The sequence below is a fragment of the Lottia gigantea genome (genome assembly GCF_000327385.1).
Source record: "Lottia gigantea unplaced genomic scaffold LOTGIsca_7, whole genome shotgun sequence".
Taxonomy (NCBI): domain Eukaryota; kingdom Metazoa; phylum Mollusca; class Gastropoda; family Lottiidae; genus Lottia; species Lottia gigantea.
The window spans coordinates 610468-682556 of NW_008710370.1; the positions used below are offsets into that span (position 1 = coordinate 610468).

Genomic DNA, 72089 nt, shown 5'->3' on the forward strand with positions numbered 1-72089 from the left:
TTTTCATATACTTTCTTGCTTTTTGAACTGGTTTGTTGTAGTTTATTGGCCATAGGACAAGGGTTGCCCGAAAGGTACAAGCCTGATTGCTTTCAGCATGAACAAAACTAGAACCAAAGTAGAGAAGTACGACTGCCGTGTTTTAAAAATAATCCTGAAAGCCCATTGCAAGTATTTCCGGACTATCCTGTACACAACATGCACTTCAGTTAATAAAAATGAATTTTGGTAATATTGATATCGACGCTTTGTCAATTTCAATAAAATTTGCGAAACTAGCTTGTAAAAGAGATTCTGATATTGAGTGATTGGCTCTTAAAAGCTTGTAGAGGTGCCAGGACGCAACTGTGTTATATAACAACAGCTTCATGACGTTAAATTAAAAAAAAATACAGAAATTTAAAAAAGAACACCAATTTGTAAAAATGTTGTAGTTTTTATATAACTCATTAGATTACATAACACGAAAGTTTCAGAATAAAGAAACGAAATTATATACAACTTTTAATATGATTAAGCATCTCATTAGTTTTATCTGGCAAGATATTTAAATTAAAAACTCTGAGATAGATTTTGGTGTAAACTCTTCATATATTTGATAAAAAAAAATTTCAACCTACTAAAAAAAAAAAATCAGACTGCCCTTAAAAAGAATTGTTTATTGTTTACTTGTCTCGGAAAATGTTACCTGTGGTTGACAGACATTGATTCACCATAAATTCTCAACAAAAAAAACTTACTCAAAGTGAAAGTTTTGCTAGCGCTGTGCAACATATCACGGTAGTGAATGATAGCCATAATGTACCGAAACTATCTCTTAAAGATGGGTTCTCTTATTTTCATGTATGAAAATGAAATTGCTAATACTTACATGAATAGAAAGTAGAGGTGTTCTAAAGACTTGGAAAAATACCAGTTTGTCTCACATGTCCATTATCAATTCATAATTAGCTAAATTAGAAGAGAATTACCAGTAGAATTCCAATGAGCGACCGATCAAGAAAGGTCAAAAAGTTCTTTTTTGTTTACCCAGACTGTACATACATGGATATTTATGATTGGTTAAAGCTCTTAATCATATGCAATAAGAACGCTATGGTATGATAAGATTACATGATAATTCATTAGAAAAACCAATTAATCAAAATGTTTGCTTAATTTGACACTAAAAAATAAGGAAAACCATCTTTAATTATCACGTAATTGCGTGATTTTGGTAGCTCAAACGCATAGGCTGGTCGTTCAGGACTACAAGCGTTTGAAAGATACGGATGCAAAATGATAAAGATAGTCACATTCAAGCATTAAATGCATAATAATTAAAGTAATGAAATATTCAGGTCGCGATAAAACTATCATTTCACTACTAATAATTGTGAAATGCCGGAAGTAATATCTCGACCAAGAAGAAACAACAAAATCTACCATTCATTAGCGGGGCAGATTCAGCTTTACGGAAACTCCGAGGGTTGCTGAATGCAGTATTTTTTTTATACGAGTTTATCGAAAAAGCACATATCTCTTTCATCATCTCAAAATGTGCAGACATTCATATATATATCTAGACTTTTTAACCAATATTTAAAAAAAAATCGGTTATGAATGAGCATTAAAAGCCTTGCTGATAGTAAATCTTTTATCGCACCAGAGAACATGTATTGTGTTACTGCTTTTCAATCCGGGCGCATAAAATTATAGCACATTTTTATCTTTTCGAAAAAATACCTCTTCAATAACGATATTATCTCGCTTTTTGTATTTGGTTAATGAACCTATTTGTGATATGAGGTTATTAGGTCTAGGGCCAATATCCTTACGAACAACCGCTATAATGACACACTACTCAATAAATATAACGCTTGGCTTTTTTGCGTCTCATTTCACTATGAAGCAACGTAGGCCAAACGGTTATTTGGTGGGTAACTTGGATCTGTTCCAATTCTTCGATCATTGAGGTTCGGGGAAACACTTCACAAGAAACGACGTTTTGTATGAGTAACATCCGCCCTTGTAAATTCCTACGTAGATAGGCCTATATGATTTCAAGCGTCTGAAAGATTGGAAACAAAAGAGACTCAAGGCTATTCCATATCTTCCAAATAGTCTGAACTCAAGGGCTTTGTGTGTTTAATGATTGACTTCTCCTAAGCACTGGCATAACGAAGGCTTAGTAAATGATATTTCATCCCGTTCTGATATCATTATAAAATAACCATATTTATATTCTCGTAAAATAAAAATATTTTATACCGTTTATGATTTAGCGGATCGTTTTATAATAATAATAAACTCCTTAATTTACATTGATCAGAAATTGGTCCAACCTCTAAAGTGACATGGTCCTGTCTATGGCCCATAGGGACTCCAGTAGATATTTAGAGTTAAACTATTTTTTTGCTCTTTTTGATTGTTTGTGTTGATTAGTAAACCTGAAAGCGCGTGCCTTCATGACCAATCTTTCAGCTTGATGGATAGTTCGTCTTTTACCATAACATAAACGTAGTCATTAACTAAATTTCCATTATTGATCGTACAGACCGTCCTTCCTTATAAAATAGGCAATCGGAGCACGTACTGGCCGTATCCAACAAGCACTAATATATCATTCACATCTAAATTATCAATCTATATATACGAAATGACTGGGAATCTTACAGCTGTCGAGGTCGGTGTGGGTGGTGGATTGATTCAAAGAGGACATAGAAATCGCCACAGAGATGTATTTAATCTGGCGAATATCAAATTCATTGGTTAAAAATATCAATATTTCAGTGATATGCGTTTTTTTATTTTAACGGGATATGATAAATTGTTTTAAGAATTAAGAACTCGATTTTCTAACGATTAGTCGCTTGTGTTACAGTTTTTAAGTTTCCTCATATACAATCTTGTGCATATTTTGTCCCCGGGTGTAATATTGTTATCAAACATGTTATCATCCATTTCCAAAACAGTGCCCAGGGAAGCGATTTACTTCTTGAGCAGACTCGACTTTCTTATCATTCTACTTAGGAAAAGCAAAGTCTCTGAGCCCCCCTTTGTAAATAAGGTGGTCCCCAACTAATGATTTATAGAAAGGACACTTTTTTGGTGTTGATTAAATTAATTTTCTTGCTCATCTCTAAATTGCTTACATCAAAAGTAAAAAGAACAAAATGTTCGTTTCATGATTACACCAAATACATTTATATTACCGTTTACATGTTCACTAATCAATTGGCCCAAGGTCTATTTATGATTAAGGTATGGTCGATATTATACGACGGTACCACACGAATCGTTTACTATTATAGTATATTTCAATTCCATAGAAAGCTATAGCAGGAATCTTCTCCAAGCCGACAACCAGTGCCTATTGATTTTATCGTCTACAATGCTGAATGGATTATAGTTGTAGCTGTTAGACAGATTCACGTATCTTTCGGAATTTGTGCAACTTAATTTGTGAATTTGTGAGGACAGTTAAACAAAATGGGGGATTACGATTCTCCAGAAGATCGGAATACCATGTCTCCATCAGAATCAAAGGAGTATCGTCAAACAGCTGCCAATTTAAATTCGCAGCACTCAGCGTCCAAAACCCAATCCAAAGGTCGTCGCGATATTTTGGACAATATATTCACGTATGTAAATAGAGACCTGTTCGTATGTAAACTGTTTTATTTCTTCTTTTTCGGAGCCTTTGGTTCTTTGTTTCCGTTGATGGCTATTTATTTTAAACAGCTTGGAATGAATGCTTCTCAGGGTGGCGTTCTGATTGGATTTAGGCCGTTTATCGAATTTTTGAGCGCCCCGTTTTGGGGAGGTGTGGCCGATAGATGGAAGAGGGCCAAAGAACTGCTTCTGTTCTCCTTGTTTTGTTGGATTGTGTTCACATTATCAATTGCCTTCGTGCACCCGCCTGCTCATAAATGTTTATACAATAACAAGACGCATACGGTGTTAGAAAATCCCCGCAATCGACGAGATGCATCATGTCTACCAGAGGATTTCGACTCCAAAACGTTAGATTTAAAATTACCGTGCCCTAATGAGCATGAAAAACCGTGGATACTCTTACCTCAGCCTATGAAAAGGGGAACTGGACAATCTCCCCATCGTTTAGATCATAACAAAATAGTCAATGCCAATAAATCAGACGTCGAAGGTCTGGTACATTCTCCCTACAGTACCGTGGTGTATAAAGAAGGCGAAGTGAAAGAAGTCTTCTTTATATTGTTGCTTATTGTGGTTATTGGAGAATTCTTTTCGGCTCCAGCAGTCACCTTCGCTGACGCCATGACCTTAGCGTGTCTTGGTGATGACACTGATAATTATGGTCGACAAAGAATGTTTGGAAGTTTGGGTTGGGGTATCAGCATGTTTTTTGCTGGTTTGGCTTTGGACCACTCTACCACATTCCCCGAACATCCTTGTGGAACTCAACATGCAGCTGAAAAGAACTATACAGTTTGTTTTGCTATATTTTGTGTTCTTATGAGTGCAGCTTTTGTTGCCGCTCTCCAGTTTCGATTTGACTATATTGGACACCGTAAAGAAATCCAATTATCTGAAATCACCGAAAAGGTGAAGGACATTGTAAGAAGAGCTGTAACTGGACAGAGTCGAATCGACCGGGAACGTTTAGTAGAAAGCGACGATGATGATGCTGTCTTCAAGCCAGAACTTGGCTCAACAGCTTACAATAAACAAAACAATGCCTATTCCGATTCTACAAAACAATCGAATCACGAAGATTTAAATATCAAACTTAACCACCAAAATGACATGGTGTCAGACGTCACAAGGGCGCCAAACCAGTATACACAAGACGATGGCCACTTTTTAGGAAAATGGGTGACTGTTTTCAGACTTCTTGCAAACTATAAATATCTGTCTGTACTATTTATAGCCTGGTTTATGGGTTTTGGTATAGGTATTATCTTCACTTTCCTCTTCTGGCATCTACAAGATCTTGGTGGAAGTCCTACTTTGTTTGGTGTAGCATCAGTTATAAACCATATATCAGAACTTCTTGCTTATTTTATGAGTGCAAAATTCATTGCTCGTTGGGGTGAGTATATGAAGCCTTTAGTATTTTGTATGTAGCTTTTAGTACCCCTTTTTAGTTTATTTATCTGTTCATTGAATGCCGGAAAAGGATAGTGTAGTATCTCACTATTTATGTTCTATGCTTGGTTCACAACGAAACCTCTGGCTAAAATAGACTAGTTTTGGATGAATTTCACTTTTCACCTAATTGTCCACATATCATCAGCCTATACTCTTGAATCAAAAGTTTTAATTAGACAAATCCGGAAGAAATATCATGTAAATGATCTAAATGAATGATGCAAGATTTTTTTATATCTCAGACCATTTGGTTAATCTAATATTCATGACCTGTGTTGTAATGTCGTGTTTGTTGAATGTCTTATCCTCATGAATCTTAACCAACTTTATTGACCCAAGCAAATCAATAAAACCTATTTGTCGGCTTGATTCTGATTTTGTCAACTTCAGGTTTTGCCATAACGAGATTTGTTTGAAATCCCTCGGCAGTTATATATCACTAGCTACATTTCTAATAAAGTCTGAAGTATATTTCATGCAATCCACAGATGGAATATAATTTAGTTACGCTGTGAATATTCGAAGTTTTTACACGCACACACAATAACTGTCGTCTGTTAGCAGGTCTGTTGACAGACTCTGTTAACTTAAGTACAGCGTCCTATTATAATTGTTCTATATCTATTTATAATTTCAAACTGTTCAAGAGACAGATGCGCCATTCGGGGGGTTGATTTGAGTATTGAGTATAATATGTAAGCCTACATATAAATAGCCTTCAGAAGTACTAGAAGTGTACGAAAATTTGAATTTTCTTCAGAAATATCTCAAACTAGGAATTTCTTAATTCTTATTTCTATAAAATGTCTTTTCTTTATATATAAGGCAGTGTTTCAAGAAAAGACGACTCGTCTTTTCAACTTTCAAACGCAGATAATTCTGGATACATATTTAAAGGCTCAAATTTCGACGATGAACTTTGGACACTATTACGAATTGACTCAGCTAAAATTCCTGTTTCTGAGACTAAGGTATAATTGTTAAAAAAAAATGGCGCATCTGTCCCTTTTCTGAAGAGAGCTTGTCGATGAAATCGGGTAAGTGGGAATAGGGTTTTTGGTCGAAGGAAGGCTCTCTTCAAAGTTGTTACTATTATTATTCAAATATTAAATAAAATTTCAAACTGAATTATAAAATGCTCAGAATTTTATGTAATTTGATAGCATGGGAAAGGATACATCGTGTCACATCATGCCATTGACGTTCTCTTGCTCAATTATAAGTGCTAAGAATAAGAAGATGAAACATCGAGAATAGTATCAGTAAAGCGGAAATAAATCTGTCTGGAGAATTGAAATGTAAGATGAAAACTGAAAGAAATACAATTTTAAAGCATTCATTCCTTGAATCTTATAATATATCCAAATCATATATCTCCAACTTCTAGGGACGTTATGAATCACCCTATCAAAGTTACCGCGAGCACAAAATGAAGTCGAACACACTTCTCAGGAATTTCTATTTTGACTGCGTTTTCAGAAATTGTATGTGTATGTGTATGTGCTTTAAACTGAAGTTCTATTCGGTTGCAGCTATTTAGGAATTAAATTAGATTGGAAACTTGTAGGTTTCCCAATTTACATGGAAAGACCATCATCCTATAAGTGTATTTTAGGCCTCATGAAATATGAGACCACGTTCCTTTAAAATGATATTGATTTTATAAGTGTAATTTTCTACATCCTTCCAATGATATCAATCACTCTTAGACACGTTACTTATTGAAGAAAATATTCTGAATACAATCATGTCAGATAAAAAGGCTGTATTCATGATTATTTTATTCTCATTTCTCAAACAGACAATATCCGTGTTCCTGCATCCTTTAAAACCTATGCATGCATTTCGACTCTACAATAATGTAGTAATAATTTCGTATAATAATATATGTATCGTGGTCAATGTTCAATGGCTATCTGACCATGTCCATGTTATATATTAACATTAACCAAAAACTCTCCATGGAATGGAATCTGAAACGTTCACCGAGAGAAAGAAATATTTTGTATGATCACTTGTGTTGAGACAATATCGTTCTTATAATGCAATATACGTGTAATGGTATTGGGATGCGAATATTTTACGTGATTTTTTGATCAACGTCAAGAACTGGCTTATGGATGTGGTAGATACTATACTTCCTTGAGACCTTGATACTTTACAGTGTTGGTAAAATCTGAGATAAGAAGTTTGTGGGTTTTTTTTTTGGTAAATGGTTATTTTCTGTGAATTGTTTTTGAGTTTTAATCGGATTGTTTGACTATTTTTCAGTAAAAATGTTTTGAGTTGTTTCTCTTTCAACATTTCCTTGCTAACTGAAATAAAGGTTATAGTTGTTATTCATATTGTGAAACTTGGCAATCTTAGGCTTATTGGTTGATTAAAGAGACAGATGTGACATTTTGGGGGGTTGAATATGTAAATAGTCCCTAGAAGTACTAGAAATGTACGAAAATCGCATAATTCCTTTAGAAATATCTCACTTACTTACTATTTCTATATGTCTTTTCCATATATAAGAGAGATCATAAAATGACCAGTCGTCATTTTAACGTTCAAACTAGGATAATTCTGGTAACTCGGATTTGAAGGCTCAAATTTTGATGGTGAGCTGTGAACACTATTACTGATTGAAAAAAAAATCCCGTTTCTGAGACTAAAGTATGATTGGTCAAAAATAATGGCGCATCTGTCCCTTTAAGATAAGCAAAAGTATAGGTCTTCAAAAGCTTTAAGGAAGTATTCTGTTGTGTTGTCAGCTTCTCGTTTTAATTATAGGCTATATATTCTCTCAGCAATATAGATTATGGTAGTTATTTGACGTCAAATTGTATATTATAAGACAGGAACGGGTAAATTTACTTCTGTCACTGCTTATCAATCAAACCTAACAGCAACAGATGTGTTCGTGGTGAGTTTCTAAATACGTAACAGGAATGCTAATAAAGTCATTTAGAGGATATAATTGAGCTATTTTGTTGATAATCGGTCTCGAGTAATGATATTTTAAACCACATTCACTATTGTAATCAATTTCATTTTTCACTAAGAAAAAATCAATTGGAAAAAGCCAAATAAAATGTTCTTAACATGAAGTGTATCAGTGATCGATACAGTACCGATCGTTAACGGCACGTCAATATCACCATGGTAACGTTTCCGGTGGCTTAAATCAACATATTTCAAGAGTATCTTGTTATAGAGTTAGATAGACAAGATTGTGACTCCCTCAACTGTGACATTTCCGATTTGGCCACTTTCAGAAATTAATTTGCATTCCACACAATAGTCACGCCGTTACATCCTCGCCTCATTAGAATTTCCTAGTCTTCAGGGAAATGATTTTTCTTTGCGGTTGTCTTGTAGGCCTAATGATTCTACTACGATATGACTAGATTTAAGATGGAGTGCAATTGTTATTACCAAATATATGAACTCGAGTAGGCTTATGTATGAAAAGCGATTAGTTTATGTAATTGGCTAAATCATTGAATGAATCCTTCAAGGGACTGCACCAGATGTTTTCTGAACTGTTTATGTGTATCGGGGATACTGATAGAATCAATTTAAAACATTCCAATATTCAATCGGACTCTGTGATGCATGCAATTCCACTAAAACTATGACTATCACAAACGTTCTTATAGTATCATTAATAGTTTTCGCGATAGTGACGTCATAAAACTCTAAGATTTGGTGGAATAGTAAGATCCACAGACGTCTGAATGGAAATTGAAATTTCAAATCGCTGCATAGACACTCACATCTTTCACTAAACCATTCCAATTCTACAGACAGCGTTTGAAATTCCAAAAATACATTCGACCTCATGGGATTTTTGATTAGACTTAAGCTATTTTCAGAAAGGAAAGTCTAAATCATTACTTTGATTAAATTCATTTGAATGCCTTTTATCTTTTTTACAGTTAATAAGTCACAATATAACTATTAGCCATACCTATCAAGTTTTAAAAAATAAATTCTACGATCGAATGAAAGCGCTGCATAATATTTTTAGATTAGATATCATGATATAATCAGCTGTGAGTGTGATCTGCATGAGGGAATATTTATGACGTCATATTATGTCGGTGCATTTGAATGTCTTGTAGACACAGACATACCCGACAGCGTTTTGATTTTGAAAGTGATTTTTCGCCTGTTGATGACAACTCAGGAGTAGTAATGTGTGCCATGAATTGTATTTCCATAGACATAGTCAGATTTGATGTTAGATCAATCTCATGTGGATCAATTGCAGTGGATTACAATCAAGAGTAGTCTCTCTAGCCTTTTCTTTATATTCTCCATATAAATCCTACTATTTCTATCGTAATTCTTTGAACGCCGGAGAATATAGCCTGACTGAATAAAGCAACCTAAGTGATAAATGTAGAGATGCCTATTGTTTATGCCTAGATTAAAAAGTTCCCCCTTCCCCCCAAAAAAGAAAAATCAAAATTAGCCCCATGGGGTTGAAACCCCTTACCAGATTTCAAAATTCTCTATAATCTAATTAGTCAGAATGATATAAGTATTCCAATTGTACTTTCTAATTAAAAATCATTAAAGATTTATACAGTTGTTTAGATAAATAAATAAAAGATGAAATGTTGAGAATATTCAAATAGAGAGACATTCAAGTTGAATTGAATCAATAAGCACTGCAATATAAAATCTATCTTGTGGAAGAGCGAGTTTTTTGCCTTAGTGTAAATAGTAAAGTGCTAATTATAAAGGATCGATATCATGGTATTTTCTATATAAAAAAAATCATTACAATCTGGTTAAAATTAACTTTCTGTTGAGTGCCAAGCCAATTTGTCTGCCAGATTTAGGGTTCATAAAAAGCGCCAGATATAATTAGACAGTAAAGATTTCAGGCATGCTTGGGATTGCTGTTGGTGCCAGTATATGACCAGTGGCGTTTCTACGTCCATATAAGAGGCTGGCCCGGCTTTGCCCCAAACTTTCAAAATTTCTATCAATTTAAAGCATATCCTTGTGGACCCCCCCCTAGAAATTTCTCAATTTCCCATCCGACATTCTGTAATCTATACAAATAGGTCAGTTGTCTGAAACAACACAAATTATGTATTTCTACATCTATTTAAATAAACAATTGATATAACTTGTTTTTATTTTCTATTTTAGGTCATATAAGAGTATTATATGCTGGTTTATTAGGAAATGTTTGTAGGTTTTTATATATTTCATGGTTACACAATCCATGGTGGGTGTTACCATTTGAATTTGTGCAAGGTAGGTCAAGGCAAAAGAAAATAGCTTTTAGAGTCGAATGTATCTTTGTATGTGAAGTCTGAATTGCTGGTGGTGACCTTTTAGTCTTCGACATTCAGGTGGAAAGAGAATTTGGAATTGCTATGGACAAGCGCTTTCAAGACAATGTCAGTCATTGCTAATGTTCCAGTTAATCAAGTCTATTATTTACATCCGGGTTAGTTTATACAGACCGTATTTAAACTAAGTTGCACGTGCATTGCTGACTATAACATTGAGGTATACACTTCTTCCTCCAAACGAATGTATTTCTTCTAGCCTTTCCATTAAAGGTAAAAACTGCCCCTCAAAATTCAGATCTCTACCCCGGAGTTGAGAAGGAATTTCAGAATTTTAATCCATGTGCAGGGCATGATCCTGTCTAACACTCAGCCCATAGGACATTCAGCCCATGTTATCGGCCTCTACAGATGTATATCGTTTGATAATATATTACAGGTTTAACACATGCTGCAGTATGGGCATCATGTTGTTCATATATTACCCAAGCAATACCCAAAGAATTGAGATCTTCAGCTCAAGGTATATTACAAGGTTTACATCATGGTCTTGGTAGAGGTTGTGGCGCTGTATTTGGTGGTGTTTTAGTTTATAGCTACGGTAAGTGCAAACTTCAACTTTTCCATTCAGACAACCAAATGTTTCGGTCTTTTTGTAACTTTTGACAACAAAAGTCTGTATTTCAGAGGCTAACCTACTATGGAAGGGGCAAGGAATCTTGGCTTATTTTTTAGCAGCACACTTGGTGTGTTAGGTGTGTGTGTGGAAGTGGGGGTGGCAATTGTTTACGTCTGGAAAAATGATAGGAGATTTGGGATTTAGGAAGGAGTGGATGTGGTAAAACCAAGTTAGTATCTTTCCAGAGATGAGGCCACGCTCTCTACTTCACTCCTCTATTGTTTTTTCTATCAAATCACACAATGATGATTTATTGAAATTATCGACTGAGATCAGATTAATATATCACGAGAATATTTCAATGGCGACACAACACTTCATTCTTATGACACAAACTTCATTTCCATTTCTGATATTGAGAATTGAATGCCATTTGGGAATTTCAACTAATGGCATCGTGTGATTTACTCAGCACAAATCGGAAGTGACTTATTCTTGCCATCAGACTAAACCGGAAGTAGTTAATTAATATCATCACATCACACCGGAAGTAGTTCTTGTACTAATCACAACAGATAATTTGAATTGTGTTATTGTCCATGAAAACGGGTCGTTCAGTTCCAATTAAAGAACAAAAAGCATTCAGATGAGAAACCATTCACAGACGATTTCGTGAGACCTGCTTCAGTTGTCTCCAACTTTTCTGAAATGGTCTTTCAGCATAGAGAATATGTGAATATTAGGCATATGTGGAAAAAATCACAGTTTTAAGCAAAAGTCTATCTTCTGATTATTATACAATATAATAAAATCTTACTCACGATAAGAATAATATGTAACTTGTCCTAATATTGGAAGCAGTTTTTGTACACACCTGTATGTAATATGATATACTTTTCTTTCAAATATGCCATTAAAAGAATCATTCTTTTCTGTTTTTTTACAGGTAGTGTAATAACCTTTAGAGCGTATGGTATCACCTGTATCTTTATATTAGTTATCTATATGGGTGCTAACTACTACTTGGAAAGGAAGGGATTATTTTCACACAACACTGCTAAATCTCACCATGAAATCTTGGAAGATGCTGGAATCCTGGCACCTCATGGTGTACCGTCTGGAGCATCTTCTCTAGCTAGAGACATCTCCAGTAGTCGTTTAGCTGATAAAGATCCCTACAGCCAACAAAGTGAGTGTCTTTACTTTCTTAAAATTGTCATTTAGTAGATTAAAAGTAAGTCATATTGCATTATGAAGGTTTAATGGTATTATCAGAAACATCCCTCAGTAAATGGCGTCCGTCTTCATTAGCGCGATCATGTGCAAAAAAAGAAGGACGTTTCAGTATTAAACGTGCTCGCTAGCTATCTTTCATTATTATCAATGTCATCATTATTTTATTACAGGTTATGGAGCTACAACTTATGAAGGACAAAATACATTAACCACTAACAACATGACTAATCGAGGTACTATTATTTTGTTATAGTGTTTGTGCCATAATGCACCACATTTCTCATTATAGTGTTTGTTTACAGCCATTTTTGATGTGCAGTAACATAATCAGTGAATTCATAATTGTTGTGATAGCTTTTAGTTTTATTGAATGATCTTTCAAATTGCCTTTTCAGCAAAATACAATATAATTGACATTGAAATTTGCCTGTTGTCTCTTTCAGTAAGGATATTCAGTGCCATTGTAATACAGATTTTATCATAATCCATTAATATTTTTAAACCCTGTAATTTCAGGATTTAACGACTCTTATAATGATCAAAAGTCTACTGGCTGGCCCTCTTCTAATGATGTAAGTATACAACCCCAGTATAGTCAAAATAAAGATAGGAATCTTTTCAAGCAGGGTGGACCCATGTTGCATTCCAATCTCTTGGATGTGTGCTTGTCTGCCTTTATATTATAATCCTCGGCAATTTCGCTAGCGAAACTTCCACGATGATATCTGCCTTTTGGCTCTAGTTTAAAATACATGTAGTTACCAACGATTTATGTCCCCTTAATTTATAGTGGATCTACGCATTTAAACTTGTCTGTTTTCAACGCCTTTTTGAAAAAACGCAAATCTAACTAACATGTTCCATAACCTCCAAGAAAGAATTATTTGTCATTACCATGGACATCGTTAAAGTATAACCATAAAATATTTGTGCTCAAATTTTGCACCATTTGCTAATGATTTGATCTCTTAAAGCACCCATCGTATGCATACTTTTCTTATCCTTTGCAGGATCACACTTACAGAGAAGGTGACCGAGTATTCATGGAAACACCACCTAGGATGCCAACACAGATGTACCAACAACAACCTCATAATACCATGGATCAAATGTATGGTCCTTAAACTTCGGAACAATTAGTTTAGACAACTTGAAATCTTTAGAAGTAAGGCAAGAGGCTATGGATTGTTTTGGTGTTGGTTACTAATTAATCTTGGAACGAGTTGAACCTTTGGTTACTAATTGTAATTATGTTACTAATTGTTCTTGGAACGAGTTGAACCTTTGGTTACTAATTGTAGTTATGTTACTAATTGTTCTTGAAACGAGTTCAACCTTTGGTTACTAATTGTAGTTATGTTACTAATTGTTCTTGGAACGAGTTGAACCCTTGGTTACTAATTGTAATTATGTTACTAATTAATCTTGGAACGAGTTTAACCTTTGGTTACTAATTGTAATTATGCTACTAATTGTTCTTGGAACGAGTTGAACCTTTGGTTACTAATTCTAATTATGTTACTAATTGTTCTTGGAACGAGTTGAACCTCTGCTCTAATTTTGCATGGACTTCATAATATGAACTTTTTTACTCTAATCTATATACAAATTATCTGTTACTTAGTATCTGATTATGTTTTTGCACATACCGGTTCCAGTGGGTACCATTAAAAACCACAGCCTCGTCTAGTTAATGATTTAATAGATAATAGTGAATATGGTTACGAGTATCTTAAATGGCCGTTATGATTTTAGAAGACGCAAACGATCGGGAATGTCAGAATATATAAATGACTCGTTAATATCTTTACATTCCAATGACTCTATATTCTAGTAATAATCATTGTTAGTCACAATACAAAGTGAACATAGGGTTGCTTTGGGAAGGCAATCGTATGTCTTTAAAGGGATTATAAAGAGGTTTTCAAGACTTTTAACTTGTATTGGGAACACTGATAGCATCATTTTGCACCATTCCAATTTTCAATCAAACGTCTGTGGTTCCTGTAATTTCACTAAAACTAAATGGTTGATGGCGTAACTTATCGCGAAGGTCCGTATGTGATAAAGCATAATTAGTGACGTCATCAAATATAGAAAACCTCTTTACAATCCCTATAACTAGTTCTCATTCGTGTCACGTACAATCTGTTTTGTTGTGAAAAGACGTTTCGACATCAAAAACTTGATCTAGCAAATGGATATTCTCGACTTTCAATAATCATTAGTCGAGGATTAAGTTCTCAGCCAATTAAATTAATTTAAACCACATATTCCTCCAAGGTAATTCTGTAGATCATCGCAAATTAGTCATATGACGTACATAGCATATTTACAGAGCTTTTTTATATATGGATCGAAGTTACTAAGTGACTCTGTTTTTGACAGACAAGTTTATTAGTGTGGTTTTTTTTCACTCTAAATCAATCAAAAAATGAGCGAATGCATTGATGTAAAACATGGTTATTTTTGCTCTTTTCTTATGGCTATACACATATATAAAAATTGTTAATTAAACGCACTTGATAACCACTGGCAAGATATTGTCATGACGCTGTGTGAAATTAATAATAATTGTAAAAAAAAAACATGTTGTTTTTTAAGATGTAGACCCCATTAACAAAATGACTGTTACACTGTAGACTAAATAATGTAGAGAGTACAATGTCGTTAGTTACCATAATCCCGGATTAGTTAAAATAAAGTTACAAAAATATGTTTTTTATGTTATATTGTCATTAGTCCATACCGAAAATGTTATTTCTGCAATTTCATAAAACTAAAGATTGTACAGTTTTAGCCATTGGGGCCTTTATTTAAAACCACAACGGTCCGGCGTGGATAATGCAAAAAGAAGCCATAAGAATCTGCAAATATTTACCGGTTCCAAAATATCTTACACATGAAAGGTGGATTTAGTGGTCTGAAACGTCTTGAAAGGTCGAAACCCTAGGTTACCAACCATGCTTCGACATCAGGCTTAATTGATCATTCCCTATTTCATTTACTTTGCAACATTTCAATAATTTTATCGCGGTAATATGTAACAAAATGAAAAATATAAGACTTTAAACTCATTTTTATTTCATTTTATATCTTGAATGACCGAGAAAAAGGGGAATGAAGCTTTAAAGCATTGGAATTTCTAGAAAAAATCATTTTGACAGTATTGGCCCGAAGATCATTACATTCGTCATAACCCAATCTTGAAGTTGATCTTGCCGATAGCACAGATACGATCAAAAGTGAATAATATTTTTAAACCTATATATTATGTTGGTTAAATTAAGACGCCTTCAGTCTGAGAAAAACCTTTCGATCAAGATGACGCTTTTCAAGTATCTATGTGTACTTATATTTTCGATAATTGCAACTGAAATTGTAGCTGAGACAGTCGTACTGGAAGCAGAGACGCATGATACAGTTCAAGTCAATTCTAGGACCAAGGCCTCTGGTAATCAAACAGTTTGGCTTCACCAAGGGGATTTAGTAAGCTATACATTTTGTCTGTTGAGATCTACGATTGTTACCGTTCAGAATGTCCGCACTTCTAACGACGGTCAGTCAGATACTTTGAAGGTATCTGTCGACGGCGGCATTATGCCTAATAATGTTGTGTCATTCGGAAAATCTGATTTCGGTCGTATGTGGAACGAATTTAGTTCATCTGGGGAAATTGGTGCTGTTACACTGGAAGCAGGACAACACAGTATAACATTAGAAGTGATATCGGCAGATTCCTTTGGTGTGGAATTGGATGTTATCGAATTCAACGTTGATGATGATGAGCTTACAAACAATACCTTTACATGTAATTTACAATGTTCCTTCACTCCACCTACAGTCACAGCCACACCAAACCTATTGAATGGCAAAGCTATACAGAAGAGTACTGAAACACTCTGCTCGGCTGAAACAAATGTCAAGATACCTGTCTATAATGCAGAGGTCCAAACTTACGAAATTTCTACAAACGTGCCACAGTTCACCAACCCACAAAACTTGGTAGTAGATGAACCAGACGTATGCCCGGACTCTCCTTCAGTTTATATGAATATTGAGAATGTATCAACAGGATCAAATGTGGATGTGGTTACTTTGTCCGAAACTGCACAGTATTTCATCAACAATATGGAACGAGGTGGGTTGTATATTGTAGTTGCAACATTTTTCTTGAATGGCCGCAAAAGTGGTTCCATTGATGCCGATATTGGAGCCGAGGTTACCTACGAACTCGAATCACTACAAGCTCCTGCATCAGTAAGAATGATCTATTCTCATAAAGACGGAAACAGTGTAACCTCCGCGCCAGTTGAGTTTAATGGAAGTAAAACCAAACATTCCTGGACTATTCCAGACTTTACTTGGAATGAAGAGGGGGCTAATGCGCTTATAATGCATGTAACATCGGCAAATAGAAACCATGTCATTAAGTCTCTTAAAATTGAAAGAAGAAACACAGTTCCTGACCAAGTGGTAGAAGTCCACTCTTCAGATGTAGCGAAAATCGAGGTGATTAAAAAAGATTTCTGGTGGTTGTCAGGAGACAGAATGGAAGTTGTATATCCAGGTCAAGACCCAATCACCGACGCTGCCAGTATCCGAATTCAGTTTCAAATTTCTCCAACTTCCGCTATTTCAGAAGTTTTCTCTTTGTCGCAAGATGGTCTTGCAAAACTCTTCAATCCATCTAGTGACAGTATTGGTAACGACTTCAAGACATCGGTCATCATTGGACAAAACAATCCAGATGACTATCGACCATCAGCGCCAATTCAGCGAGTAGAGATGGTACCAGGACAACTCAAGATGATTATCACCTACCAAGACTCTGGCAAAGCTACTATATCTCTGTCTCCAACCGTTCAGGAAACTAAAGCAACCATTTCAGAATTAGATTTGAAGCAAAATCAAGGAACCACACCTTTTGCTACTCTTCGATCTATGTACATTGAAACAGGTTACAGTGATTCGGACAGCATCACCAGCGACCTGTCGGCAACTGAGCGAGTACTTGGAGGATCCTGGACAGAAGTTGCTGGTACAACCTTTCTACTTCATAGAAGATGTGATTCTAAAACTAGCACCAAAAGTCCTGACTTGAAACTTACTGTTACAAGCACATTGCCTCGAGCTTTATAGAGCTGTTTCCACAAACTTTAAGAACACATTTAATGATTTCGACCTTAACTGCAAGTTTCAACCAGAGATGTTCTTGAATATTATGAACACAATTATGACAATTCTAATATTTGTTTCTTCCATTGCATTTTAATCTTCGGTTAAGTTGCATATTTATACCTTAAACACAAGCTTCTCGTTCTGAACGACCAGATTATTTTGTTATTCAATGGTATTTTATTTAAATCAGAAATAGTTAAGCCATGTATGTATTCATGCATTATTTAATAATAGTAATTTAGCAATTTCGTTGTCTGTACAATTTGAGGACAAGTTGTAGAGTATTTGGCTCGACCTCATTTAATCCAAACCCCTTACCATGTGCTGAAGAACTTTCAGGTGCAATTGCTTTATGTTTGGAATTGTTGAACTCTGCCACTGTCACGCATTTGATCTATCTTCGTAGGCTACATATTGTCCAGTTGAAAACGCAAACCGTTTCTATTTTGGCATTGTAATATGTCTATTTTTGGCTCTGGGGAACTGAATGTGCTTTGTTCGAATTGTGTTCCCAATGTCTAGAAAATTGAGCATACGAAAAATTCATCTTATGAAAATATGACATCTGCATGTGCACTTGTCTTTTCGTCTAACCGTTCACAATGAGCATGTGTACGCAGAGTTTGGGAAGGGAGTTCATAGGTTAATTTGTCAAGGGTTAAATGTCTGGAGAGGAGGTTCCATGGGCGTAAGCCTGTTCTCCAATCCTTTTCTTAGGAATAAAATATTGTTTACAAAAAAGGGTTAAATGTCAAAGTTTCTTAATACGCTTTTTGTGTGCCTCAACTAGACTGTCCGTCGCAACAATCTACAATCATTCCTTTTTTGATGCTACCGCCTTGTAATGGAAGAATAGGAGTTTCTGTCATAATTTCTACACTTCTATAGAGCAATATGGATTTCCAAGATGAGGGGTACAATTCAATTATATGTTTTATCCCTCAAGTTTAAGATAATGAAGAACTAGAAATACCATATTACCTTGAAGTTTTGCTTAAGAATTTCAATGGGTTCCTGAGAGTATTGCAGGGTGATTTTTTTATGGGCACTTTTGATTAACCAAGATCATTCATTCTTTTATTCATCTAGATAATAAAGATTAACAATTTCACATTTGTTCATTCACAACAATATTCTAAAAGAATGATGAAAATTAACTTAGCCTCAAATTGCTTAAATTATTTTGGCTAACCCAACCAAATACAGAAAAATAACCAGATATAGAGCCTTTTGAAATTCATTGTGTTTTTAGACTTTGATCTAAAATTATGTATTTCAAGTGAATAGAGTTGACTTTGGTAGATTTTACCTTCAAACCATTTTTTATATTGAATATTTATAAATTACCATAGTAATTAGATAGTAAAACAGTACAATATAATACCCCAAATATTTGTTGGTGGGAAAGAGGGCTTTAATATGATATAATTATAAGGAACTATATAGCTTTATATTGAAAACTAATACACCAGTATATTATAGACCCAAGTGTTGTTTATTTGACTGAAAAGTATTCAATCAAGTGATAGATCTAAATTTTTATATAGATTTTCAGAATAACACTAAACAAAAACATTTATATTTTTCTTTGATTGTAAACTAACTAAGAGTTAGGATAATCACACAAAAACGAGATGAGGTTGATTTTAGTATTGTAAATAATCTTCAGAAGTGCCAGAAATGTTAAAGAATCTCATAATTCCTTCAAAAATACTACAAACTAGGAATTTTACTCATTATTTCCATATATGTCTTTTCTATATATGACAGAGTATCTTAAATTGAGTCGTCATTTTAACATTCAAACATGGATAATTCTGGACACAAATGGATTTGAAGACTCAAATTTCAACAGTGAGCTGTGAACACTGTTATTGATTGACTAAGCTAAAAAAAAAATCCTGTTTTTGAGACTAATGTATGATTGGCTAAAAAAAATGGTTCACCTGCCCTTTAAGTTGAAATGGAATGATTCATTTGAAAATTTTAAATCCCATTTATTAGCTTTTCATTTCATTAAGTTTCTCCCAAATATCTATTAAGAGAGATCACTACTGACAATAGACATCAGGAAATAGAAACTTGGTAAAAAGTTCGACCAACTAAAAATCTTGTGATACCTATAAAAATAAACCGTAACTAACATAAAATAAAAGATTTATCTAGATTGCCTAATCGACTGTATAATATAACCTCAAGGTAAGGTGTAAACTTGACTAAGTTTATATTGCTCATAATAATAGTATAATATTCTAATTAGGTTTTTAAAGTCATGGTTCCCCAGGTGTTGTTCACTTTAGTTTGACTACACTTGACTTGTGCTATAAATGCAGAGCTCTACAACATGATAGCAAATAATGAGATGGATAATGCATAAAATAATTTGTTTGACACAGTCAATAATGTCAAAGATAACTCAATGCAATTCATTTGACAATTATAATATAATTTGACAAGTTTGACAATTCCATGGTGTCTCATTATGTTGTTCTGAAGGGTCAATCCAGTCTTAATGTATAATTTTGATTCATCATGTTAAGGACAAAAAAAAAAAAATAAAACTGTAATTTGGGGAAACATATCTTTAAGAATATAAATAATAAATATGTTAATATATGTTAATATATGTATCTGTTCATCAGATCAGGGAGGAATTATTGACTAGTGACTTCAATCCTTTTATCTAAAATCTTCAGCTGAGAACATTCCCTGAAAATATACAAAATATCCTGTTAAGGTGTGGTGAAATTAGAGGTCACATGGATACAAGTCATAACTGTAACTCTTGGTAGGTGAACCACACCCTCAAATATAATTAGGTCTTGTTACAAGTTCTGAAATGTGGGATCACTTACTGCCTCTAGAGTGCACCAATAATTTTTGCAATACTATTTTGTTTCGTTATTGTTCTGATATTTATCATTTCCATTGTAATCTAACAAGATTGTTATCTTAGTATGGTTCTAATAATGTTATCTTTAATCAATCAAAACATGACATGTAGAAACTGTTTCTTGATAGCAATAAAGAATTGCAGAAATTGCTGTACTTTGGGAATCGCTATCCAAAAATTGTTTTTATGTTTTAAGAAGCAGATCCTAAATGACTGGTTAAAATAACTTTATTTGAACAGTACTGCAGTAGAAAACTAGTAGGATTACAAAGGATACGAAAAATATCAGAAAAATAAAGAAACCAGTTAGATTGATTTGAACATATCCATGCTTCATAGTTCGCATTGTCTGGATATTTTAAAGACTAGGTTATTTATTGTGAAAAATAGTATGAGAACTCAGAAATCTTAAAAGACACATTAATAACATAATACCTTAGCTCTTCGTAATATGGAATCTTTAGAAGCATCATAAGGTGCCTCTTTACTAGGGATTTCTAATACAGCTGGAATAGGTTCTGTATGTTTATCTATAGCATGGCGTATCATCTCAGCAAACTAATAATAAAAATAACACTGAGGTCATTTTAAGAGATATGGCATCATATATCATATGAGATTCATTTCTTCCTATGATTAGCTAAACATTAAATATTTTCCAGGAGAATAAAAAAAAAAAAAAAATTTGATTCACAGATCATAGTGAAAAATGTTAACAATTGGTAACAGTAATAATTAACTGTGGAAACCAGTTTGATTTAATTAATTGTTGACAAAACATCAAATTTCATTTTGAAAAGTGGTAAAGAGCGTTTATATATATATATGATGGTATAGCAAATATTTCGAAAAAATTTCATTACTGATTGATATCTGTGAAGCTATTACTAGCTATCAGTGAAATAGGCTTGTGCACTCAAATCAGTTAATTCATTAAAAATTTCAAAAAAGTAATTCACTTTTCAGTTCATATTTTGCACTGAACTACGAATAAATCCTTGAGGCAGGTATGACAAAATTACCGTCGAATAATAAGTGTCTCTTTGACAGAATATTTTATTTGGCCCATAGCTACATACTAAACAAATTTAGTTTTATTAAAGGGGAACAGGCGGCATTTTCAGGGATTGATTTGTGTCTTTATTGAGCTTTAATAGTCTTAAGAAGTACTAAAACGCACGAAAATCGCATAATCCCTTCAAATATACCTCAAACTAGAAATTTCACTGTCTATTCCTATATATGTGTTTTCTTTAATATGGCATAGTCTCACTGGAATTCAAGTCAAATTTTTAACTTTCAAACGTGAATAATTATGGATACACATGGATTTGAAGGCTCAAATTTCGACAATGAGCTGTGAACACTATTACTGACTAGCTTAGCTAAAATATTCCTGTTTCTGAAACTAAGGTATGATTGGTCGAACGGATAGTGAAGGTGCTCCTTTAACCAATTGCAATACATTACTTTTTTAAAACCTGATTTTATCTAAGTTAAGATTTTGCAATTAAGATCACCAGTCTACACCTTGTTGTTTTTTTTTGTGAACAAGATGCAAATCCAGTGGTTTTACCACAATTAAATCTATTATCCACATCATAAATCAAAACAAATTTTAAAAAATTCCAATATATGACATAATTGTTTTGTGAACCAAAGATGGTACAATTTAACCATTTTCGATAAGTTTCACTTCTGAAATGGGTCTAAAAAACAAAAAAACTTCAGGACACTATAGTAGGGGTAGGGGTAATTTAAGATTTGAGAGGTATGGAGGCGCTTTGAAGTCTAGCACAGTGGTGTCAAAAGGATTTTATTAATGGGGTGGGGGGGGATGAATTATCCTAGTTTGAATGTTAACATGAAAACTCAACATTTTAAGATACTCTGTGATATATAGAAATAGTGAGTAAAATTGAGTATTTTTGAAAGAATTATGCGATTTTCGGACAATAATAGTACTTTTGAAGACTATTTTCATATTCAACCCCCCAAAATGACTAATATATATACGATATTCTGTTTAGTCACTATTATGTTCTACTACATGATAAATATTGGAGAAAAAAAACCTAAGAGAGAAATACGAAATAGGAAGGATTTATGAGGGTAAAAGGGGATAATTCAATCAATCACCTGCTCTATAGTATCAAGAAGTCATATTACTATTTACCTGGTGTTATTTGATTGAAATGAATAAACACTTACAGACTGATTAATTAGTATAATAGCTATATCATCTCTGCTTACAAATGATTTAAATACATCTTCAATTTCTGGTACACTGGTATCTACAATACATATATTAAATAGGATAATATCATATATATACTTGAACACTTCTACTGGCTATATCTTAACAGCAATCTTCTGAAGCTGTATATAATTTTCAATCACCACCAAGCCTAAGTAAATTGTCTTTGGGTTAGTTCGTTGTCATAGTGAGCAGTTGATGATAGTTCTATGCTGCAGATAATTTTCAAAATTATGAAAAATATGTTAATAAGCTTAGAAGCTCTGAATATTTTCAATTTATACAAAGTGTCAAAATAAGGCATCTGTTGCAAGTTCAAATGCTTCCTAAGCAATGTATATACATTTCACTCCAGCAGCTTTTTTTTTTTTAACATAGGCTCACTTTAAAGTCATTCAAACAGGTTATAGTCAACTTGGCACCTAACTGATATATGGCCCTTGGATCAAAATGGACCCAAATAAAAAAGTCAAAATGGCCCCTAAAATTACTCTCTGATTTCAACCAAAAGCATTGGTCAAAATGGCCCCAGTTTAATTCTTGTTTAAACTTTATTAATTATAATAAGTTAATTTGTAGCTTATATCATGTAGAACTTACTTTTATCCACAACTAAAAAATTTGGTCTTCTGTTTTTGTCAATTTCACCAATACCACCTAATACAAAACCTGTACATGTATCCTGAATTGAACGAAAAAATATAAAGATTAGGATTTGGGTAATTTAAGTGTCTATTAGGTAAGCTTATATTATATACATATTATTTTTATTCACATGGAAGATGTGACAATGAGATTTTCGACATGCAATTCTATCGGATAGATTATTAGTTCAATTCTAAGTGATAAAGGTATGTTAACATTCATCAACAATACAGTATTTCTGTACATGACAACACAAATATTTAGTTTACTCTACGTCTTCAAGGACATCATTGATTTTCGTTTTGTGGTACAAAGTCTTAGACTATACATTATTCGGCCCAGTGCTTTACTACACTGTTTTGCAACCACATTAAAGGTTGGGGTCACTTGGCCGAATCCAGTAAATATTAACATAATTATGTTATAAACGATAGAGTCAAAATCATCCCAGTGAGCGAGTGATCAACTGTTGAGTGTTGTAGGGTAGGCCTTATGATGACCAATCAAGTACATCTATAGGTCTATCTGAGAGAATAATTCCCGTATCACATGCATTATCATGGCATTTGATGATCTATATATCTTTACATGTATATAGATTATGAGATGTGTCTAGCGATTTTACCTCATCTCCAATGACAGCAATCAGTCGTCCTTTTTGAGCTGAGTGAAGCGCCATTTTGAATAATCATGTGACTTTGACATAGGCATAGTTCGACTACTTTAGTATAGTGCTTTAAAGTAATCTTGGTCTATATATCCATACTTTATATATATTTCAATCTGTTGATACTTTCTATTGAGCCTGCCTTCTTTATACAGAAACTGCTTCATTGAGTTAAGAATTGTGTCGGGGTATCTGAAGTCAAAGGGAAATTAAACGCAAAATTGAATAATATAAATTAACCTAAACGAACTCGTCCGTGGGCAGGTGCTTCATAACTTCCGGCTCTTGTCAAAATGGCGTCTGGAATTGCTGGTGAATTAATACAGCTGATAGAAAATGAATTACCAGACGGTCGACACAGCTTACAAGAAAGTTACACTAATCTAGAAAGGGTCGCTGTATATTGTGAAAGCAATTATGTGCAGGTTTGATATGCTTTGGGTATTTTACAATGATAAATGATGCTGCAAAAGTATCCCCACCCTAATTTAGATTTATAAAAATCATAACTCATCATCTTATGTCAGTTACGTTTTTACTGTCATATTTGTCTAGTATTGAAAATAAACATTACCTCTCTATGCAAACTATCAAATGCGAGTTGCGTGTGTTGTGATATTCTTTAAAAGAATAAAGAATAATAAGATAACTTAGATCAAAGACTAAACAGACAAATAATGAATTTTGTAAACGTAGGTTTGGGTCTTAAATGAGTGTTGGGTTGTTTTTGAAAGTTGTTCCGAGTTGTCTTTTGTTCTAATTATCCTGATTCCATTTAAAACGATGGAGTTGTATTGCTATGAATGTTGAAGTGGTTTTCCGTCTCTGTGAGAAAGTTTTCCAAAGCTTCCTCCTAGTCCTCATCATATATAAACTGACACTATATATAGGGTACAAATGTTATTAATGATAAAAAAAAAAATTATGAAAGACAGTTGCTGTTTTATTTATGAGGAATGTGTTTTGTTTGATATAAAGTCTATATACAAACTTAAGCATATTTAAATTTTGCTTTATGTTTTGCAGGCTGCAGACAAAAAGAAAGCTTTGGAAGAGACCAAGAATTATACAACACATTCTTTGGCCAGTGTTGCTTATCAGATCAATAATTTAGCTACAAACTTTCTCAAATTATTGGATCTGCAGAATAGTCAGCTGGCAGAGATGGAGTCTAGTGTAAACCATTTATCACAGGTATGTATTTCAATGAAGTGATGGGTATAATAGCTATAAAAGATCTAAAGAAAAAAATAGTTGAATAGAAATTATTAACATAACTGAAATTATTTGATACAAATTTTTGCAAATTAGTCTAGATATGATACCAAACCGTGGCATAATTAAATAAATTGTGTAAGAAAATTCTTAATCTTGAGATTCAGAAATAAATTTTTTCAAATCTATTAGTCTTCACATTTCAAGTGCTTGAGCCCTTGGATCTTCAGTCTCGTTCTATAATGACACAAATTTCTTATTCATACCTAGATTGTTATGATACATAAAGAAAAAGTAGCAAGAAGAGAAATTGGTGTATTGACTACTAATAAAAGTGCATCAAGACCGTTGGGAGTGAAAGGAGGAATAATATTCCCTGAACAAACAGAGCGACCAATCAAATATACTAGGAAAGCTGTTGATTATACTACACTAGATGAAATTGGACATGGTGTTCGGGTGAGTTAAGTTATGCTCAATAGATGTATTGAGACTGTGGCTATTTAAAGTATCTTTGAGTAACTATTTCCATGTTTTGATTCATGTTATTATGAGGAAGCTTTTCTGTCTAGTTTTCTTGTGGTCATTTTCACATTGCCAAAAGGGCTGAACAGTTTCAGTAGCCGAAGGTTAATTTATGCATTATTTTAAATTTTTCAGCTGCATAGTGGTAATCCAAGAGCAGTTCGAAGTCCTTCAGTGACCAGTACCAGCTCAAGTAATGCTCCAACAACTAAACCCCCGACTCCTCCAGTCAATAGAAATGATACACTTGGTAGAGCAAGGGGTAATCATTACAGATCAGTAGCACCTCCAGTTGCTCCTCCTTCAGTACCAGGACATTATGGTAGTCAGTATGGATCTGCAGGAATGCCTCCTGCCGGTCGTTATGAAGCTGGTTATGCACCATCACCGGTTATGGGAACAATTCATTCCCCTCCACCAGTTGGTATGGCTATGCCAATGGCTCACGGAGTACCTTCTCCAGGTATGATACAATCTGCACCAAACTTTCCATATGGTGGAAGACATGACTCTGTTGGTAAGTCCAGGATTTCATTCAAAGTTGATTTGTGAACTTAAATTTGATTTTGAATTAGGAAAAAGGAACTGAGATAAGTTTGACATCTGAAACTTGAACATATAGATTTATATTCCTGTGACTGAAGAATAACAAGCCACATTGTGCTACTCTTTCAATTATTTTGTTGGGCGAATTAATAACAATACACACCTCACATGAAGTATTGGGGCATAACTACCACAATGGAATGCTCAATGCTTGGTGTCTTAAGATATTCATTGGCTTTTACAAAATATCAAAACAAATTCTGCTGTGTAATTATTTCGTTTTAACGATAATACTCTATGTTTATTTCGTTTAAACGAAATAAAAAAGATGGGTTAATTATTTCGTTTAAACGAAATAGACGAAAAAATTAATTCGTTTAAACGAAATAAACAAAAAAATTAATTTGTTTCAACGAAATAATAAATAAAAATGTTTACAATTGCGCCTTAGGGGCTCCATAGTTAACATATATTTATTTTTCCCCATATATTGTGTTATATATTAGATGTTAGATTGCATGCTGTCATAGTCAATATTGCATGTTAGTGTGTAATTATATAATATTCCTTGTCTTACAATAACAAAATATTCACACTGTTTCAGTGTAAATAGAGTGGAACGACATAGAACCTGAAACATGTTATTTCTCAAGCTGTGCGATCTTTAGACAACTAACTTATTTCAGTCTGTGCTCCTTCTGAAGTTTGTCAAGTAGTTCACAGGGGTGCAGGCTGAATTGTCTGAATATCGCATAGTGTGAAACTCTTGAGTAATACATGTTTCAGGTTCTGTTTTAATATTTCTATTCCTAGAATTCTAGTTATTCGAAATTGAAATAACATATTGGATGTGAAATGATCTGAATGTATTATTGAACTAAGCTAATCCTATGTTGTTCACACATGTTTTGGATATATAAACTGTCATCAGGACAGCTGATTTTGAGATATGTTGGATTAAATTTGTCAGACATTATAATGCCTTCTGTGTTGCATGTTTGTTGTTGTGATATTAGATGTTATTTATTATTTGCAGACATGTCATTACCACCCCCACCTCCTGATCTGGATTCAGAACGTAGATTATCTGAAGGTTTGCATGTTCTATATATATATAAACTACGCTTACAATATCAATGTTGCATGATTCCTTCCTTTATAGAAAATACCACAGATCTATTTTTATGATCATATTATTATATGCCCACTTTCAGTCTGTCAATTTACATGAATTTTTATGAAAAATTTAGGTGTATTGATGATATAAGTTATCATGAATTTTTAGTATAGTGTCTTTTTCTCAAGAGAGTACGTTTTTTGTTATATATTGACAGAATTCGACAATAAATGCACATTAATGAGATCTCATAGTAATTGAGCAATTTTTAAAACTAACTTTTATTGGTAAGTTTAGATAGTTAAAGAGATGCCTTTATATGCCCTTACTTTATCTAAAGATATATTATTGTTACCAAGTCTGTCACAATTGCTTGTAAACACTCAGGTCAGCACAATTTTAGTCAGATTTTAAGGAAACTTAGTCAAATCGTTAATTAATGAACCATGACAAAAATTAAAAAAAGAAAATGATAATGATACTTATATAATTATTAAAAACCAATTATCACATACAGTTTTAGGTATTTTAAATTATGAATATTTGAGCAAATTTGGTGATACCATGTTTAAAACTGCCATAGAATTTACTGTTCTATTGGTCACAGAACGAAATAATGCTTTGTAATTTCTGGTATAAGATATGTGAAACTTGATAATTATCTCTGATAGTTTTATTGTCTCCAAGACAGACCGTCATCATCCATTCAGAATCATTTTCCGTTCAATTGCATGCTCAGCACGTGTTTATTGACATGGTGGAAAACGACCGACTGGAGATTTCTGTTTCCTTGTGTGCCCATGCTAATTGGTAAAACTTTTAACAAAAGTTTCTGACCAAGACCATTCGTGTGACAGACTCCTTAAGTGTACTGAGATTCATTCCTGACATATATAAGATGGTAATTTTTCATATAAACTGTTAGTGATACAGGTTGTATGTGTTTGTTTTCTAGTCTTGTGCATGTTAATGATAGAAATCAAATAGTTAGATCTTCAATTAATTTGTTTACAGCATCAAATTCTCCTTTGCCTCCACCACCAGCATTGATTCAACAGCAACAACCACAGCATCCTCAACATCTAAAATTTGATTATCACCCTGGAGGTCAACCTAATTTCCCTCAGCAGCAACGGCCGGATCAGCAGCAACAGCAAAACAGAATTATCAGCTCAGAACAGGAAGATGATCCTTATGCTGCTACTGGACCCCAATTAACAGATGCTAGCTGGAGGCCTAAACAGTATTTAGAAAAAGGTTTGTATTTTTTTGCTTCTGAAATGTTTTGAGTGAGTTGTCAAACAATTCTTGATTATATTATTTATTTCAGTGCTAGAAATATATGTTGTATATATATATAAGATTATATTATGTTTATTAGTTGTAGCTATGTATGATTATATTCCATATTTCAGTGGTAGTTATATGTTATATTTTAGTTGGAATTATGTATAATTTCAGTGGTATTTATATTTCAGTTGTAGTTATATGTGATTATATTTCCATATTTCAGTGGTAGTTATATATGATTTCATTCCATATTCCAGTTGTAATTATATATTATATTTCAGTGGTAGTTAGATTGTATATTTCAGTGGTAGTTATATTTTATATTTCAGTGGTTGTTATATTATATTTTATATTTCAGTGGTAGTTATATTTTAGTTATATTTTATATTTCAGTTGTAGTTATATTTTATATTTCAGTTGTAGTTATATTTTATATTTCAGTGGTAGTTATATTTTACATTTCAGTGGTAGTGGTAGTTATATTTTATATTTCAATGGTAGTTATATTTTATATTTCAGTGGTAATTATATATAATTATATTCTATATATCAATGGTAGCTATATAACATTATATTTCATTGGTAGTTATATATGCTTATATTCTATGTTTCAGTGGTAGTTATATGTGGTTATATTTTATTTTTCAGTGGTAGCTATTTATGATTATGAAGCTGATAAAGCTGATGAATTAGCATTCAATGAAAATGCAGTGATCTATGTAATAAAGAAGAATGATGATGGCTGGTGGGAAGGTGTTATGGATGGTGTTACTGGATTATTTCCTTCTAATTATGTTGAACCTTGTATGTAAAATAAATGCTACTTTGATGACAGTTATGCTGCTAGTCTTAAAGGTCCTTGCACATTTATCTTGACTTGTAAAATTTGTGGGACCAAACATTTAATTTATTTCTTCTCACAATAAAAGAATTGATCTGAATTCTTACTATTTATTTACCTTTACACCAAAATCAGTCCCAGCAAGTTTTCTCCCATCCTCATTAAGTCTGATGACTGTATCGATAGTTAATGATATATTGTAGAGAAGTTTATAGTGAAATGGATGAGGACCTCCCATGTATAACCAAATCATGTAGGCTTTATAATTTGGGCATTTTTACACGAGAGATGATTTCCACTAATTTAAGTAATAAATAAGCTTTAATTGGGCAGAAAAGAACTACTCTACTCTATCTTGGCTAATATCATGGCTACAAACACTTGATTTATTACAATTTTATGCTAGAAAGGATACAGTGATTTAACTGAGTAAAATCACAATTTTAGGTCATAAGCTGATTTCTATCAAATGAGTTTATAACTATACACATAATGTGTTCATTATTTTATTACTATTATTATGTTATTGTATAATAAATATTTTTTGTATATATTATAATTAAGATCTGAATCATATTGTATATTTTTATGCATGCTTTATAAGTATTCTTAAGGACAATCATTATCACTTACTCATCAAGGACGAAGAAATTTCTCAAGAGCGAGAAAGAAAAACTTTGGAAAAAATAGATTATTTACTGAATTTACCTTTAAATCAAAAAAGTCACATAATCAGAGCGTGTCAAAAACATAACCATAAAAATATAATGTTATGAACACTGATAGATTGATGTTACTGTCGTGAAAAATATTGAATTCAAAGGGATTTTAAAGAGGTTTTTGACACTTGATAGCATCAATTTGAACCATTCCAATTTTCAATAAGATGTCTGTGGTCTTAGATATGATCTAAGACTAAAATTTAGTGTAATTGCAGGAATCACAGACGTCTGATTGAAAATTTGAATGGTTCAAATTGATGTTATCAGTTTTCTTGATACACATAAAAAAAAATTCTGCACAATCCCTTTAAATTTGTAAACTGAAAAGAAATTGTTACAAAATTATTTAGAAGTATTGACAAGAGGTCCCTGCACTGTGAACTAATTTATGTATATTTCTTGAGGAAATAATATTTAATGTACTGTATATATATCAATGCATATGTTTAATTTTCATAATGCCCTTAGAGCAAGTTTTTTTTTCATTTATTTTTATTTGAAAAACAAATGAAATTTAAATTATGTTAGGTCTAATATTATATTATTTGCTTACAATCAGTTCTCCATGGTTAACACCCACAATGAAAAAGAAAGAGTTTTTGATAATTTTATTTTTTGTTTACTTCCTCTACTGTATTATTTTCACTTTTTATATTATATTTCATTGAAGCTATCCTTGTATAATATAAATGTCTATACATAATGTGTCACTTTTCTTTTGACATGTTGTATATATTTTAACAATAACCAATTTGCCATTTACCAAAACATTTTTTGGTGCATCAAACATTATTAGAGTAAAATTATGCTACTTGCTTGACTAGTAAAAATTTGTTAAAGATTATCTTACACGTTATAGAGGAACAATAGAAAATATTTACTTTTACACATGTAGGGTATGCTGACGTTGCATCTTGTAGATTTACAGTATTTTATAGTGTTTTTGTATAGTCCAGTCTTCGAGATGGGGCACCATCATTAAAATTTGCCATTTGAAAATATAGATTAATGAATTGATTTTCAAAAGGTCTAAAACAATATTTATGGCACAGTTTTCATTTGTAAACTGATAAAAACACCAAGCCCATGCTTATAACATGATGGGGGAGTGGTTTTTATGCTATGTAACAGAACAGGCCAAGTAACAGGCCATAGATTTGCATGAAGCTTGCATCGTTCACTTGTTATACAATCAATATAGGATCAAAGGGAATTTTTGATATTACGTTATATTATATTTCATAGAACACTTTCTTCACATCCAAGAGTTTGTCAGTTTACAACAACTTAATGACAACAGTAACTTTAGAGTATAGACCTTTGGGTGGCCATAACGTCTTTGAGAACAGAAGTTCATTGCTTGATATGTTACGCATATAAAATATATTCTCCAGTCCTTGTAGATGGATATGGGACATTCATAACTTTTATATCCACTATTCCGATTAGCCTGTTCCCGTGTATTGATCCTGTAATATAAGAGAAAGTTCATTAAATTACAGCATCATTTCAGAAATCACAGATACATAATGGGTTATCAGAATGGTGCAAATGGGAGCTAAAAGTGTCTTTGATACCAGTCTACACTGGAAGCCTTTCAATAATTATTACGTTGTTATACATGACCAATGAAAAGTATGAAATAAATATAACTAATAGAGGTTATATTTTGAGGCCAAATTAGACTTTATTGTCCATATGTCATTATAAATAATAATTTTCCTTTTATTTGTTTATTAATTAACTAACCAATGCAGTTATTTTGTTCGGTGGTTATCTCATAATTGTCTTCGGAGATTGAAGCTCTAAACGCAGGTTTTCCACATGCTCCATCTTTGGCAATCATTTAGATTGACATCTTCACAATGTCAAGCTATTACCAACGTACTAAAACCTTGATTCGATAGCCGCCTTTTTTGTAAATGAAGCGATTTTATTTGGCGTACAATCCAATCAAATCAAATCGCTGCATTCCGTGATAAAAGAATAGTGGCTATTATCGTCAAGGTACGGTATACGAAGCTCGTAACAGCTTGAAACGTGAAGATGCTAGAATGATAGATTTGGTGAATTGTAAGACATCGTTTTTCATCTGTTAGCCTATTTGATTATTTTCTTTTCCTTAGTTAAATTGAATTGATTCAACGTTGTGTCACGGTGCCCGATATGACGTAATACATACCCACTTGAACAGTGATTATGACGTCTAGGCTTTTGTCAAAATTTTATCATCATATTCGGCTCCTCTTCATGTCCTTAAATCCACTTACTTTCGGTGAATTTGACCAACCCGGTAAAGAGAGCAACTCCATGACAGTATTTAAATTCAAACTGTCGACAGATGCTCCCTTCATCGTTTGATCTTGAATCTTGAAAATCGAACAACTCCAATCGATTAGCTTGTAAAAAGATCTGAATATTATCACATTTTAATCCATTAAGGTACCAAGTCCACTATTTGTGAGTTATTTTAACACAGGAAACTACACTGTATCCAAAACAGTGGTTTATATTCGACTAGAGGATGCTAAAAGATGTTTCCTATTCTCATATTTGCTGAGTTCTTCCAAATAATCTTCAACAAGGTTGATTGGGGGTAAATGAAGAAAAGTCGTGACTTTGACAAGGATTGAACGTTTAAATAATGAAATTTTAGGACGTAGAGTAGAAGACAGTTGACACACGATGCGATCTGTTCAAACAATCATTTTGTTGACAAAATTCACGAGGAATTCTCTCAAAAACAAGTTCGTTTACATTTGAAATATTTTCTCCACAAGTTCAATTTCATTTCTAAAATGTAAAATTTGAAAGTTAACGATATTTTCAATGCTAGGAGCGGATATTTGACTCTAAGTGGATCCCAAATATAAGCCCCTGTAAAATATTTTGCTGTAGAATGTAATATCATAAAAGTGCGTCAAATATGTTTATTTGAAAACAAAGTTATTAAGATATACATTCAAATCCCCCCATCAATCTACATTTCCGAACAACATGATTGTGTGTATTTTGTGGTGTCTGACCTTCGTTGATTTAATGAAATCGTGAACCGCATTTATTTTATATTATCTTCGGCGGGGTATAGAGTTTGCATAAATTTTTATATACATAGATAACATCAATAGGCTTAATATTTTTCAAAAATTCTTGCGAGACCCCTCTCAGGCGCATGGGATGTTAATTGTGTCTAGGGTGATCGCAGAGCTGTTGTATTTGGAGTCTAAATACTGACAGTTGTTCCCTCATTTAAACAGTCTGTGCCCTTTTTGTACCCCCCAGTCTCACTGCACTTGAATTTTCTTAGAGGGAAATGTGGTCATTTACCAGGTAGAGGGATCCTGGATTAAAATCTGCGCTCTATTTCAAAGCATTTCTTTTTTCATATAATATGCTACATGAAGTCCTACCAAATTCTATAGAGGGACGCATCCGAAAATGAAAGTTTCTCGTTTCGTTGCAGTGGGGTGATTTATGGTCAAGGCTAAATAACTTATTTTGCATAAATCTTTAATATTCTCTTCTTTAAAAAAAAAAACATTCCCACACCCTCTCTTATTGAGCACAAAATGTAATTGTTGGCTGGGAAACAACGACTATCAAATAAAAAGGGAGGCAATTTGAATGTATGGCAGATTGACCAATCAAATAATTTGTTTACGCTTCGCAACGGAAGTGGACTTGGCGTTCACGGCAACGGGAAACAATCGGCTTATGTCCGAATAAAAGATTTTGCTGTTAATTTGCATTGCTCTTTGCAATTTACGATTATTTTTAGTGATAAGACATAGGTAACGTATGACCAATAATTTGTCTTGTAGTTTTCTTAGTGACAATTTATTTCTAATTCTCATTTGAGAAAGAACGCGTTTTTGGAATAATGATTTTTAGGCTCTCGACATGTGCCTAGGCTTTGCTTTCTTACTCCTCTGTAGATTTGTTTAGTAACTAACTCTACAGTAGTCCATATTGCAGTCACTTACATAAAAAAAAGTCATTTTAGAAATGACATGCTTTCTTGCAGACTTTTTTTTAAGCCTAGAATTGCCTAGATGTCTGGTAGATCAAATTTCCTAATGCTTTTGTACTTTGTAATTGATTTATAACTTCTTTCTTTTAATCTTATATCTGTCTCACTCCTTTGAAAAATTATTCTTTCACATGCTGAGCTCAATTTATAGACCTAACCTTGCCTTAACTGGTAGCATACTTTTCATCTTTATCTTTAGTTTATGTGTACTCTTTACAATCTTTTTACTTCTCCTACAACATAGTCTATTATTTCTATTTTTATTTTATTCTTTGCTTTATTTACTCTTTATGTTTCATTTCCAAAAACTACCTCCTCTCTAGCTGTTAACAGAAGTATATAGTTTGAAAGATAGGCATAGATCTAGTTATCAACAAAAATGGTGGGTGAATACAGTTGACTATTTTCAAGCATTGAGTTGCGGAACTTATTTTTATTGGCTTATCTAGGATGAAGCTATTAGATTTTAATATAACTGAGCTTATTAGCCTACTATTTAGCTTATCTTTTTATTTGAAGCTTTTGATTTAGAAATAGGTCTCTTATTCACATTTCTTTCAAGTTTAAATTCTCATGAATTAACTTAAAAGCTTATACAAGTTCAAATAATTCTAACTCTGCAAGATTTTTATCTTTTTATTTATAATGATCAAAGTAAGAATACAGCTTGGTGATGAATTAATTATGTTCGCTTCAATGCATCATTTTAATCAATTGTTTTTTAGACTGCTGAAACTAAAAAGAAACCAGACATGTCTAAGAAACGACAAGAAGTTCAGTTACAACAAGATATTGAAACCCAAGAAGAATGGGAGGAGATGATGGCCAAGGAGGGATTATGGGGTAATCTTAAATTTTCTTAATCCTTAATATCAGATATCAGTAAAAAGGGCACATTCAGCATCTGTTCTTTCAATCATACCTTAGTCTTCCTATTATTTCCTATTTATGGAAAAGTACAATATTTGGACACAAGGGGAAAACGATAAACCAGTGAAAATAGAACATGGAATTTCTAGTTTAAAGGGACAGTTGTTTCTTAAAAGGAAAATTGAAGGGATTACTCGATTGTTTTACTTCTGAAGACTACTTTCACATAGTTAAGCTTATTTATATAGTATGTTATTATGTGTTATGTTTGATTGTTGTTTTAGTCGTTGATATTTATCAAGAGTGGTGTGGACCCTGTGCTGCTATGGTCAGTTTCTTTCGTAGAATGAAGAATGAACTTGGTGATGACTTGTTACATTTTGCTACTGTAAGTACAATAATTGATGCTTTAGTATTAGTTTTTTTTCATATTGATACCTTTATTCCATGATGATGATCTTTGACTTTATATTTTGACTTTTTCATATTCATATTTGTGCTTCATTAAGTAAGCCTAAATATGTAATGCTTGTTTCTATAACAACTTAGGCTCACAGTTAAGGATCCTTTCTACCAGCTGATCCTTGGTCAAACCTCTTGGCGCTGATCTTTCCCAGATTATCCGTACCCATTTACAGCTGGGTCGACTGAAATTATGAGTGAAGACTTTCGCATGTCGATCAAGATCAGAACCCACAGCCGCCATTTTCTCGACCATAACCAAACAAATGACAATTTTCCTGTGATATTTTTCACATAGTCTTGGACTACATCCATCTTCTGTTTTAATCTTATATTTTCTGGTCAATATTTTTAAGGCTAAAGTTGATACCATAGATGCTTTAGATAAATACAAAGGAAAATGTGAACCCACTTTTCTATATTTTGCTGTAAGTACATGATATTAAAACAAGAAAAATATTTAATGTTTTGAATTCAAAAGATGAACTGTTTTCACAAATGCATTCTGCTCCATTATTATCAGCCCTGTCACCAGGAATGAATTGGTGCAGGGGCTCATGTTTTTTACTCAGAAAATTTGAAGAATTCATGTCTGACAATTTTGAGGTGCCAAAAATGTATTTAAAATCTATATCATTTTGATTTTGTACAAAGACACTGTAAATGAATCTATCTCTGTTGAACTGAAGACGATTTTGCGGGGGCTTAATTCTCACTTGCTGGGGCCCAGCCCCCACCCCCACCCTGTATATTATATAAACTTAAATATGTCATAATATACTAAGAATTTTGAAATTTTTTAAGAAGCTGTTCAACAGCCATTAAGATTACTGACAAAACAGTCATATTTTGATTGATTTCAAATGACTAATTGGCCTGCAACACCTAAATAAATTTGTTCTTTTTCAGTGTGGTGTTTTAGTAGCTGTTGTCCATGGTTCACAATCACCATTAGTTATGAGAACAGTTACAGAACAGTTAGCTCAGGAACATAAAGTTATAGATGGTAATTCTCAAAGAAAAGAGGTTAGAACATACTGTAAACTGTTTGTACACTGATTTTCTCTTCCTTAGAATCTTTTGTTTTGAGCTCCAAGCTGCAAAAGCTTAATGCATGATGTGGAAGTAGTGTTGCTTGGCAACAACAAAAATATTGCAAATGCTCATCAGATTTCTGGACTGCCCAATAGGAATGCTGAGTTAGTAAGCTATATTCACAGTTAAACAGGTGTAGAAGCAGCTCGTAAGTAAAAGGCTTTATTCTTGGACTAGCTAATACAATAGATGTACATCAGAACTCACATTGTTATCCTTAAAAAATATGTGTTTTCGTAAAATCTTTTTAAAACACATTATTTTGTTTGTAATTCAGATTAAAGATCCATTGATAGGTCAGACTGATGATCTAGAGAATGGAGAATTAGATGAATCAGAATCTGAAAGTGAAGGTATGTAGAGTCACTTGTCTTAATCTCTATTAAAATTTTCAGCAAAATTCATTAAGTTCATGCTAGGATGAGATTCAAGATGACTGCTGCTTGTTCTTTTGACTAGGTTAAAAGAGTTGTTATATTTGATAGGCCTGTAGCTATCCCAGGGTCTGGGAAGGGGCAACATTTTTTCAAGGGTTTTCTCAACTATGTGAATCAACAAGACATTCAAATCAGGGGGCTAGAGTTTGGATACATACGAAAAAGACATAAAAATAAAACCAATCAACATGCCCTTGAGAATCTTTTGAGTTCATTAGACTACACTAAGTTCAACAACATTTCCAATGTAATTTCATTATTCTATTTTAAAAAATTGCTCCTTATTGTAATTGAGTTAATGCCTTCATAAAAAAATGTAGCCATTTTGATGTGTTTGCAGACAATATATATCAATACCTAGGAGAACATGTTAATTTTGGAGAATCTCTAGAATTTGCTAAGAGACAATCAGGTTGGGTAATAATTTCAGTGGAATATTGTAGCTATAGTTATCCCTTGTAGTTAGTTAGATGTATAGATAAATTATAATAAATAAATGTGAATTTTTATCCCAATACTACCTCTTAGTATGAACAAAAAATTTAAATTCATAAAACTAAGTATATAAATCATTAAAATAAGTAATTTCGAAACATGCTTAGAAGTGTGTTTCAATAATTATTTAGTTTAATTGATATATCGTCTTCTATAGAGATTCTATTCTTTAGTCATGGCACCTGGCAAGTCCAACTGATGAATATATACACATGTTGACCACGTTTGAGAATTCAAATTTATGTCCATTCTAAGAGGTAGTATTCCTTAAGAAAATGTTCAAATTATTTCCCTAATCACAAGCTAAGTTTGTTTTCAGTTTATTTTGGCCAAAATTCATAGTTTATTCATATCTGAACCATTTTTTCCCTTACCTTGTGTAAATGCAAAAAACTAGTTTTGAGGAATGCTGTTGATTTAAAATAAAAGTTTTTACCCAATGAAAACTTATAATTCTAACTTTTTATGTATGTTAATTAGAATGTAATATATATATATTATTCTACCAGTTATATTTTTTATATCATATATTATTAACTATTTTAGTATTTACAATCCAATAGTTCCCAAAACTAAATACATGCATGGCTATAATGTAGTTTAGAGTTCCAGATAGAATATGTGTACTCAACAAGACCAGGCTATGTTTCTTGCAATCTTCCCCTTTAGATTCAGTTAATTTTAATTAATGTATAAAGTATAGAAGGGGTGCTGATTTGTTTATTGAAGGGTACCAATTATAATATTCAAATCAAATCAAGTTGAAATTTGTATCAAGCTGTTTCACAAATTCACAATTTTGTTTAAAAAAATTAAAACTTTGCAGTTTGCAATGGGTAATTGATTGATCTAAACTATCAAGAATACATCGTGATATATAACAAGAAAACATTTGGAATGCTGAATTTTATGTTTAAGTTTTATTGAAGATATTTCCCAAGTAATTCAATTCAATTATCAACTCTCAATGAACAGCTAGTAATTTGCTTTTATAACGTAATAAAATTTGGTGTTTGTTTTGTTTTTGAAGAAATGGGTTATACTGTTGCTATTATTAAACCTGATGCTGTAAGAAATGGTAAAGTTGATGAAGTTTTAGAACAAGTAAGTTTAATAACATGTTGTCAAAGTTGTTGATTCATAAATTGGTGATCAATTGAAAGTAATTCATCTCAAGGTGTTTATGATAATAGGGACAAATTTACTAACAGCTGCAATGAACTGGATATATACAGAATCTGACATCTCAGATAGACTTATTTTCCTTGATAGAGACACAAAGATAAAAAAATCCAAACATAAGGTAATGTGCTATGCTATGGTTTGTGTTTCATAAGAAAAAATTTAAAACTCTGTTGGGTCTATTTATCTAGATGAAAGAGAAGGGTATAGATGTTGTAGCAGAAGAAGAAAGACAACTGACAGAAGAAGAGGCTAGAGAGTTCTACAGTCATCTTAAGGATGAGGTATGCTAAATGTTGAGAAAGAGCCCACAAATTTTGTTATGACACATAATGAACGGTCTTGGTCGGAGATAGTTGTCGCCAACTAGAGTCTTGTCAAGGGTTTCAACGATTGGCATGGGCACACAAGGAGAGAAAAATATCCAGTCTTTTTTTTCCACCATGTCCTTAATCACATGTAGAGCATGCAATTGAAAGGGAGATGAATCTGATTGGATGATGGAAGCACGGGCACATTTGACTGGCAGATTTTACTCCAGTTATTCAGCTATTCAGTTATTAAATTTAAGCTTTTCAGAATTTTTTCTGTGTGCTCATGATTTGCAAACTCCTTTGCTTAAAATTGATGATACTTTCAAAGTGCTATGACAAAGGTTATTTTGATTTTGATATTTTTAGGACTATTTTGAAGAATTAGTACAGTTTATGAGTAGTGGTCCAAGTCATGTTTTAGTATTAACTAAAGGTGCAGAAACGGATGGTTCAGTGTTGAAAGAATGGAGAGAAATGATTGGTCCAACCAGTGTTGAAGAAGCTAAAGAACAGGCTCCTGACAGGTGAGTTTCAACATATTGATAGAAAAAGCTTATAGTCCTTATTGACTGAATTTTTACTTTGACTTTGACTTACTGAATGGTGGTGTCTGGCAAATACAAGGATTCTTTCAACCAGCCTTTTCTTGGTCAAACATCTTGGCATGGGTCTTGCTCTACCCATTTACAGTTGGGTGGACTAGAATAATGAGAAAAGCTGACTTTCACAGACCAACCAAGATTAGAACCCAAGATCACCATTTGTCTATCATAACCAAGCAAATGATATCATTCAACACTCTTGGAACTTCACACCAAGTTTAATAAAATAAGATGGACCTGTGTGTCATGCTGCTGATATGAAGTTCAAAGAGAGGTGTGTGGTTTGACAAGAAGAAGATTAAAAATACTTTAAAACTGGATTTGTTTGTTTTCAGTTTACGAGCAAAATACGGTTCTGGTAAATATATGAATGCTCTTCATGGTAGTAGCTCTCCTGAAACTGCTGCCAGGTATGTAAACAAGTCATGTCATTTCTTTCAAATTTGGTGCAGAAGAGTAGGACGTAAAACTCCATTCATTTCATTTCATTTTCTTTCAAATTTGTATTGTAGTATTATTTAGTATGTCAAATAATTTTCATTGTGACAAACAATTAGTCAATTTAAATTGGTCATAATACAAATTGGTCACAATACAAATTGGTCACAATGTAAATTGGTCATAATACAAATTGGTCATAATGTAAATTGGTCATCATGTAAATTGGTCATAATGTAAATTGGTCATAATGTAAATTGGTCACAATGTAAATTGGTCATAATATAAATTGGTCACAATGTAAATTGGTCACAATGTAAATTGTTCACAATGTAAATTGGTCATAATGTAAATTGGTCATAATGTAAATTGGTCACAATGTAAATTGGTCACAATGTAAATTGGTCACAATGTAAATTGGTCATAATGTAAATTGGTCACAATGTAAATTGGTCATAATATATTTATCAATAATTTTGCCACAAGCAAGAGGTAAATTTGCCATGACATCAATGTGACATACCAGTATATGGTTAAAAAATTCGACCCCCACACTTTGTTAGTACTGTTGGTGCATTTTGTAATTGAAATTTATTTTTCTAGGGAAATGGCTTTCTTCTTTCCTAAACTGGCTGTTACGAAGAAGAAGGGAGTTGAAAGAACTTTAGCTTTGATTAGACCTGACGCTTTCAGAACAAAAAGAGGTAATACTACTAAAATATTTTGTCTTCATCTGCACCAAATATTTCCTTTTTTTTTTATCAAATATTACAAAAATGAGCAATTACCTTGAATCTATCGTTGGCCCATTAACAAAGGCTGTTTTAATGTGTCTTTGATATGAAAAAAAAATCAATCATCAGGAGATGTTTACCAAAATTTTGACATTTGAGACTCAACTTTGTAGGCTGCCATCATCAAAAACTTAATAGCCCTTGATCCTATCATCATTTTAATGGTCGTTCTTTTCAGATGAGATTTTAGAGAAAATAAGAGAATCTGGTTTTAAGGTAGCCTTACAGAAACAAATGACATTAAGTAGAGAACAGGCTGCAGAATTTTATAAAGAACATGAAGGTCAACCATATTTTGAAGATTTAGTAACCAGAATGTCCAGGTATGTTTCTTTATAGCTCAAAAATAGTTTTTTTAGTAGGTTGGTAGATGACAAGTTAACGTTCGCTTCCAGCAGATGCTAATATCTCAAACTAGGTAGTTGTTGGTAGTCGTAGTAGTTGGTAGTTGGATTTATTAGTACAGTCAAGTAACCTAATTTCGTGGAAACCTATTTTTAGTGGATTTCCGGAAAGGATTAATAATTTACATGTGCGACCTCGCGTGACCTCTGCATTTACTTGTTTTGATAAACATGGGTTATCTGTACAATATCAGCTAGTAGAATGAATCCAGTAGTTTCAAGCAAGGTAAAATGTATTGATGTATACTTTGACAAATACAAAATGGCGAATTTCACTTAATACCAAACGTCACCATTTTTTATCGGCTGAATTTCCTTATAATCCCAAGCGGTAATCGGAATTCCAAGTGTCGTCTGCTAGAATGTAGTCCAACGAATGAAGTCACATGATCAACTAGCGGATTCCGAGTCAGCAGAAAATTTCTATGGAACACAAAGTGGGCCATATTCTTATGTTGTTTCAGTGACTTATTTTGTCAGTCACTATTTTATTTTAAAATCGTGGTTCTTTGAAGGAATTGTCACTAGTTATAATGAATTGATATTAAAGATAAATACTAAGAGAAGTTAATTATACCACCCGGTATCCATACAACGTGTTTTTCTAGACTTATTTATAGTTCAAACATTGTACACGAAAATAGGTGACACATTCTGACGCCGTTGCCGAGTTGGTTGCTCATGAAATATGGGTCAAAGTGAAAGATTCATAAAGAAAATCGAAATAAACCAATTTTAATTATTTTGTAGAATATCTGAGGAAACATCTAAGACATAAAAAATATTTCGTTTTTTAACTTTGACAAAATTCGGTGTTGAATCCTTATATCCACAAAAATAGGTTACACCACTGTATTGGTATTATTTTACTTATAGCAAGCAAATAAGTACCAAAAACAGCTGAGAAAGTGAAAAATTTGAATTTTCAAGACAAACATGGCTGATATGTTTCCAATTTCCCATTCTAATCAAATAGTGACCTATGTTATGAGAAGTCACTAATGAAGGCTATGTGTATATTTTCAGTGGTCCATTATTAGCTCTAGGATTAGCTAGAGAAGATGCTGTACAAGGCTGGAGACAGAAGTTAGGACCTAAAGAAGTAGATAAAGCTAAAGAAGAAGAACCAGAAAGGTAAGACATCCTTGAATTATTTGATGCTCATTGAGTAAGGTGCTTTGCTCATTGTCCAAAAGGTTTGGAGCTTGATCTTGGTATAGATCAGGAGCCGTGGTGGCTCAGTGAGAAAGACACTTGCTCGGTAACCAGTAGGTCCAGGGTTCAATCCTAGCATAAATGTAGATAATACCTTTGGATTTTTCAACCTGGTTTCCCGTGCAAACTTTCCCCTGTCAGTGATGCAGGTCAGAGGAGCTGACTTGAAAAAACCTCTAGTCGTTTGGATAAGACAATAATCCATGGCCCTGTGTGCTACAGGTTGTGCACGTTAAAGATACCTTGAAAGTTCGAAATCGTTGCACCCTGCATGGTGTTGTCTGTCTTCATTAGCCCACATGGTACAGAAAATTCATTTGATATAGGTCTAATTTTAAGCTTTAATTATTTGCATTGCAGTTTAAGAGCTCAATTTGCTGTAGATGATGTAGAAATAAATCAGCTCCATGGTTCTGATTCTGCTGAAAGTGCCAAGAAAGAATTGGAATATTTCTTCCCTATGCAGCAAACAGTAGCATGTATTAAACCAGACAGTATTGGAACCAAAGGTAAGTTATTTCAGTCACATCTTGTCAAAGCACTAAGTTCTTGCTTAAACTGATGATTTGAAAATTTCCCCCAAAAAGTTCAGGGTTCTTTGACTTCTGGTCAGAATCACTTAAGCTCTGTAGAAAACAAGAAAATGAATTGTGGAAAATAAGACTGATAATTGGAAAAATATCAAAGAAAATGTAAGATTTTTAAATCAAAAAACAGATTCAGTTGTTTTGTTTATTTTCTGTTGGTAAATTCATCCATTATGGAAAGGCTCAGTCAGTAGCAAGATGGATTTCTGTCTGATGGACGATTAGATGCTATGAATTGGCTTCCTCCTCAAGCTTAGAAAAAAAAATTGAAGCTGCATTATAATCAATCAGTGTATCCTTTTGATATTTTTGATGTGTCATTGTTTTTAGATGCTATTATTGAGAATATCCATGAAGCAGGATTTAGAATAGCTGCCCAGAAAGAGACAGTTATAACTCGAGATATAGCAGAAGAGTTCTATTCTGAACATAAAGATAAAGATTACTTCAATGATTTAGTCAATCATATGTGCAGGTAAATAAATATAATAACCCATTTTCGTGACTTAGATATTATGTGATGCATTGATGTCCTGACATCATTTATGTGAGCTTCTTTAGAACAGACGGTAAGAGGCTTGGTTCTTTACATAACGATGTTTGCTTGGTTACGTTAAGTGAGTGGCGGCTGTGGATTCTGATCTCGATCGCCTTTTAAAGTCTGATGACCTTGAAGAAGTCACCTTCACTCATAATTCCAGTCAACCCAGCTGTAAATGGGTACGGAAAATCCGGGAAAGATAATTCCAAGAGGTTTGACCAAGGACCCAGCTGGTTGAAAGGTTCCTTAACTGTGAACCCAAGTTGTTATCCTTGTAAAATATAGTTGTTTCTTTTTCTCTTTCTTTCTTTCTTTCTTTCTTTCTTTCTTTCATTTCAAGAGACTGTTGTGGCTCAGTGAGTTGGTCACTTTTTGTGGTTTTACTCCAGAAATAGAAGGCTTACCTTGATGACCAACTCCTAGAGCTACAGGAAGTGTCCTTTTAAGATAAGAGTTCAAAGAGTAGGCTAATATTGATATCTGTTCAAAATTTTCTTCATTGTACACAGCTGTAATTGTTAACCAAATCAAGAGGTCAAAGATGTAATCTAATTGTTTTCAGTGGTCCAACAATGTTTATGGTATTATCTAAAGAAGATGCTGTAGAAGGTTGGAGACAAGCCATTGGACCAACTGATCCTGAAAAAGCTAAAGCAGAACTTCCTGAATCGTAAGAACATTTGTTTTTTCTTATCATTTTTAGGATGGATGGATGTTGCTCTTAGTTTTCTGGAATATATCAGTAATATTGTGATGATAATTTTGAATTGAATGCAATTTCGTTACATTTTAAACCTTTGTTTCAATTTTGAATTTTGTTATAATTTTAGCCTTCGTGCAATTTATGGTAAAGATGTTCTACACAATGCTGTACATGGTAGTTCTAATGAAGAACATGCTAAGAAAGCTATAGAACAGGTGTTTGGACCCCTACAGTTTAACTCTGATGGTACTGTTCAAGGTATTTTTTTATTTTACCCTGACATTGTGGTTAATTTGTGCATGGTACAAAATAGGTTGTTGGAGTTGGATTCTAAATTGTAATATATATATTTGAACAATATTTTACCAGTCTTGAAAGATTACTAACCACTCTTAGGAGGTTAACAACTCCATGTAGAAAAGCCATTTCGAACAGTTCTTTTTATTTGAGAAAAAGTATTTTGAAAATTTTTTTCAAAGAATAGTAAACAGTCATTAGGAAACTTGGGTTGAGTTTTAAACATTTTAGAAACAATTTTCAAAAAGATAAATAAGGAGCATAACGCAGAAATCATGATATTGACTGTTGATATCTTTTAGGCCTATTTAAAGTTATTTAAAATAACTCCGCATTTATACTGATCTCCCATTTTATAGTCAACGCTGCATATTAGTTCTCATTTGCATCTATTTGGAGGTACTGGTTTTCAATTGCTCGTTTTATATGTAAAGCCTATCATATGTTATAAATGGTTTTTCTAAACAATATAACTATATATTCATCATTTAAAATTTAATTGATATCCCCCTTCCTTTCCTTTAATATTACTAATATCTTATATCTTTTCTTAATCCTGCTTCGTATCGGCTATGGTAACCCCTTTTAAAATAATTTCACCATTCTCACTTAAACATTGCTTATTATCACAGTTACTGGTATCACTATTATTATTATTATGATTATTATATTTGGCAGAAGGAAATGTGCACATGTTGGCCCAAGCCAGTGGTTTTTGTGAGTTAAAAGTTTGTTTGGTAGCAGTCTAAAATAGAGCAAAATGTTAAGGATCAAAACAAAGTTTACATTTGGTCTAAAAAAAAAGAATTTTGAAAAGGAATGGTATTTGCTTGCTAGATTGGTTCTATAGCATCCAGACCTGGATTTTTTACTATCAAATTAATCAACCTCAAATTTGGGCTGCTGTCAGAAACAAACATATATGATCTGTTGTACTGCTTAAAATCTGCAAAAACTTTTTGGGCCGTAAAGTGGCTGTATTTGGCTCACAAGATGAGCAGATCGGCAGATCTAAAGTATTATGATCTCAAAATAGATCTTCACTATATATAATAATGCACTTTTCAAATCCCTGTCTAAGGCCAATTTATAAAATATATGAAAAAAACAAAATTTGATGACCTTTACCTATTATCTACCCTGTTTCCTATCCCATAGATAGTTCCTTTTTGTTAGTTAGCAGGTAACTGTGTCAGAGGTTTTGGAAAATCTTACATCATCGTTTTATCCATTTATCTAAGAAATATTGAAAACTCAGATGTTCAAGAATTTTTCGATCCTCTTTCATTGCACACTGCATGGCATTAGTTGTCTGTATTAGTTTAATAAGGTGCTGAAAAGTATTTCAACCTGCTGAAAATGTTTGTTGTTTATATTTTAGAATTAGAACCAGCCCAAGAAGAAGAACAACAAGGTAAACAAAATATTTTTCAATCTTGGTCTCTGGTGTGATATTTCACAAATATATTTTAAACAGGTAGCAGTGTTCTTATGAATTTGTGGTTATGAATTTGATAAAGTGTATAATACAACTGGATTTTAGATACTATTATCACTTTCCAGAATACAAATTTGACATCATGTTCATCTTAAATTAAATAAAATTTGGTTTATGTAACTGGTCCACATTTAACATAGATAATTTTACAATGTATCATTTAGATTTGAGACTTCAATTGAGAGTTTAATCTATTGTATTTTGCAGCGGAAAGAAAGTCTCCTGTTCCGCAGGCACAAGAAACAGCCCCAGAGTTAAAACCAGGTAGGCACTCTAATATTGTTTGCTAACTTTGTCTAATGCATGACATGTACTTTGTACAGCAATGTACAGCAATTGATAATGTCTTACGAAAGTAGCATTTCAATATTTTTTAATATAAATTTCGATCAACCAAATTTAATGTGTTATATCTATAAAACGACACATAATTTGGAGGTATCAGAAACTGTTGTATGTATCATCTGACTATTTTGTCATGTTGCTCTGTACTACTATCTCTTTGCTTCTCAAGACCTACAAATAAACTTAACTGTTTTTTTCTTTTATAGAAGAGGAAGAGAAAAAGCCTGAAGGTATGTAGGTTCATATATTTTTTTTTAATGTAAATACTTAATATATATTGATGTTCTCTTTAATTTCTTTAATTGGATACTGCATAGTTTTACCTGTCATTAATATGTAACAATTGAATTCAAATGTAATTTTTCAACTTTCAGAAACTCAAGAGTCTAAACCAGATGAAACAGGTACAGAACAAAAACCAACAGGTAGGTACAATTATCATACTATATCATACTAACTTATTCATATGTGGTTCAGGAATCACAGGCTATCAAATTGTGGATAATAGAAGCTACCCATGTTCCACCAATACACTGTTAAAATGTTGGAAAATACTTTTCAGAAGGTGAAACACAGTCAACAGAACAAGATACAAGTAAAGAAGGTAAGCCTAAATATTGATAACATTCTTTTCAATGTACATATATGTATTCTCTTTAAGAATTTATGTAATATCTTCATTAAAATAGTAAAAAAAATCATGAAAAGGATTTATTTGACACTGAGTAATTAGCTTAATTAAGATTTTGCTGTTTAATTAAAAGTTGATGGTAAAAATGATAAAACTGAAACCCATTCAGGAAGTACAGAAAAAGGTGATAAACCATCAACTCCTGAACAAGGTGCCAAACCTTCAACTCCAGAACTAACTGATAAATCTTCTGCAACTCCTGAACAAGGTGCTAAACCTTCAACTCCCGAACAGGGTGCTAAACCTTCAACTCCCAAACAGGGTGCTAAACCTTCTGCAACTCCTGAACAGGGTGCCAAACCTTCGACTCCTGAACAAGGTGCTAAATCTTCAACTCCTGAACAAGGTGCTAAACCTTCGACTCCTGAACAAGGTGCTAAACCTCCAACTCCTAAACCTGATCAAACAGATAATAAAACTCAAGATAAAGAAGGTTTACAATTTAAAATTAATGTGTGAATTGGCTTCCAGCTTTATTAGATTTTACCTATTGCTTTATTTACAGAAAGTCTTTTTCTTTTAATACTTATATTATGTTAGACCTTACATATAGAATTTTCTACATGATTAAATACAATTCATAAAAAAAAGTTTGAAAAATACATCATTGTAAGCTTCTCGGTTTATGAACAGAATAGGTTAATTCATCATATTCATCAGGTTTCTCAAACATTTTACAATATTAACCCTAGATTTTAACAAACTTTATAGCATATGCATAATATTTCAGTATTATCTCGAAACATTTTGAAGTGTTAAAAATAAACACTTTTGAGTTATTTTCCTTGACTTTACTAAAGAAAAAAGCATCGTGTGCTTGCCGATGTGATAGAGAAAAAGGTTTCAATCATATTTTGATATAACAGATATTATTCTGACAGCTGCTACAATATTTTTACTAACTGCACTCTGTAGCACAGCATATTAATTTAATAGGAGAAATCAGCTAAAAATAGAACATGTGACTTGAGTAACTGTTAACAACTGTTAAAGTTGTGCATCATGTGATACCACCACCTCTATGACATCATAGCTGATCTCTCCTTAGTTTTTGCACTAATATTAGCTTGGTATAGGTTAAATGATGTAGTCCTGTATCTAAAAGATCTAAAAGAAATTCAAAGGACACCAAATTTTATCCAAGACTGCACCGTTTTGGTTTCCACTGGACATCTGTAATTCCTTGCAAATACCATTAATATTACTAATGATATTAATTCCTATACTGGTATTTATTGTGATACCATCTTTTGAATTCCTTTTCAATCTTATGGTTGTAGAAATCCTCAACTATATATGTTCCTTAAATTTATCTTTGTGTTTTGCTTTTAAAACCCTTGTTTTCTTAATAATCAAATGAATATGTAGATGTTCTTCAAACAATATTTGTAAATCCCTTAACCTTATGACAAAGTTTATTTTGATAATTAATTTAATAATGCACATTTTATGTTTCTAATCATGCCTTCACTTTTCACTATGAAATTGCACATTTTATGTTAAGAACCACATTGAAATTGCAAATTTTATATTAAGAACCACATTGAAATTGCACATATTATGTTAAGAACCACATTGGAATTGAAATTGCACATATTATGTTAAGAACCACATTAGAATTGAAATTGCACATTTTATGTTGATCATCATATTTAATATTGATAATCATGCACTTCATTTTATTTGCACAGCTAACCAATCACAAACTACACCTGAAACTCAAACTGACCAATCAGAGCAGCCTAAAGCTGATGAGTCAAAACCAGCTGAAAGTCAGAGTCCAACCAAAGATATTGGAGAAACAAAACCTGAACAAACTGAAACAAAAGGTGATCTTTGGTTTGAAATGTAGTAGAATTAGTAGTTTTGGTATAGATCAAAATGTTCTACTAGTATTATGATTTAAAGGGACAGGTGGGCCATTCTATTTATCCAATCTCTCTTAAGTCTCAGAAATGTTTTTTTTTTAGCTAAGCCAATCAGTAATACTGTTCACAGCTCACAGTATTTGGCTTAGATAAAAAAAAAATGCCGTTTCTGAGACTAAGATATTATTGGTCAAAAAAAAAAGGTTCATTTGTCCCATCGAACTTTAAAGGCTTAAATTTCTGATGAACTTAATATGATATATTTGTTAACTTGTTCAATATTGTATTTTGTAGAAGAAGACACAACAGAAAAGAAAGCAGATGAATCAGGTACACAAAATTTTGGTTTCTTTTATGCAAAAGCACTCTGCTGTTCTTGATGAACCCTAGGCAGGTTGCTACAAATTAAGATTATTGGATTATTTGATCAACCCAGAGTAGTTGTATATATGTATGAGTGTTGTGTTGGTCGATTGTGATGATAAATGGCACAGAATCTTAACATACACCCCTCCTTTTTTATTTACAGAAAAACCCAAAACTCCAGAAGGAAGTAAAGAAGAAGGTGCTATTGAAGTTAAACCTGAAGTTGATGAAGATAAAAAAGACACAACCAAGAATGAAAGTGGTAAGAAAATACTAGAATCTTGATCATATTTTGAGCTGTTCATACATTTGCAGATTTTTTGTATGCAAAAATAGTTAATATCAGTTTTCAGTCCAATCTGCTTCTAAAGTCTTAACTTTATCTCTTGTAATAGGTTTACAATATTAAATATTGGGTCTACTTGAATACTGAGAAATGTTGACTTTACAGGGTCATTGATTGTGTTCACCATTCTCATGCGACTAATTCTTAAGTAATGGTGAACTCATATCAAACATTCACTGAAATGTTAAACGGATTGTAAAGAGGTTTTGTGTATTTGGGACACTGATAGCATCAATTTGCATCATTCCAATTTTTCATTGGACCACATCTGTGGTTCTTGCAATTCCATTAAAACTAAGTGTTTGATGAAGTCACTAGAGGAGAACTGCATAGATATAAGTAGTAGCTTCAGGTAGCTCCCCTCTAGTGACGTCATAAAAGGCGTTAGTTTAAGTAAAATTGCAAAAACCACAGAAATCGGCATGAAAATTAGAATGGTGCAAATTGATATCAGTGTTCCTGATACACATAAAAATTTTGAAAACCTCTTTACAATCCCTTTAACTCTCAAAGAATGTCTTGATACATAGTCATCATCACAATTTTACTTATTAATAATCTTTTTCACTTTCAGAAGCCTAAAGAAGATAAATCCAACTTGCCATCAGCATTTAGTTTTCAAAACTTTTACACCGAACTATCTTTCATCAAATTGTATTTCCATGCCTTAATTATATTCTCTGCCAAAGTATTGTTTTTTTTTCAAAACTGTATATGTCATACCAAATATTGTCACTTGGAAGCTTTGTGCCTCTTTAAAAGTCAAAATAATGCTTAGAGTTTAGATTTTTGACTGTTACATAAAGCATATATGACCTTATTTGGTTTGATATTTTTTAGGTTATATAATCAAAAGCCTACACTATTTTATATAAAAACTTCAGTAATGCCCTAATGCACCTTAATAGCTTCAGGAAAAGTATTTCTATTTTGTGATATAATTCTAATTGTAAATATAGTATTTATTAGTGTTTGTTTGTCATATTTTGTCATTAATGTTAATTATCTATATCATATCATATTTTTAAATTGTTATACATGTTATAGTGATCAGAGTTGATATTTGCTTAAAGTCTCATGGTTTGCAGCAGGACTGTTTGTTTAGTTTTATTTGCCAGTGAAATTTGACAAAAATTCTGGTAGCAGGCTAAAATTATAGACTATGAAAATACACTAAAATTGTGTTTCCAACAGGATGATCATGCCCAACTTCAACTCTGATGATTATTTTCAGTCAAAATATATCCATTGAACTGTGATAGCCATATTAAAATGTTAAATCTTAAATTCTTCTTTACTAAACATCTTCAAAGGGTAAAGGATACCCCTCGATAAAATTTGGCCAAAGTTGCAAATGTGAGTGTTATGACTTGACTGATGATCAGTCTATTGGTGAATGCCTCATTCGAATCTCATCATCAATATGGCTGCAGCCGTAGAAAAGTTCTGCTCAACCTCCAAACCCCCAGACAATTTTTTTTCTGTGTTGGAACAACGATCGCATAAGGTAGTTAACGTCAACAGTTAATTATATGCATAACAAACAAAAAAAATATCAACGAAAATTTACATGTTCAAAATCAGACTCATCTACCTACAGACATTTCTTAGTCAGAATTTTGTTCTTGAATTAAATACAGAATAATTATTGGGTGCGGGTCATCTTTTCCCCGACATGAATACTGAAAACTCCATTCTTGTGTCCTACGTCACGAAATGTAGGCCATAAGCACGTGCAGTCGTAACAGACGAATTTATGTGATCCACGAGAAGAAAGGCAGGTGTCTTCACATAGTAACAAACTTTTGAACTTTTTGTCTGAATCATTTACACAGATGATGTGTGTGGTGGATTTCTGCCGATGAAACCTTTCGTTGAATGGCAAAGGAATTATTAAACGCCAGAACGTGGTTCGATATTAAGGAGTTACAGAAGGAATATGGTGTCTTAACAGTGTCAACATATATGGTAAGTTATGTTTGAAAATGATTCTTTTGCGGTAATAGAAAAGAAATGGCAGGAACACACTGTTGCTAATGTACAATCTGTTGCGTTGGAACGATACATTATTTTCATTAACATTGAATATACCTTTTATATCAACGATTTTTTTTACACTGAATGATTTTGTTTTATTTACAACGCGAGATTATGTTCAGTGAAACTGAATACTCTCTTATAACGATGTGACATTATTTTCAGTAACACTGAATATAAACTCTTTACATCAACGAGACATTATTTTACACTGAATATACTCTTTATAACAACCAGACATTATTTTACACTGAATATACTCTTTATAACAACCAGACATTATTTTCAGTAACACTGAATATAAACCCTTTATATCAACGAGACATTATTTTACACTGAATATACTCTTTATAACAACGAGAAACTATTTTCAGTAACACTGAATAATATATACTTTTTATATCAACGATTAATTACACTGAATGATCGCTTTTTTTCAACGTAAAATACTGGATATTCTCTTTTGTACAACGAGATATTATTTACAGTAAGTGCAACGTGATAATATTTTCATTAATACTGAATAAACTCTTTAGTACGAGACGTACTTATAACCAATGACGTTTATCAGATATTGTCTTGTCTTGTGTGCCGTTCTTTATTCTCTTTATGTTCATTGTGACTGTTTTTCAGTCCCTTGTGGATGGCCTTTTTAGTTCATTATTTTATAGCGGTCTTTAAGCATGGCTGTTAGTCAATACAATTCTCATTTCAAAGTAAGCAATGAAAGGAGTTTCTTTAGGCATATTTTGAAGCAGTTGATTTCTTGCATGACATGTAAATTCCGATTTGATTGTATTACAAAGTTATCTTATCCCAAGTTAGTCCGGTTAAATCCATCATTGCTTAAGGAGCATAGTTTCTGAAGGGGATATTTGGCTAAAGATCTTGTAGGGCTACTGAGTCAGTCAACCAAAGGCTAGTTTCTTAAGCACCACGGCATATACCTGTATCTTATGTTGGTTTCTACAGACAAATCCGGCAGCAAACAATAATGTAAAAATCTGCTTTTAATATTCCTTTTATTAAACAACACAACAAGTGAATGAAATTCATGAATCTCAAAAAATATCTTTTTGAATAGTGTAGTGGATAATGAATTTCTATTTCATAGGCAATAAAAATTAGTAAACACAAATTGTTACAAATATATATACCATGCCATGCCATATCAAAGCAATACTATGTTTTAGAACGAACATAAATTCAAGAATTTTAAACTTGGCCAATAAGAGCATATATTCACCAGTAGATATACCTGGTGTCATAAACTTATAAAATCCGATAAATCCAAAAATCGTAGTGATTATCCATAAATATGCAATTAACTATTAAAAATACTTAATATTAAGATTCAACGTCTTTTAATAATTACTTAGTTTCATGAATTTTTCAGATTTTACAGGGATTCTGTTGTTACTTTATGACACCAGGTAAGTTCAATGAATATATATTCATATTGACCATTCTTAAGAGCTTAAATTCTATGTTCAATCTAAGACATAGTATAACTTTTATTTTTGATTTCTAACAAAGTTTTTTCCCTTAATTAATATTATAAAAAATATTATAAAGAGCATGCCAAAATATAAATAGCTATATTATAATAAGTCATTTAACAAAATACTAATTGAGTAGACTTCTATGATTCAAAATATTGCTCTTACTTTTATAATATTATGAAATTTGTACTTTTAAAATATTGAATATGTACTACATCTAACAGTTGATTCTATCAATGTATCTATAAGCTTGGTAATAATTATAATAGTCATGATTATTAACAATGATAATTGGACTGTTAAAATGAGTTTAGTTCAACAATATGTTGTTAAGATGTATTTGAGTATGTCATTTCTAAAAAGTTCAGACAAAAAAAAGCATGTTTACAAGTTACAACTATTGCCTTATAACTAATACAGTTTATCAAAATAAAATCAAAATAGTTTCATTGATTAATTAAATTGAGGAATTAAAAATGTGGTGCATCTTTATCCCACAGAGTTTGTAGATAGTTGTCGATGTCAGTGGAGGGAAAACGATCTTGGAATGATTGGATCAAACCACCAGCTGAGGCTTCATAGGATACAATATCAACACTCTCACCTAAAAAATATCATTGTATAACTGGTATGTAAATGGACACAGATTTTTACCATTTTGATAATCATGACTACATTTTTTGTGGGTGAATATCCACCTAAACAGTCAATACTAAAATGTTGATTTTTTTACTTCTGATACAACAATATTTTGATGAAGCATCTTGCAGCTAAAGAAAACTCGCAAATATAAATTCAAAAGAACTTAAGGGCTCTAAGTGCCAATATCTTAGAGAATTCTGCTTACCTTTCACTATAGTATTATGTTGAACAAACATTTTTCGTGGTTGTTTTCTAGCCATGACAATTTTGCGCAAACTTAAGAAATGTGGTTCACAGGTATCATTGACATCGGAGTAAAAATCATACATATTTTTACCTTCATCATAATCACCAGTCGTTTTATATACCTAACAATATATAGTAATAATTACAATTCCATGATTTAATTCAAGCATATGGAAACAATAAGAGTAAAGGATTTTCTGGATATCTCCTCATTAGGTGGTTGGACAACATGAAAAACCAGTAGATGAAGGATTCAAATTTGAAATGGTTTACTTTCAATTAGTTACACTTTGATTGTCAAGACATTTTGCCAATGATTATGCACAAAACAGATTTAAAATATTTTCAAATCAATATAGTTTTAGAATGATAACAAAAGTTAATTTGTTTTGTTCTCTTTGGATGAAAAATGGGTGGGTTTTATAATGTTCCAGGGTAGAAACCAGGTCATAGTTAAGATTGGTGGAATTGCTCTCTTACTAACCTGTAATTTACGTAGAAATTTCCCAATGGCTGGTTTACCAACAGAGATTATTTTAGCTCTGTCTAATATGATACGTAAATCTGGATTTCCATCTTCACCGGTTAATTTCTCAATCTTCACAAAATCTTCACCAGCTTCTAATAATACTCTCAATATTACAAATCTGGCATTCATATGAGCCTGAAATTATATATTGTGATGTAACAAATGTTAGTTGTCAAGAATCATACCCTTGATCTTACATGCGAATATCATGAGTTGATAAAAGCTGAGGCACATGTTTCACATAAAGAGGTTTGTTGATCTATAATGACCAATATTTATCAATGTAAGGTGGAAGTCTTGAAAATCTGGATCAGTTAATAGAAGATCAAATAGTCCAAAATATCAAAGAAATACCATAAAAATAAAGTTACCTGTTTCCATTTACCAGTTTCTGGGGAATAGAATTCTAACCCAATCAAACCAGCTCGTACCATATTTAACCAGTTAATATAGATGATATCATCAGCATCATCACCAACATGACTAAATATTCTAGAAAAATATCACAAAATAAAAATTGAATCAAGATATCAAGTCATTTCTGGTGTTTTTGATTCCGCTCTTTTGATCATAGCAGCTTTCCCATGCCTTCCAAATCATTTCAGGTGTTTTAAATCTTTGTAATTTAATTCATCAGGAGCTCCTGACTCAGATCCTTCTTTGTGAGGTTCTATAGCACAGTTGGTTAGAGCGTCATTTGTATTGTTATGTCGAGCAAATGGTGGTTGTAGGTTCAATTCTCGATCGGCGTGTGATAGTCTGATGACCATGAAGTTGTCTTCAAGGATCCTCAACTGTGAACCTAAGTTGTTATCCTTGTAAAATATAGTTGTTTCTGTCTTTCTTTCTGATTGTTTTAGATCTGATTCAAATCATTCCAGATATTACAGATCCCTTGTGATTCAGAGTTGTTTTTAAGCTTAACAAATGTAAAAAAATAGATCATTTACATACTTAAGTACATCAGTTGATAGACAAAGATACAAGCCAACACATTCTGCTCTACATTCTTCATAACTAGCAGCTACAGTAGTAAATTTACTATCCCATGTTTCGTTATGTTCATACCACTTACTGATCTGAAAACAGAAACAATTGTTTATAACTAGTAGCTCCAGTAGTAAACTTACTATCCCATGTTTCATTATGTTTATACCACTTACTAATCTGAAAACAGAAACAATTGTTTATAACTAGTAGCTCCAGTAGTAAACTTACTATCCCATGTTTCGTTATGTTTATACCACTTACTAATCTGAAAACAGAAACAATTGTTTATAACTAGTAGCTCCAGTAGTAAACTTACTATCCCATGTTTCATTATGTTTATACCACTTACTAATCTGAAAACAGAAACAATACTTTACAGCTAGCACTTAAAATAGATTGTTAGCCAAAAAAGAAAGAGTAAGAGAGAAATACAAACCTTTTGGCCAGTTTCAGTATGAGTCACTGCCTCAATATCAAAATTAAATTTACCATCCTCACCCTGAAATAAGAATTTTTTATAAGACATATGATTTCCAGGGATTCCAAAAACCAAAATATGCACAGGCTATCATCAATTTGAAGAGATTCGAAAGGTTCTTTTTACTTCTCATATTAGAGAATTTCAGACACTTATACCATCACAAAAACCTATCAAGCAAAATTGTATTTGTGATGGTGACGTCTTAATCTAGTAATGTTTTTCTTGAATTACATGAACATCCGTTATCTATAAGGTGCGGACTATAAACTAAACTTAATTAACAAACTATACAACTTAAAAACTAATATGCTCATAAAATACACAATTTACAGTATTATACAGGCATTGATAGTCCTATGATATCTTAGAACAAGCACCTGAACATACCTTGATAAAGAGTTTACCACTACCATGTCCTAATAATTCATGTAAACCAACTTGTACTTCAAAAGATGGTAGTTTCCATTTTACATAGAGTTCCTACAAATTACAAAAACAGGCTTAACATAACATCTATATAATATATAGTTGTAGCTCTGTGGGTCAAATTATTTTCTAATACAATAAGAAATCACATGGGATAATGCAATTCTATTAAGTCCAAAGTTTAATATGTATGCTTATAGCTCATAGTAGTTTTCTGTGGTTAGTTTGACTTAACCTTTGTAGATACAGCTATCAAGTCACTGTTTGATGACAGTCTTTTTTATAACCACAGACAAAAAGAAATAACTTTTAGCACTAGTCAAATTGAATAAGAAAAGTTAGTGTATATCATACCTTATCAGCTTCATTAAGAAATGTTATTTTAGTATCTTTATAACCAGATGTTAACACATTTCCCAAAGATACATTTTTAAATCCTTCATTTTGTCTTATATCATTATCTGTAAAAGAAATATAAATATATCTAATATATATGATACTGATACTAAATAATACTTAATACTTAATACTGATATAACATACTAGCATACTTAATCCTGATATAACTTACTAGCATACTTAATCCTGATATAACTTATTAGCATACTTAATCCTGATATAACTTACTAGCATACTTAATCCTAATATAACTTACTAGCATACTTATCTTGACATAACTTACTAGCATACTTAATCTTGACATAACTTATTAGCATACTTAATCTTGACATAACTTATTAGCATACTTAATCTTGACATAACTTAATAGCATACTTAATCCTGATATAACTTACTAGCATACTTATCCTGACATAGCTTATTAGCATACTTAAACCTGATATAACTTACTAGCATACTTATCCTGACATAGCTTATTAGCATACTTAATCCTGATAAAACTTACTAGCATACTTATTCCTGATATAACATACTAGCATACTTAATCCTGATATAACTTACTACCATACTTATCCTGACATAGCTTATTAGCATACTTAATCCTGATATAACTTATTAGCATACTTAATCCTGATATAACTTACTAGCATACTTATCCTGACATAGCTTATTAGCATACTTAATCCTGATATAACTTACTAGCATACTTATCCGGACATAGCTTATTAGCATACTTAATCCTGATATAACTTACTACCATACTTATCCGGACATAGTTTATTAGCATACTTAACCCTGATATAAATTATTTGCATACTTATCCTGACATAACTTATTTGCATTTTCTGTGATTCATCTTGGCTATTATGGGAGGAGATCAAAGGAGCAGTTGACCCTGTGAACTGATCTCTGACCCAACCTATTTCACCACCACCGTTGAGATCACGTCACAATGGCTCTATACTTCCTCTTTCATTTTGCGTCAAAATAATTAGTAAATTAATATTATATCTCATAAAACATTGACTCATTTTCTTCATTTCATTGGCCATAAAGATGGGAATTTCATATCTATTTGCAACATATGGTCCACTTTGCTTGAGATATTTAGTTTCCAATCAAAAGTGTAGTGCCTTAGTTGGGAAAGAACAAGGATAAACAAGAACTTTAAGACAATTTATCTTGTTAAGATTTCAGAATATGCTCTTCTGCCAATATTTTTGATACTTACAATTAGGAATGTTAATACCAGCAGGTATACCACTACCACCAAATGCTAGAACATCTAATGATGTAAAATCTGGTCGTAGAAATTTATCTTTCTCGTACTCAGAGGGCCAAGGTAGATGAGCTAGTAGGTGTTCAGCACTGCTCACCAAATCACCAAATTTCTTACTCATTTCTTTATTTACCACAGCAGCAAAACCTTCAACAACAAACAATGTCTGTATTCCATCAAATTAGGGCTTGAATTCTGAACAGGCTGCTGCTTACATAAAGGTCCAAAGCTTGGTATTAAATAAACATACAACTCATGTCTTCATAGTCTGAAGTTTTAGTACTGAGCATAATGCCTGCCAGTTTAAAGATCAATAAACAAGTGGTTGCCTAGCAAGATACGCCCCCTTTCCTGATACATATTCAGTAAATCAAGGGCGGTCACCTATCTGTGTCAAATCATATCAAAATCTAATTTGTGCAAGATATTGTTGATTTAAACAAACACATATTATTGAATAAAATTCTGAAATAAACTGTCACCTGTTATTGCATTCACAAGCCAACAAATTTTGATGTGTTTCTCCTAAGTCAAGGGCAATAACTCAAATTCTGTTGATCGCAAAATTGGCAAATTCAATTTCGACTAAGATCTCATCATTATAAATGATCACACCAAATTTCATAAAAATCAGATGTAAATTGTAGTCTCTATTGTGTTCACAGGCCAATTGTGGACAGATGGACAGGGGCGACGACAATATACGATAACATTTTAAAGATCAATAAGAAATGTGATGTGACATACCTTCAAATTCACCACGAACACCATAAGGATCTCTATAAGATTCTATAAATCCAATGTAACTATAATAATCAAAAAATTTTATAATGCAATCAATCTATCATATCTCACATGTACAAGGAACTTTCTCCACACATTTTCTTTCACCAAATTCTACCATTTTATCCAATTGGTTTTAGTTGTTTCATGGGCTGTATCTTGTCTTAATACATCCGTTAATCGTAAAATCTATCTATGCTGTCAGGATTTTCCAGTGATAAATCTATATTTTGGGATTTTGTTTTTGTGGCTAAGCCTGGCAAATTGGTTTTGCTATCTTCAAAATCCATCAGACCTTTCTGAATTCAACTTGGTGAATTTAACTTACTGCAGCACCTACATGATGATAAAAACAAAATGGCTTACGTTTCAACTATAGGTGAAGTGTTTTTGATCCAGTGTCTAGAACCATCTTTATGAGCTGGTAATGAACCAGTAGTAAAACTTTTAATATATTCCTCCAACATCTTCTCTTCATTTTCATTAGCAGCATATTTCTATTGAGGAAAATAAGAAGTAGAAAATGAAACTGTAGCCATGTAAAAAGTTATCAATCACTAAAAAAGGACCAAAGAATTGAAGCCCTATGCACTACAGGCTATCTATATAAAAGGTCTATCCACAGTTAGAAATAGTATAATGTTTCTGTCCTTCAGCAAAATGACTGTAAAGCATTGGTGGTGTTCATTAGTTGCAGAAAATTTATTTCATTTCTTGCAATTTTCAAGTCATGTCTAGTTTTGAATGTGAAAAGAAAAAATTGTCTTGCATCTCAGGTTTATTAAGGCTGATCTATTATCAAAATCCATAAGATAGGAAAAGTATCTTTGAAAAAATTTGTCGTCATATCTTACCTTGGCCAAGGTTAAATTCTCACACACCAGTTTCATTAGTGGTGAATAATCTCCCCTGGTAACTTTGAATGATAAAGACTCTGTTGAACCAGACGGTGCAAATTGATAATCACCTAATATTTTGTCATAACCTGGGACGACTCCAGCTGAAAATGATTCACATGAACGAATAAAATTAAACACGGTATAAAATGTTAATTGGGAAACAAACTTTAATGTTATGTAAGTGTCCTCTTCAGAATCTTTTTAAATAAGAAGACCACCATCTAGAATTTATATCATGGCCACCATCTAGAATTTATATCATGGCCACCATCTAGAATTTATATCATGGCCACCATCTAGAATTTATATCATGGCCACCATCTAGGATTTATATCATGGCCACCATCTAGAATTTATATCATGGCCACCATCTAGAATTTATATCATGGCCACCATCTAGAATTTATATCATGGCCACCATCTAGAATTTATATCATGGCCACCATCTAGGATTTATATCATGGCCACCATCTAGAATTTATATCATGGCCACCATCTAGAATTTATATCATGGCCACCATCTAGGATTTATACCATGGCCACCATCTAGAATTTATATCATGGCCACCATCTAGGATTTATATCATGGCCATCATCTAGAATTTATATCATCGCCATCATCTAGGATTTTTATCATGGCACTGAAAGAATCATTTTTTAGACACAAATGCAGTGAACTTATTTTAATGTGTACTGTCCCTTCTCATAAACATAAAAGGGATACTCTTGTTCTTGTGCATGATTTATAGTTTTGTATTCAACTTTAACTCAAAGAGTTTTATACCTTGAGTATCAGAAGATGCCAAACGAACTTCATATCTTGGTATCTTAGTACTAGGGTCTTCAGTTTTAAACAATCTTGTATTATAGGCACTTATATCCTAAAATTTAATTTAAAAACACATTGTTCAATATTTACTCAATATCATCTTTTTTGACCCTGACTCCGACCCTGTTTTCTTTGATGATGAATCACATGAGAAAATGTCACAGTTCATAGTGCAGTGGTTCCCAACCTATTTCAGCCTTCACACTCCTGGAGCAATCATCTGGACCTATTACACCCCAAAAATTTGTTTGTATCCACATTTGCAGAATGTGATTATGTGAATAAAGTTTTCTTTGAAAGAAAGATTATATATAAAACTTACCATTTTGTTAAGGAATTCTTGAGTAATGTCTGCATCTTTTTTATCACAATTACCAGAAAAATATGTAGTTGTTCCCTAAAATAGTAAAATACACATACTTTTTCCACCAACTATTAAATAGACTGATTCTAGCAAATGTAGAGGAGCAGGATGGAACAAATACTTTTGAAAAAATTTTCAATACAAGCATGAGAAAACACATTAAAAAAATTTTTTGAATATGTTAGTAACTCGAAATATTAGTGAATTAATATCATTTTGAAACCTTGTTTTTACCAATGGTAATATGCAGCCAAAATTTAGACATTAATTTCCAGGAAGGCAGTTTGTGTGATGACAGTACCTTGTCTCCTAATCCCAATTCTTTCTGTTTGTCTTCTAGAGAGAATATTCTATCTGATACTCGATTCCACAGACCCTGAATAATTTTACCATCCTTCTTAGCAGCTTCACTATTCAGAATAATCTTTTCAAACTTTTCCTGAAATTCAATTTTCATTTTCATTAAAGTTTGATGGAATATTTTATGATAATAAATATTCAAATCCTCAAGTGATAATGCGATTGATCACTTTATAACTCATTTCATTACCTTGTTCTGATCATTTTGTTTTTGAAAAAGCATCTAGTCGATTGAATGGGACAATAAACAGAGGCCTTGTGTGCTACAGACTGTGCATGTTAAGTATATAGTAGCCTAATGCCACTGTCCTGGCAAAATTTCCCTCATTGCACACTGCATGGCATTGCCCTATTAGGTGCTGAAAATTAGGACAAAACTCATTTGTACAATAACAGATTTATATAGCTGAGAATGAAGAGTATATTTGCCCTCTTGGGCCTCATTGATAACAAAATACCCAATATTCGGCATATAACAATTAATATTCTCATACCTTTGAAATTCTTGGAACAAATTTGCTGTCACCAAAAGATTTATAATTACCCATATTGGCATAGAAACCAGCAGCATATATGAGGAACGCCTGAAGATTTAATAGTATGCATATAAAAACCAATAATCATTGTAATGAGCAATTCTTGTTTTTTTGTGGCATTCATGGGGACAAAGGAACATCAAGTCATTTGATACTATTTTCTGTCGATTCATATACATTGGAATACTCAGATATTGGCTCTGATTCAGATATTGGCTCTCATTCAGATAATGGTTCTCATTCAGGTATTGTCTCGGCTCTCATTCAGATATTGTCTTGGCTCTCATTCAGATATTGGCTTGGATCTCATTCAGATATTGTCTTGGCTCTCATTCAGATATTGTCTTGGCTCTCATTCAGATATTGGCTTGGATCTCACTCAGATATCTCGGCTCTCATCACAAGTCTTCATCTCTTTACTGCTTTTTTTTATCTTTATGAGCAGAGTAGACAACTAAATACAACGAACCGGGCTGCAAAACATGTTATGTAAGCTTGTCTTAATCTTTAGTTCGTGAATTTTGCTTAACACAAAAGACAAGTTTGTTAGTCTAATTCTTTATTCCTGTCAACCACGGACCAAATACTGTAAAAACTGACCTGGAATTCTTCTTCATTAATACCATTGTCACTAGCTACTTTCTTTAAATCTTCCAAACTCTGACCACGAAATACTTTCTGTAGTAATACAAAGATACCAGGAGATTCTGGAGAAGTCTAAAAAATAGAGATCCAATGATAAAAATGTAAGATTTCTTCATTCTTGAGCAAAATGAAATGTTTTAAATCTAGCACAGAAGATGGGTACTATTTGCTTTCTACGGTTTCTATCTTTTTTTTCTGCAAACCACATTAAGTGCATTGTTTCAGATTAATTTGTGTACATGTTGAAATTTAGCCACAGTAACTTTGCTGATCCAAATTTAATCCATCTCGAAAAAAAAATATTCTACAACACGAAACTTCAATTCAAATCCATTGCAAACTGTCCTCTTTTAGCCATTGGACTAAAAAAATGGTACTAAAGACACCTGCTCTGAAAAATTACCTGTATTAATACAATTAAACCACCAGCAAATGAAGCTTGTGAGATATAATGAGAATAGAGTTTCTCTCTATCAGTTAAAGCATTGAAAGCATTGGTACATTCTAATAAACAGACACCAGTATCATTGGGTAGGGTATACTGGGATACATCAGCCATTGTTTCTGAAATAAAAATACATCATAAAAATAAAAAATACATTATATGCGAATTCACTGCAGTTAAGTAACCTTAATCTAAAAGCTAACTAAAATTTTTCTAGCATGTACCTATAAATTCTTCAATATAGTCAAATTAATTTCCAATTTACTAATCAATCATTAAAATCATGTTCACCATTTTCACAATGTCGGGCTATTATTTTTACGAACAGCGTCTAATATATGACTGCATTCCTTCATGCAGGAAAAGAGGTCAATGTCAAAGTATTAGATGTAGTTCCTAATAGCTTGACATTGTGAAAATCCATGTATACCAATTGCTTATGATCAAATTTCTAGTGCCAAAATAACTTATGTTCAAATTATAGTTCCCAACCTATTGTATTCTAAATGCTATTTAAAATAGTCAAAGGACAAATTTCAAACAATCTAAACAAATGAGTTTGTACATGTTTTATGACTTGTCCATTCATGTAATAACCAACGAATATAAAACAAAAATAAAAAAAGAACTTCCATAGAAGAGATTTAAATTTAAGGCTAAAAAAAATCTATGTTTACTCTGTTTACTCTCTACAGTCATTTTTAAAGGTTTTTTTTTTCTGGCCCCTTGATACGCCCATTGGGACACTTAAAGCTTCTACTAGCACCAATTTCTCTGACAACACCTGGCCCCATATTCTTAGCGCTAGGATGTCCTAAGTTCTTATCTTCTAACATTGATTCTAGGACATCCTAGCGCTAAGATCGTTTCGAGAATACGGGGCCTGATGTCATGTTTCCTAGTTTTATATGCCCAAATTTAGTGTGTTTGTTTAAATAACAATATCTTGCACAAATTAGATTTTTGGTACGATTTGACACAGATAGGTGACTGCCCTTGATATACTGAAAATGTATCAGGAAAGTGGGCGTATCTTGCTTGGCAACCACTAAAACCTCTAATGAATACATTTAATATAATCAATTATAAACAATTTACAAATAAATAAAGCAATACATTTCATTTGATGTCAAGCGAAACAAAAAAAAAGTAATACTTAGATGGTCCAAGTTGGTTTTTTCCTCTTGTAAATGAAACATTTTCAATTTCCGTGTAGAGTAGACTAAGCTTAGTGCTGTTCTCCACAAATATTCTTAATGGTTTAGGATCTCATACTAGTTTCCTAGTTGGTAAACAACACTCATTATTCTAGGAAATATTATACCATTTAAAGAAAACAGCTTTGTCCATAAGAAATAAAAAAGTTAATATATATGTCAAACTTCAAAACAAGTTCAAACTAGTCCACAAAACTCTGGAGGAATTGAAAGTGAAAGTAAAACTTGAAAAGTTAAGGTGATAAGAGTTGAAACTCTAGCCAGGACAAAAAAGTAAACAAGTAAACAGTCTGCATCGATAACGTTTCATTTGACCCAAGAAAAGGTTAAATTGTAAACAAATAACATTGAACAGTATCTTTACTGTAGTAGTGGTACACTGGCAAGTAATTGGACAGTTATCTTTAAATGGTGGTTTCATGTATCAAATGTTACAAATTGTACATTGTTTTGCTATGCTTTGTTTAGTCTGCAATGGTATACGATCTTATGATTTAGAAGTTTCAAATGGTACGTTTATGTGTTAACTGTTGAATGATCTTGAAATGGTGCATCTTTATATTTACAATGTTCTTATGTCATCTATAAAATTATCTTTAAATGATGCATCTTTATATTTACAATGTTCTTATGTCATCTATAAAATTATCTTTAAATGATGCATCTTTATATTTACAATGTTCTTATGTCATCTATAAAATTATCTTTAAATGATGCATCTTTATATTTACAATGTTCTTATGTCATCTATAAAATTATCTTTAAATGATGCACCTTTATATTTACAATGTTCTTATGTCATCTATAAAATTATCTTTAAATGATGCATCTTTATATTTACAATGTTCTTATGTCATCTGTTCAATGATCTTTAAATGGTGCATCTTTATATTTACAATGTTCTTACGTCATCTGTTCAATGATCTTGAAATGATGCACCTTTATATTTACAATGTTCCTATGTCAATTGTTTCAGTGATGTTGGCTTGTTTTAAACATCCTGTACAGTAACACTGACCTGTATCAGCTGTTTTAGAAATCTATGCATTGGATTGCACGAGTTTCCTTTATTGTTTTGTCATATTGACCTATCTTGGATATCATTGACCTGTGCCAGTTGTTTCAGACATCTGTATATGTAAATTTACAATGACCTGTGCCAGTTATTTCAGACACTGTATATGTATATTTAAATTGACCTGTGTCAATTGTTTCAGACATCTGTATATGTAAATTTAATATGACCTGTGTCAGTTGTTTTTGAGATCTATATCCACAATATTGACTTGTTTTAGACATCCATATTTACATTGACTTGTATCAGTTGTCATAGACATCCACATTTACATTGACTTGTATCAGTTGTCATAGACATCCACATTTACATTGACTTATGTCAGCTGTTTAAGACATCAAAATTTACATAGACCTGTGTCATTCGTCTTAAGACATCTGTATAGTATTTTTACATTGACCTGTGCCAGTTGTTTTAGACGTCTGTATTTTCACATAGACCTGTGTCAGTTGCCTTAAGACATCTGAATAGTAGTTTTACATTGACCTGTGTCAGTTGTCTTAAGACATCTGAATAGTAGTTTTACATTGACCTGTGTCAGTTGTCTTAAGACATCTGAATAGTAGTTTTACATTGACCGGTGTCAGTTGTCTTAAGACATCTGAATAGTAGTTTTACATTGGCCTGTGTCAGTTGTCTTAAGACATCTGAATAGTAGTTTTACATTGACCTGTGTCAGTTCTCTTAAAGATCTGTATATTTTTTTGACCTGTGTCAGATCTGTTTGAAGTATTTTTAAAGGAATTATACGATTTGAGTAAATTTCTAGTACTTCAGAAGACCATTCCCAAAATCAACTCCCCAAAATGGCGCATTTATACATAGTTAGTCTCATAAAACATACTCTTATTCAACAAAAATAATTATTTCATGAGCAAATTTCCAGAGAACTATTCTTTCTTGGCATGGAGTTCAACCCATAATAAGGTTAAGTTGACATGACTGACTTTATTTTAGTTATTATGTAGGTCCAGATAAACATAAGCATGTACTGTATGTGACTTTATGTAATCTGTTATGTTTACTAGTTACCGTAAATAAAGTTTGAGAAGGTTTTGTAATAAGCATTGATTAAAATACAAAAATATTTCCAGTCTAAAACTTATACCATTACTCATTTACTGAATGCAAACCTACTAGATTTGGCATATTAAAGGGATACTACATCTTAGAATACACTCGTCCTGTGGCCATTATTTGTGTTTAATAGTAACCATTGGTTAAATAAGTATACATCCCACACTTTATCAAGTTTGAAAAAGCCACAATAAAACTATAATCATAATTTTTAAAAAAAGTGAGCAAGCGATGAATCGGTTCAGTTTGAAAAAAAAAAGAGACTGGGTAATCAAAGCTAAAACAGGAAACAATCATCTTCCGGTGTATACAAATAAACTTTGCCAATGATTAATATTCGTTGAAAATTGTGTCAGTGGTGGAGTATTCATTCTAAATTATATGAATTGCTTTTTCGCAGAGTCGCTTAATCTCCTACGAGGCATAATTATTCCGTCTTCAAAATATGTCTGACAATGTCGAGGTCAATTCAAGAGTAGAGGTCAAGGCTGGGTAAACCCCACTTGAGAGTTACTTCCCCTTGTGATTACACCAGATTTCCTAGACTCAGGATTTGAAAATCGCTTAATGGATGCATTCAGCGTGGATAGGGCAGATTATAGAAGGATTTTGATGTATGGTTCGGACACCTGGTAAGTCCACTGATGGATTATATACTGTTATCGGCCAAATTTGAGCAAAATTAAAATTTTATGTTCATCCTAAGACGTAGTATCCCTTTAACATCAATTTGATTACAAGATACATGGTGTCAAACAGAACCTGCTAAGGGAAATTCAAGGATATCCAGGATAAACAAGAATTAAGCTTAGGCCTATATAAGTTTCAAAGAAAATGCATAGATTTGTGATACAGTATCAAATTGACATGCCATTTCATTTGTGTTCTGAGAATAGTTTGTTTGACGACCGAGACTATATGCTTTGCAACATATTTAGACGCTATACAGCAATTCATTTCTCTTACAAAAACGTGACATTAGATTTTTCTGTTTCTTTAAAATCTCTGTAATGCAAAGTAATATAATCAATTTTTTTTACCAATTTCTATAACACACAAAGCACTTTCTTGTTTCTCCAAACAACGACTGTTATTGTCTCCTGAAAGTGAAGAGCTGATTGACTTGATTACTAGGACGGAAAAAAGGATATTTTTATGGAAGACAATCTATGCCAAAACCAACATCAGGTGTCAAGTCTTTAATCGAGGCACATATCAAATATATTGATTTTTGTTCAGGTAAAGAACAAGGAAGCGCGAACTCGATTGCTTGATAGCACAGATAAAACCCAGCTACACAGCACACTTATTTTAGGCGAGAATACTTGCAGGGGAAATCATGCAAAAGTAGCCTTTTAGTAGATAATCGTTTTCCGCGAAACTTGGAAATAGGCCTATGGGTGTAAATTAGGATATGTTTTTGTGTCAATGTCTATTGCGTTAATAAATTTCCTGGGAAGAATAGGTATCCATAAGCCATTTGTTCTTCAACAGTATGATTTTCTGTCTCGAAAAACACAACTATCTCGAAGATAAACTCAGGAAAATTTATTTTAATAAAGGTATAATTGATAATGTATCAACCAGTGAACTTTAACAGGAGCATTTAATACTAATAATATAACATATGAACATTTTGAAATACAAAATAACAAAATCAAGAAATTTATATACAACACTTAGAATTAAATTACATCTCAACAATGTCAGGACAAAACTTGTACCAATTTTAACTAATACCGAGCGATCTACATGTACATCAGAGACCGGGGGAATCCCCGAGGGTCCCTGCATCGCTTTGTTGATTATAGCGGGCACTAGCCATGGTAGAGGGTCATAGTATGGTAATAAAAAGGACTGCTATATACGGCATTGCTCGTGAGCCGAGGGTAATTGTATATTGAAAACATTAATAATTTTTTTGGCACATGCTGTGTACATATTGACTAAAAATATATTCTATGAAAAGAACTAGTAATATAACTAGTTAACAGATGATAATTTATAATTATATTAACAAACTGTTAGTTTGGTAATATAATTAGAGATTATCACCTGTAAACTAGGTTTTTCTTTTTAGCAAATTACAAACAAAAATAACATAATTCATTATAAACAATTTGTACATTTATTATAAACAATAGTGTTCATACATTATAAACAATATTGTATAATTTTCATTATAAACAATATTGTACATTATAGGCCATATGCAGCGCTCGTACTTTACCTAAACTTTGACTAAAGTTAAACTTAAGTCGAACTTTAGGTATGCACCGGTCGATCTTTACGAAAGTCGTGCTTGAATTTGACTATCAAATGTAGAAAATGAAAGCCTTAATCCTAACTTTGTAAAGTTCAACTTTATTCAAGGTAAGCGCGCTGCATACGGCCCTTAGTCCACTATCTATCAAATTTAGAACTACTGGCTCGCGAGGAGATAAACATTGAGTCTGGTACAAGTATAGGTCTAGGTAGTCCTATAACATTCGATTTAGCCCAGATGGAATGTAAGTTATGAGCTAACACATTTCGTATTATTCACATTTATTTAGAGAAATCCTATTTATACTCTTTCTTAAACTGAATTTCTTACAGGTTAACGAAAAAATATTGAGCTTCCAAAAAGGGCTTTAGGCTTGTGATTTAATGACAGGTTTCATATCAAAAATCAAAATGCACAGGAACAAAATGATTACACATTACTGCCAAATCGCACAAGGCAATCACACACACACACCATCACGCACATCATCATCACGCATATAATCATCACACATAACACACAAAGTGATGACACATATCAAAACAGACATACGTCTAACACAAAAAAATTTACAAAAGCTACCGAGATCACGTACAAAGTGATGGAACATATCAAAATGTACAAAACTACAGAGAGCACATATAAAGTGATCGAACACATCAAAATGTACAAAAACTACAAATAGATCACGTACGAAATGATCGAACATATCAAAATATAGACAAATACACCTGAAATCGCACAAAGAATGTAGTCAGAACACAAGGAGTGGATATCGAAGGATCAAAAAAATCCAGAAACTCAATTCATCGTGTTCGGACATTCAAAAAAAAGTTGCACGCATTGCAAACACAAACACGGTAGAAATACATTTCAAACCGCACTCAGTTCCCTTTAAGTCAAATATCATCTACTGTGAATTTTATATCCAGTCCAAATCTAAGTATGAGCTGCTCTGGTTTTCCAGTTATCCAAAATTAAAGGAAAAGTTTATGAAATCGGATTAATAGGCGGTCCTGATATTGGACTAACATAGTTCATAATTAACGGAAATCTGGAATATTAAGCCATCGATATTATCCAAAGAACTAGACTAGTAAATTTCTTTCACTTGAGAAATTGTAACTATCACGATTTGGTGAATTGTAGCTTTGGTCTTCTGGATTCGACACGCGTGTATCTGGAGAGATAAAAAGTATAGACCCAGTTTCATCGTCCATTTGCGCCTCAGAACTTGAACCGTATTCCGCCTCTTTTAAAACAACAAACTCCCCTGGTTTGGTGAGAAGAAAAAAGGCTCTCAGTGAAGCTAAACCAATTTGTATGGCTAAGGATATTACGAGCAACCAACTGGAGATCTGTAATATAGATGCAAAATGTTATATAGAGAAGGGGCCACACAATTGAGAAGAAAAGAAGCATAAGTTTAAAATATGACCAAAATACAATACCTTGACGTCTAGACCAGTGCTTTCAACAAGGGAGGAATTTACTCACAAAGAAAAGTGGTTCGTTGAAGATAACTAAGCGAGGTGCTATACGTGTGAAATTGACGTCATTCACCCCGGACACACCGAAAATCATGAACGAACACTCCACCCAAGGGTCACATTGAACCATCTCGATATGTGGAGTATGATTTTATATCCATTCATAGTTTTCAAGTGAAATATATTTAGAAATGACTGATTTATTTTGGGGAGAAATAGATTTGGAATAAATTATTCATGGAGGAATGGTCTCACTGAGGTTGAGAAGCAATATTCTAGACAACTCAAGATGATAAATTGGCTGGAATTTCTATATGGTAGCCTACTATCATTTTAAATGTGTCACTCATTCTGTTATTTATCAGAAACTGATAAGAATTTTATCTGAGCATTTATAGTATCATATATCACAGATAAAATAAGAGAGATTTATCAAAAACTTGGTGCTAACTGGTCATACGTTACTATGTTAAGGTGGTGGTAGACAGAAAACTGTCTGGGCTTTCAACGAGTGTAAATAACTGCCGGATTTAGTTGAGCGCACTGATGACTGAAAACATTGCAAATGCCGCTGTTGCTTACAATCTGGTCGAACAAGGTTATAACAGGGTATGCACGACGCCATTTTGTCGACATTAGAAACAAAATTTCATAAAAAAAAACCAGAAGAGTCAGCAAATTCTGGATTCATTACTTAATACAAACCTCTGAAACGTGAAGGAAGGTATAAAATGGTCTCTTTCTGTTAACTATTCTCCAAATTAAATCTTCAAACTCATTACATTCATATCTGAAATAAACACAATACGAAAATATAACATGGCATCGTCAAAGTCGCCAACTATTGGAGTTATCTGATCTTTATCACCAATCTGCATATGAAAACAGAAAACACCAACCTGTGCCAAATCCAGCTGGTGCAACTGCCCTTGATTTTTTTCAAGAACAATCTGCAAACAAGGCATCTGTTTATTGTCCTGTCCAAAAAACTGGACACTTTTTCCTATGGAATCTTTTATGTTACATTGGGCTATATATAAATTTCTCTTGGTGACGACCACAGCAGCTGATAAAAACACATTTAAAACTATTAAAGGTTACAATGTCAGTCATCAAGATCAATCCCAAAAAATTGTTGGCCCAGGATTCGGTACTGATTCATCCATTTTGCGATTGAGATCGATCTTTCTTTGGTGACTTTTTGACAAGAATGACAAGGGACAGACGTTGAAGACTTTATCACTCTGGAGAGAGTAAAATGTTGAAACTTACGTTTTCCCGTTTTTACGCTTTTGATATTTTTCTAGATTGGCACAAAATACATTAAAACCCCGAGTTATCATAGAACTAGATATGACCATACATATACACATTATACTATATAATACTGTCATTGACAGCAGAACCAAGGCCTCTTTTCTGAAAAGAGACACAAATTAAAGATTATGGAAATTGGTCCATACATAAATATACAGACCGATGTATGTAGTAGCAATAACAAAAACATTAAAATTATCAGTAAATTCTATCTCATTCCAAACTTATCGGCCTCAAACAGATCCTATTCTTGAGTACCCAGAGTACTTATGATACTATGGCGTGTCTAGAAAATGTACGAGGAGAGCATCCAGAGAGCTTAATTTTCACTTCTAAATAATACCCAATAATGGTCTTCCTCCAAAATACGCTCCTTATGGTACTATAGTAACCTTTTGGGTGCCAACAAACACAATAACATAAGCAGTGTTGGGTTAACCTAATTTATGGAGGAACACCGATAACAACTCCATGGTGCACTTAAGTTAAATTGCAGGAAAACTGAACGT

At 32.7% G+C, this 72089-nt stretch overlaps 7 protein-coding genes across 7 annotated transcripts in view; 4 read left to right on the forward strand and 3 right to left on the reverse strand.

The window, feature by feature from the left end:
- Nucleotides 1-3507: 3507 nt before the first annotated feature.
- On the forward strand, nucleotides 3508-12255 carry LOTGIDRAFT_107720 (hypothetical protein; the record flags this gene model as incomplete). Its single annotated transcript, XM_009065406.1, has 5 exons — nucleotides 3508-4531; nucleotides 4628-5053; nucleotides 10267-10374; nucleotides 10852-11017; nucleotides 11982-12255. The coding sequence occupies 5 exons, from the start codon at nucleotides 3508-3510 to the stop codon at nucleotides 12253-12255; spliced, it is 1998 nt and encodes a 665-aa protein (XP_009063654.1).
- A 3336-nt stretch (nucleotides 12256-15591) lies between these two features.
- LOTGIDRAFT_229427 (hypothetical protein) lies at nucleotides 15592-17688 on the forward strand (the record flags this gene model as incomplete). Its single annotated transcript, XM_009065407.1, has 1 exon — nucleotides 15592-17688. The coding sequence occupies one exon, from the start codon at nucleotides 15592-15594 to the stop codon at nucleotides 17407-17409; it is 1818 nt and encodes a 605-aa protein (XP_009063655.1). The 3' UTR covers nucleotides 17410-17688.
- Nucleotides 17689-18505: 817 nt separating this feature from the next.
- On the reverse strand, nucleotides 18506-23929 carry LOTGIDRAFT_205831 (hypothetical protein). The gene is made up of 5 exons (XM_009065408.1): nucleotides 23869-23929; nucleotides 23199-23280; nucleotides 22553-22635; nucleotides 20777-20899; nucleotides 18506-20157 (listed from the first exon to the last, which is right to left on the reverse strand). Exons 1-5 carry the CDS (start codon nucleotides 23920-23922, stop codon nucleotides 20128-20130), a joined length of 372 nt encoding a protein of 123 aa, XP_009063656.1. The 5' UTR covers nucleotides 23923-23929; the 3' UTR covers nucleotides 18506-20127.
- A 274-nt stretch (nucleotides 23930-24203) lies between these two features.
- LOTGIDRAFT_107808 (hypothetical protein) lies at nucleotides 24204-29415 on the forward strand (the record flags this gene model as incomplete). Its single annotated transcript, XM_009065409.1, has 7 exons — nucleotides 24204-24335; nucleotides 24937-25104; nucleotides 25396-25584; nucleotides 25786-26171; nucleotides 27213-27297; nucleotides 28495-28570; nucleotides 29252-29415. The coding sequence occupies 7 exons, from the start codon at nucleotides 24204-24206 to the stop codon at nucleotides 29413-29415; spliced, it is 1200 nt and encodes a 399-aa protein (XP_009063657.1).
- A 5533-nt stretch (nucleotides 29416-34948) lies between these two features.
- Nucleotides 34949-44676, forward strand: LOTGIDRAFT_107502 (hypothetical protein; the record flags this gene model as incomplete). The annotated part of the gene is made up of 16 exons (XM_009065410.1): nucleotides 34949-35039; nucleotides 35351-35454; nucleotides 35885-35956; nucleotides 36438-36567; nucleotides 36920-36976; nucleotides 38586-38659; nucleotides 38929-39021; nucleotides 39418-39575; nucleotides 39989-40063; nucleotides 40695-40795; nucleotides 41064-41208; nucleotides 42316-42423; nucleotides 42865-43013; nucleotides 43422-43566; nucleotides 44195-44302; nucleotides 44463-44676. 16 exons carry the CDS (start codon nucleotides 34949-34951, stop codon nucleotides 44674-44676), a joined length of 1824 nt encoding a protein of 607 aa, XP_009063658.1.
- A 9079-nt stretch (nucleotides 44677-53755) lies between these two features.
- On the reverse strand, nucleotides 53756-63252 carry LOTGIDRAFT_177525 (hypothetical protein; the record flags this gene model as incomplete). Its single annotated transcript, XM_009065411.1, has 18 exons — nucleotides 53756-53889; nucleotides 54133-54295; nucleotides 54658-54837; nucleotides 55074-55194; nucleotides 55657-55781; nucleotides 56129-56191; nucleotides 56561-56653; nucleotides 56954-57060; nucleotides 58230-58424; nucleotides 59025-59083; nucleotides 59427-59557; nucleotides 59915-60060; nucleotides 60744-60840; nucleotides 61111-61185; nucleotides 61454-61591; nucleotides 62007-62096; nucleotides 62649-62765; nucleotides 63097-63252. The coding sequence occupies 18 exons, from the start codon at nucleotides 63250-63252 to the stop codon at nucleotides 53756-53758; spliced, it is 2190 nt and encodes a 729-aa protein (XP_009063659.1).
- Nucleotides 63253-69808: 6556 nt separating this feature from the next.
- LOTGIDRAFT_229430 (hypothetical protein) overlaps nucleotides 69809-72089 on the reverse strand; it is a gene marked incomplete at its 5' end in the record, with an annotated part of 4636 nt that continues 2355 nt past the window's right edge. Inside the window, 3 exons of the mRNA XM_009065412.1 lie at nucleotides 69809-70131; nucleotides 70969-71053; nucleotides 71536-71682. Coding sequence (XP_009063660.1) covers nucleotides 69862-70131; nucleotides 70969-71053; nucleotides 71536-71682 — 502 coding nt within the window. The 3' untranslated portion in view covers nucleotides 69809-69861. The remainder of the gene's footprint in view (nucleotides 70132-70968; nucleotides 71054-71535; nucleotides 71683-72089) is intronic.

Coding starts and splice junctions, on each gene's coding strand:
- LOTGIDRAFT_205831 (XM_009065408.1), bottom strand. CDS start 23,922: ATGGCGCTTCACTCAGCTCAAAAAGGACGACTGATTGCTGTCATTGGA. Junction 23,281..23,868: donor TTGCTGTCATTGGAGATGAG/GTAAAATCGCTA, acceptor CGTTCAATTCAG/GATACATGTACAGGTTTTGT. Junction 20,158..20,776: donor CCATATTACGAAGAGCTAAG/GTATTATGTTAT, acceptor GTATATTTTCAG/GGAATGTTCTCAGCTGAAGA.